At 43.2% G+C, this 71,912-nt stretch overlaps 3 protein-coding genes across 3 annotated transcripts in view; 2 read left to right on the top strand and 1 right to left on the bottom strand.

Annotated features, from left to right (window-relative positions):
• Positions 1-8,801, bottom strand: part of DIDO1 (death inducer-obliterator 1) — an 87,990-nt gene extending 79,189 nt beyond the window's left edge. The window contains exon 1 of the mRNA XM_026652705.1: positions 8,667-8,801. The gene's annotated coding sequence lies outside the window, so the exon portion shown is untranslated. The remainder of the gene's footprint in view (positions 1-8,666) is intronic.
• An 8,250-nt stretch (positions 8,802-17,051) lies between these two features.
• Positions 17,052-25,643, top strand: GID8 (GID complex subunit 8 homolog). Its single transcript, XM_024194714.3, has 5 exons — positions 17,052-17,120; positions 17,894-18,023; positions 20,136-20,332; positions 21,051-21,248; positions 22,660-25,643. The coding sequence occupies exons 2-5, from the start codon at positions 17,906-17,908 to the stop codon at positions 22,831-22,833; spliced, it is 687 nt and encodes a 228-aa protein (XP_024050482.1). The 5' UTR covers positions 17,052-17,120; positions 17,894-17,905; the 3' UTR covers positions 22,834-25,643.
• Positions 25,644-30,790: 5,147 nt separating this feature from the next.
• SLC17A9 (solute carrier family 17 member 9) lies at positions 30,791-63,063 on the top strand. The gene is made up of 13 exons (XM_024194710.3): positions 30,791-31,022; positions 43,487-43,684; positions 46,121-46,260; positions 47,783-47,882; positions 49,427-49,557; positions 51,088-51,184; positions 52,984-53,080; positions 55,924-56,011; positions 56,565-56,599; positions 58,500-58,615; positions 60,839-60,894; positions 62,464-62,493; positions 62,615-63,063. Exons 1-13 carry the CDS (start codon positions 30,865-30,867, stop codon positions 62,776-62,778), a joined length of 1,410 nt encoding a protein of 469 aa, XP_024050478.2. The 5' UTR covers positions 30,791-30,864; the 3' UTR covers positions 62,779-63,063.
• Positions 63,064-71,912: the final 8,849 nt, after the last annotated feature.

Here is a 71,912-nt window from a genome sequence, read left to right as displayed (position 1 = left end):
TACTGAATCAGCACCTAAATCTTGTTTGACAGTCTAAATGGTAATCCTGGTAAATCTGCAATAGCTCTGCTTCATATTCACCTTGCATAAAATCCCAGGTCCATTTCAGAAAATTCTATTCAAGATACTGCCATGGGTTCCATTATTCAAGCAAAAATAAATAAATAAATAAAAACCTAATTAGCGCAACTAAAAAAATTTGTTTATACTTCACAGCTACCCAGTCATAGTAATCACCACAAATTAAAAAAAAAACAAAAAAAACAAACAAAAAAAACTTTGCTAAAATGAAGTTAAGTTTACAGGCACAGATCAGTGGTTTGAAAGCATGATTATTTCTGAGAACAGTATTTTAAAAAATGTTAAAAGTCAAACATTAGAAAGCACAGAAATACAATTTTATGATAGCATGCCTGCCTCTCTCTCCCCTTCCCCAATCTGTTTTATGCTTTTATCCCCTCCAGAACTCTAGGAGCTTGGGGAAAGTTATGAAGGGGAGACAGGCTTTTGGTGGCAGGCCCTGGAAGGAATGGAAAGAACAGTTACAGCTAGGTGAAGGAGATTATGAGCAGATCAAATCTATAGCGAAAGACAGGGAAATAGAGCACAAACTGCTTCCCTGGCTTCTGCAGTGGGGGGGAAAAAAACAAAAACAAAAATTTAAAAGCAAATTTACCTGAAAACAAATTACTTTCTGCCTTTAAGACTACCTAAAATCTTCTGAAGCAAAACCTACAGAAGAAATTCTGACTATACACTGCTCTGATCCTGCATGCTGAAAGTCGGAAACACAAATGGAGAAGAAAAAGAGGATACACTATCAGCTAGAATGAGAGGAGCACTAACTATTACAAATTTATTTTATTCTGACTCCACATATTGGTAGACTTCTATTGATTTTCTTTAAACCAAAGTAATTTCTCCAGGCTGAGATTGAAGCCAGTTAAACAGTAATTTATCATGCAAATTCTGATACAACCTTAACCTTCATGCTGTTGTAACAGCAAACCAAACACCATAGCAGAGCATAAAAAAATTACTCAATACCAACTAGCTCAAAATCTAAGGTCTTGTCTACACTAGAAAAAGTATTTGCCAGAAAACCCTCTTAGTGGCGAGGCACCTTATACCAGGCAAAAGACTTATTTGTCTATAACTTACACCAGTATAACTTATACCAGTTCCCCGAACAAAATAAGCTATACCAGCAAGAACTTTTTTGCCAATATAACTGCATTTATGCTGGGTTTTTGTCAACACAGCTATGTCCGTTAAGGGTGTGATTCCTAATCAACCCTATGCCAGCAACACTTTTAAGAGTGTAGACTGAGCATAAGCATACCAGTGCTTCCACACTCAGTCCACTCCCACCCACACAGATCATATCTCAGCAATTTAAAAGAATAAAAGTTATATACTATTTAGTGTGTACTGAATTTAAAGAATTAACTATTCAATATGCTTTTAAAAACTAACTTACAACTAAGATCAGTTCGACTATGGGAGAAAAAAACTTGTAGAATATGTTATTCAATGAATTTCATCAGTATTAGTTTAAGTATTCAGTGACTAGTAACTGACCAGCTACAGAGTTAGTTGAACACCTCCCATTCCAAAGGCCCCTTGCTACTGTGAGGGTGGATGAAGAATTTTTGCTATTTTACCACTAGACCAACATTCTGGCTGTGGTAAACTGGATTATCATCATTCTAGTACCCCTTTTACCAGGAAGCTGCTCCACTGTCTGCCTCTGCTGAAGCTCATAGATTTCCCAAACAGCAGAAGTGTGAAACTGACCTGATTTATCTGAAGAAGTGAGGTTTTTACCCACGAAAGCTTATGCCCAAATAAATCTGTTAGTCTTTAAGGTGCCACCAGACTCCTTGTTGTTTTTGACCTGATTTATGTTCTTGGTGCTGCACCCAGGGTTGTGAACAGCAGAAGTAAAACTAATAAAGACTCTAGAGAATTTCAACTGGTCTGCCATTTGGGAAAGCCCTGAGCAGCATCAGACACTCCTGAATCATCTGTCTGCAGACTTTGGAAAAGAGTACTGCATCACTTTACACAGAAGAAAAAAAGTGAAATTTTTCTCCCCATTAGGTAAAACCTTTGATTCTGCAAAAGTTAATGATAGTTGTCCAGGAAAACTTCCTACTTGCCCCAGGCAAGTAGATTTTTCATGTCCTGGCCTTAAGAATAGTAAAACAAAACTATAATTTAGTAGCTTCATATCAAACTGTCACTAGATAGTAATATTACATAGTCAACATACAGTACAGTTTGCAGTACTGTTGTAGTCGTGCTGGTCCCAGAATATTAGACACACAAGATGGGTAAGGTAATATCTTTTGTTTTATAGAATATTAAGGTTGGAAGGGACCTCAGGAGATCATCTAGTCCAACCCCCGGCTCAAAGCAGGACCAATCCCCAATTAAATCATCCAACAGATTTTTGCCCCATATCCCTAAATGGCCCCCTCAAGGACTGAACTCGCAACCCTGGGTTTAGCAGGCCAATGCTCAAACCACTGAGCTATCCCTCCCCTCCCACTTACAGGCATCAAGAAGAACTCTGTGTAAACTCGAAATCCTGTCTCTTTCACGAACAGAAGTTAGTCCAATAAAAGATATTACCTCACCCACTTTGTCTTTTTAATATACTGTAGTATTTAGCATACTTTCTCCAGTATGCTGCAAAAGAGAGCTTGTATACTGCTTATGCAATACAGCTTGTTCACTATTTTTCAAATCTGAACTACTTACCTGCACTATAGTTGTGTTCTGCTATTGAACTTCCTCATTACCAGTGTTCAAAATATATTTCCAGCAATTCCCCAGTCAACAAAGAGCTTCAGCAATACTGATTCACAGAACTTGGCACTCTTCCCTTTGAAGTAGTATTAACCAATTCTCCATTATGCCCTTTGGGGACACTACACTACTGAATGCACAGCAGTTGTTTTAGAATTGGAGCAAATCAGTAGTCCTGACACTAAAGACTCTATGGGTGTTTTTGTTGTTTTTTTCACAAGGGCAGGGGTATTATTCCCAGAATTTAGATCAAATTTCAATTTGGATAATTGAATTCTGCCTACCTACAATTCATGTATTAAGCAACAGTGTACAGAAACAGTACACAAGCAGTATAGTTCATTAATGAATGAAACGATTCCTAAAATGGTAAGCCAGCATAGTTAGCGTAAAACTTAATAGCTCAAAGATCGACATGTGCCATAACCATCCAACTGATAAGTCAGGGTACTGTCATATGCAAAACTGTAGTAGGTCCAGAAAACTAACTGGCCTCAGGGCAGGTGTATCAAACCTTGCTTTTAATTTCTGGGTCCATGAGCACAGCTGTCATAAGAACCAGAAAAAGGTGTATTTAAGTATTTAAAACTAGAAACAGGCAGGATGCTTAGTGTGAAACATTTTGATAAGACACTAATTTTTAAACCTCCAGAGCACAACTCTATATGATGTCAACAGCCTGGCCTGGTAAACAGAGTTCTGATTATATTAATGTACGTTTCTTGAAACAAAATCTGTAATTATTGTTTTTTCTCTGAAATATACATGGCAAGGATTTGCAAACCTGTTAAAACTTCCCAAATATATAAAATAGTTACAAAGACAAACAAAAAAACACCTCCACAGCACAGTATCACTATAGTGTGAGATGCTATTCTGATCTTATAATGAAATATACAGACAGACAAGGGAAAATCTTGGCCCCATTACAGTCAATGGAAGTTTGGCCATTGGCTTCAATGGGGCCAGGATTTCACCCATTACTACAATTGTTTCTAAAGTGGAACATCTTACTTAGTTTGCTCCTGTCTTAATAAAATTATACTTGGCTCTACAGGAATCTCTTAGACTAATATGAATTATACCGTTGCCATCAAAGTTTTGCATGTAAATAATGCCGATTTTAAAACCTTTATGTTACCATTTAAATACAAAAAGCTGCATTAATGTAGTATTCGTAACAAACTATCTAAAATAGGGAAGTTTGAAATGAAAGTTATCAACTTCATTCTTAACTCATCACACTGTGCTTAGCTATTTAAAAATAATATAATAGTGAAAACAGTGAAATATTTGAACACAACAAAAAACTAACCTCTCTGCTAGGAGTCACAATTGAGTGAAATAACTTGTACACAAACAAAATCTGTCTCTCTCAGAATACTGGCTATATTTCTGGATTCAATTCCTGCCTTTGTCACAGTGTTACTGGGTGGCATTGGACAGTTCACTATTTGTAAAATGAGGATACTACTTCCCTATTTCATAATGGTATTATGAGGATACAGTCATTAATGTTTGTGAAGCATTCAGGTACTACAGAAACTGGGTTCACATAAGTTCCTGGATAGGTAAAATATGTACCCCTCATGCCATACTTGGTACTAGACTACAGCCCATACTTGTGAGAGTAGAGGCTCTCCAAAGCACACTCAAGTAGTTACCCAGATATTCTTAAATAAGGGAGAGTAACAGGCCTTGTCTACACTAAATTCCTTTCTTTAAATTTCCCACCATTGCTACTACCAGCAGTCCTAGCAACAGTGCGAGTATTAGGCCCTGTCTATATGTACATGCACTCCACAGCTGCAGCGTGTGTGGCGAAGACACTTTATGTCAACGGGAGAGAGCTCTCCTATCAGCATTAAAAAACCACCTCCACCAGTGGCATAAGCTGTGTTGCCATTCCACCTCCATAAGTGGCATAAGCTGTGTCAGCAGGAGAAGCTCTTCCGCCGACATAGAGCTGTGCACACGAATGCTTATGTCAGTGTAATTTATGTCATGCAGGGAGGTGAAATATTCACACTCCCTAAGCAACAAAAGTTTTGCTGACATAGGCTGTAGTGTAGATCTAGCCACAGGCCATATCTACACTACTACTTATGTCAGCAAAATTTATGTTGCTCAGGGGAGTGAAAAAACACCCCCCTGAGCGAAATAAGTTTTGCTGGCATAAGTGGTAGTGTGCACAACGCTACGTCGGTGGGAGCGCTTCTTCCGCCAACATAGCTACTGCCACTCGTTGGGGGCATAGAGCGGCTACGCGAGAGATCTTACAGCAATGTTGCTGCAACGGTACAGCTGTGCTGCTGTAAGGTCTCTAGTGCAGACATACCCTTAGTTAAGAAAGGCCACCAGTGATCTATCTGGTTGCACCAACTGGAAACTTGAAGGGGGGGGGGGGGGAAGTCTAGTAGTGACAACCAAAAGGAAGGCAAGTCCAAAAATAAGAGAAATGCAGAAGCTGGGCTAATAGCTTATAATGCTCAACTGGAAAAAACTGAGGAGAAGGGGATGAGAATGCACCAAAGTAAGAATGGGAAGTCATCTACCTAGCCTAGCTGAAGTTCATGGCTGAATTGGAGAGTTAGTACAAGTTCAGAATCCAGTTTTACAACCATAAAAAAACAGAGACTGCTTTTTGACTGAAGAGCCAAATATAATTTACTTTCTGAAAACGACTAACTTTTTTTCTGGCTAAGTCTCTCTCATTATCTCCTGGTAATTTAATTAAAGTTGGGTCTTAGGAATTCAGAGTTTTATGTAATATTCTGAAATCAGTTAGTCCTACTTGCTTTACTTTTTTTAACAAAAAAATACAACACTGCTAATACAACACACAATTACAGCTAAACTGTCTGTAAAATACTTTGAAGATTAAAAACACTGTGTGAAGTAATTATTAATTGTATTATTCTAGTCAATGCACCTTACATATTAACTGAACACCTTAAAAACCTATAGCTCATTGTATACATTCTGAAATATTTAAACTGCACAGTCCAAAACAAGTTTGTTTAACTAGACACAATACTTAAGGGTTTAGTGTCTCACTGTATCTCAAAACCTTAAACATTATTTTAAATGATTCAAAACACTAATCCTGCTCTAAAAGAAATCAACAGCAAATATCCCATTCACTTCAAGGTGCAGGATTGTGTCACAAATGACTGAAGTCACACAGCTTCAAAGAAGGCTGAAGGCTAACATAATCCATTGGTCTTCCTCTAGATTGGATCTAAGCACCTTTCAGTGCAGTCTGTTTCTGAAACCCCTAACAGCTAACTCTGAAAAGGTAATTTGTGCACGGAAGATACTACTACAATTGTTCTTATGGAAAGATCCAAAGGCCAACTATCCATTTCCAGTCTTTCATATGCTAAAAAAAGTTATTATCAAAGTAAGAAAAATGCTGCTTGAGAACCTATTAGAGTTTGATTTAAAGATATTTACTTTGCATATTTTGACTTGTGATGTTGACAATTTGTGTTTTAATGTTATAAAGCTTAAACTTTTTGAATATCAATATCTACTGTCATTAAATGACGGTCTGACCCCCACCCCCATCATTTCCTGCAACTGTGAAATTTTAAATTAATAAAGTAAGACTTCACATTTTCAGCTGAATTTCATTTATTTTTCCTCAACTAACAATTGAATTGGTTGTATGGTTAATTAAATTGCTAGAAACTAAAAACATACTGAGATACTAAATTAATTTACATTACCACCTGTCACTGAAATAAGCAACAAGAACATACTTTAAAAAAAAAATAAAAAGGTCATCTGATGACCAACTGCTAAATGAATAGGGTCCTACCAAATTCAGGTCCATTTTGGTTAATTTCATGGTCAGAAGATTTTAAAAATCGTAAATTTCAGGATTTCAGCTATTTAAATCTGAAATTTCATGGTGGTGTAACTGTAGGGGTCCTGACCCAAAAAGGAGTTGGGGGGGGGGGTCCCACAATGTTATTGTAGGGGAGGTTGTGTGCTGCTGCTGGTGGCGGCGCTGCCTTCAGAGCTGGGCAGCTGGAGAGTGGCAGCTGCTGGCCGGGAGCCCATCTCTGAAGGCAGCACCAGCAGCAGCGCAGAAGTAAGGATGGCATGGTATGGTATTTCCACCCCTTCTTCTGCGTTGCTGCCTCAGAGCTGGGCCCTCAGTCAGCAGCTGCCACTCTCCGGCCACCCAGCTCTGTATAGTATAGGGTAAAAACAGACAAAAGACCAGATTTCACGGGGGAATCCCAGATTTCACGGTGCGTGATGCATTTTTCATGACCATGAATTTGGTAGGGCCCTATAAATGAACAATAAATTAAATAGGATTGTGTAAGTTTAAATATTTAAAAAATAACTGTTTCTGAGAAAAAACAAAAGATAGGTTTATCCATCAAGAAAAATACAACCCTGAAGAATTATGGATTACATAAAACCCTTATGTGATACATAAAATAGGTCAATGTCTTGCATCTGAAGAAGTGAGGTTCTTACCCACAAAAGCTTATGCTCCCAATACTTCTGTTAGTCTTAAAGGTGCCACAGGACCCTCTGTTGCTTTTTACAGATTCAGACTAACACGGCTACCCCTCTGATAATTTTTTTCCTGAAATTCCTAGATGGAAATCCCAGACCCACACAGCAAAGTAAACAAGGTGTCATACTATGTTTTAAAAGTGATCATGTAAACTACAGGAAAAAAAATTAATTAAAATATTGTTTCATAATTTATATGGCAATTTTCATCTCAAAAAGGATCACAAAGCATTTCACAAGTTCAAACTGACAAACTACAGAAAAAGAATTACTTCACCCATCACTGAAATGCAGCAAACTCTGGGGTGAAGCATGAAATCTATTCTAGCTATTTTTTAATTGGATTGAATCTACAGGGGCAATTTAGGAAGGAAATTCTTGCAAAAAGTAGCACAGGATCCTTAACGGTGCCAGGTAATCACATCCAAAAGATGGCACCTGGCACCATTAGAACTGGAGGAAGGAAAAATGTAGAGGCTGGGAAGTTACTGAATACTTTATAGGAAGCCAAAAGAGTTTCAATTCCTTGGCTCCTACCTTAAGACTAAATCACCAAAACAAGGTGAAATTCACCTCTTCTATATAACTCACCAATACAGATTGAATTTACTTCTAACTCCCCCAGGAAAAAAAAAACAAAGCACCCCAGCTTGTTTGAATTTCATTCCCACCCACCAAATGACCCCCACATCAGGATGACTGTCTACCCACATTTCATTACTCCCATCAAATGACCTCCCACCTCCGGGTGTCCCCCCACAACCATCACACCACCCGAGCCCCTCTCATCCGCTATGCGGGGACGGGGGGGAAACAGCAGGGCAGAAAGGGGAGACGGATCGTGACATCACAGAGAAGTGGTTTGACATCAGCTCGATTATGATGTCGATTATCTTGTATCTCAACGGTCACCTCGTCTCCACAGTGGAGAAACCCGCCTCCGACACCCTGCTCCGCCCGGCGAGGGCGACGTCCCTCCGCTGCGGCCCGACAGCCCTCACCGCTTACAGGGAGGCTCCTTTCGCTTCCCTCAGGGGCCCTGCATCGAGCGGCCGCCCTCCCCTGGTACCGCGCCAGGCCGCCGACTTGCCCGCAGAACCGGGTCGGGGCGACCCTACCCCCGAAAACGGGGCTCGTTGACCCTCCGGGGGCCCTGAAGCCGCCTGCCCGGGCCTGCCCTCCTCCATTTTCTAGTCAGGCCCAGCGCCCCTAGGCCGTAGGCGGCGACCACCCCTTCTCCGCACCCCCCCGCCTCAGTGCGGGCGGTGTACCCTGGTGTCCCGGATTCACCTCAGGCCGCCTCTCTCACTCACCGTCGGGAGGAGGGGACAGATCTCGCCGGCACCGGGGGTCTCAGCCGAGCCGAGCCGCCATTTCCTCCTCGCAGCAGCTCCTCAGCGCTGGGCGCGGGGCACCACTCCTCCCCAGCTACCATAGAGACTGACATGGCGGCGAGGCGTGGCCCAGAGAGTCAACCGGTCGGCGCTCCCCTCTCTGTTCCACACACTGCTCCCGTGAGGACTTCTGGGGCGCTGCGGGCAGCTACCGTTCGGAAAACATAGAGCGCGAGGAGGAGGGACGCCTGCGCAGCCTCGGGGGGGAGTGCCGCGCGCGCTCTCGGGGGCAGGGGAGAGCGCTGCCATGCCATCACGTGGGTAGCTCCATGCAGGGGCGGGCGCCGGGCAAAGGGGGAGCAGCAGAGCTCCAAGGCGGCAGGGCAGGGGCTCTGCTGCCAAGCGGCCGAGACAGCCAAGGCAATAACCTCTGAAGTGAGAGGTATCCACAGGGGGCTGCTAGGGGAACCCCTCTCTTCCTACGGAAGTGCAGACAGCAGCTGGCACCGCCCCTTTGGCACATGCACTGTTTTGATGCAGTGGAGGGAGAACTCCTGGGTTCTCTTCTTAGCTCTTCCACCGCCTTCTTTGGTGACTTTGCACAAATTAACCTCTCTGTGCCTCAGTTTTCCCAGCAGTAAAAAAGGGGATAATTCTTACCTCACAGGAGTTAAAGAAGTTTAGTTCATTATTGGCAAGGTGCTTTGAGATCCTAGGCTGAAAGGCACTGTAGCAGTACTAAATATCTTTACAGTGACTTATCCGGGGGAGTTAACATAGCTTTGTCATGGTGATTTTACACTTAATAGGGCAGAGAAGCTGCATCTGCCTGGAAACAACAGACCCAAGACCGGCCCCATTCTCTCCTCCCTCAAAAGCAAATCCTCAATTTATTGTATTTGGTTGGATGATTAAAATTGCAAAGAAATCAGGAAGCAGCATTCTCTGGGAGACCCAGCTGCCCACACAAACAACATTTTTCATATCTGTTTATTCAATGACAATGTTAATCTTTCTTACAGTTATCTCCTTTCCATTCTGTTGTACCTGTAATTGCATTTGAAGTATCACTTAATCACTACTGTAACTGAAGATGCCTAATAAACTCCATTTTGTTTTTAAATAATTTACTATTGAGGTTTTTTTTTAAATACCTTACATACTGATAAACTCTATCCATTATCATAGAGTTTGCAAAACCAAACTAGTTGGGATTTGTCGGGGGGGGGGGGGGGAACAAAGACCTGCTGTCAATGACTCAAAAGTTTGATAGACATTCAAGGACCATTGTTCTACAAAAAAGTACTTTGTCACATGTAAATATATCATGTATTACAGAACCAAACAGGTGCTATTTTTTGCAGTTGTTTTCTATAAAACCGTGATCCTCTAAGCTGCTTTTGGGAGTGGACCTTTGCACTTGCACAGAGCCCCATTCATTTAATTGATTTCACTGGAGCTTCTTGCAATATAAGGACTAAGAACATAATCAGAAAATATAGTAAAATTAAAAATGTGCTTAGTACTAATGCTGTAAAACTATTCATTTCTGATAAATTTATATTTTGAAGCTGAATATATAAAAATGATTGCGTATAGTGGTAAAAGACCTGAATTGGATGTGATGTTAGATAATCTGGGTTCTAATTCCCAGTGCTATTAACTTCCTTTTGTGACATTAGCTAAATCAGCCTCTTTGCCTCTTTTTCTTCAACCATAAAAGGAGGGTAGTAATACTTACCTCACTCGTAAAGACGTAGTGAGGCTTAATTCATTATTGGTTGTAAAGCAGAGATCCCTTGATGAAAGGTGCTACAAAAATACAAAACATGATTATTATTAAAAGTAGACACCACCACCTTAATTTTGTTCTGCAACTAGAGCTCCAATAAACTGAATACCTTGACCTGTTTGAAAAAAATATTTCAAAGTTTTAACAGACCAAATTCAGCTCTGATATAATCTCTAGACTAATAGGGAATGTAGTGAAAACGCTAGTATCGTGGCATTTGTCGGATAGATAAAACAAGTAATTTACACATCAAGGAAGTAAAATGTGAGTGTGTTCCAGGAAAGTAACTACCAAACAAGTGTAAAAAAGCATGCACCACACTACCTTCCACGCAGGTTCTTGCAGTTGTATTTTCTATTATATGCACCCTCCATTGTTCCCTCCAGGTATTAAGTTATTAATTTTGCATCCCCTGAATGCTAAACTGATGCAAGTTAGATTTACATATTGGGCATAAATATACCTCATGCTTTATATCTCCTTTTGCCTTACAGGATTCCATGCTTGCACTACCACTACATTTGGCCCAGCTAGTTTCTCTTATCAGTTGCCTCCACCATATTTAGTGGAGATGCATCTCCAATACTGTATTATCAAGATATGTTGTCCAAACAAGAGGTTTCTTCTACCCTATTAGAAATCATCTATCATCTCATCGGTATTTCAGAACTGCTCAATTTGCATCTCAGAAATTCCCTTTTCCACTGCTGTACCATCCCTCAGCAAACAAACTAATTTCCTTTTCAGTAGTCAAGTTCTAAAGGATCTTTCTTCATGAGAGAAATTGTTTTTAATTTTTGGCATTTAACTATGTGTAAGCTAGAGTTGCACAGAACATTCATTATGAAACTACACAAAAACGCTTGCTTTTCTATTTTGTCACAAACTCTAAACTAGTCTAGGTTTGTAGAGGCTCACAAACCTTTTGAGCGAGCCCAAGCTGATTATGCAGGGGACTGGACTAGATGACCTCTCAAGGTCCCTTCCAGTCCTATGATTCTATGAATGAACTTAGGCTGACTTAGCCAGTTGAGTATTTTGGATGGAAGCAGGACTTCAACTTAATTTCTTCTTACCTAGAAGTTATAGAATGCAAGTCCATGACCAAAGAAAAGGGTTCCCCCAAACTCCTACCAAATCAAACTGCCGAGTTTCACACAGCACTAGTATCAGCTTGCCCGCACAACTGAAAATCATAGTAGGCTGGCTAGCTCAGGAGACTGGATAACAGACCATGGAGCCTCTGACCTCTTCTAGGTTGCAGTGATTCCAGACCAGATTGGTAGTGATCAAAAGTAACCATTTGACAGTTGTTTGTTTGGTGGTCTGCATGAAATGAGTTTGGTCTCTGTTCAGTCCCAGATTCATGTGATAAAAAATACCACCACAATTTGTCTTAATTAATTAATTAATTAATTAATTGTTTGGAAGTCCTAGCAAAGAGACTTAAAGACTGACTGGCAATTTAAAAAACATTCCCACAGACACCTTCATGCTTTCTCCTATCCTGCCCCTTATGCATTGGAGGAGCTTCCTATAAATATCCACAAAACCACCACATTGTCTTCCTTCATATCCCTCCTTAAAACTCTTCTCTGCTGTGATGCCTACAAAAAACAACAATTGTTAGGCAGTTGGTGTATTGTGACCATTGCTTATGATGATCAGTATTGTCTCATTTCTTCCTTGTGCTCCTTTGTTTGTTGTATCCACCTGTTAGCTTGTAAACTCTTGGGAGCAGGATCCATCTCTTCATTATTTTTGTGCAAGATTTAGCACAATGGGATGTTGGCATCTAGGTGCGCTGCTATACTACTAATACTACTACTAACAACAGGCATGGAAATTTCACTGTCTTCTCATCCCCCTAGAGATGGTACCTTCAAATCTGGGTTCAGGTGCATTTGTAGGGAAATGGTAAAGGGATCAGATGACTCATTTTTTTCCAAGAGACAGGACTGAAGAAGAGCTCTTGAAAGCTTGCCTCTCTCACCAACAGAAGTTGGTCCAATAAAAGATATTATCTTACCCACCTTGTCTCTTTAATATCCTGGGATTGACACGGCTACAACAACATACAAGTTTTTTCAAGACAGTCTCATTTTAAAATGGCCCTTAAAAATTGGAGCCTTAGAGTTGGACAATTGTTTTACACTCTGTACCTCAGCACACTCCTCCTCTCCGCTAGGGGCACTATAGCAGACTCTGCAAAGCCATTTTCAGCAACCAGAAAGAGTCTGAAGACGGCATTACCCCAAGAGGCAAAGGCAGGGAGTATAAATCGTGAATGAGCTTCCCCTGGAGTGGGGAGTGACAGATGGTGCCTTTCTTCATTTTGATAATCCAGACACCTTAAATATGGGAAACTTGCATTGCTGCTGCTTGTGCTCATGCTATACCTGTTCTACAGATAAAGGCCTTCTCTGTTTCCAGAAGCAATCAATCCAGCACCTCTCACAAACACTAGATGATGGGCTGTCACGCGGGCATGTCTCTGCAGCACTAGATTCTCCAAGGCTGTTGATTCACCACCTTTCTTGAGCTCTAGATTCACACAGATACAAAATACTTAACACTCATTTTAATACTTTTCATGTAAGCAAAGCAAAATGTTTTGTGGAGGGTTCACAACCAACAGGGAATTTTGGAAAATCTATGCAGAATTTTCCCTCTGTTTGGTCTTTCACTGGGATTTTAGCCAAATTCTGGCGGATTTCTGAAGAGATTTCTCAATTTGTTTTTGGCTCTACTGGATTCTGTAGAATCCTTTTTAATACCAGACACCATTGTAATACCCAAGGAGATTTTTCAAAAATTATTAATAAAGTTAAAAATTAACTGCAGCTGCTGCACCAAATTTACAAAAAAAGTGTAAAATTCTCCCAAGCCATCCTGTATGAGCCTAACATTTTGTAACTAGTGTAGAAGTCCCTTTTATCCTACTTTTTAAAGTCCTTACAAAGTTGTAGTTAATAAAAGATTTCCCAGAAATGTATTTTGGGATATATCCCATCATGTTGGAAACTCTCCCACTCACAAAAAGCTTGGTTCTCTAGAGCAGTGCTTAGTTGTAGCCAAAACAAGTCATGCTGCTGAGATGGAAAAGTGCCTCCAGAGACTTGGCACAGCGAGTTAGCTGACCCGGCTGCTAAAGACCTGGTAACATTTCTGAGAAGAGGCACCTCAAACATTTTGAAAAGATTTGGCCTGACTTTTTATAAATCTTTGATTAATTCCTAGTGAACAAAAACGGATACATCGTTCCTCCATTCCTCTCTCTGCCCCTCTTTCTTTCTTTCTCCTCTGTTTCCATTCATTTACTTTTCTTTTTTTGTTTGTTTTGTTCTTCCCTAATTTTGGGGGGGCGGGGGAATTCAAATATAAATTAAAAAATAATAAAGATTAATGACAGGCCTTGCTGTTCTCTAGTTTCTGCAGGACACTGGCACATGGAAGATGTCACTACTATTATTTGGTCCAGTCTCTTGCTTTCCAGGGTGGGAGCATATTGTCACTCTGAAACAATAACCATTAAAGACTGCTTGTTTCTAAGCAATCTCATCCAGCCCTCAAGCCACAGAAGGGCATTTTAAGAGGCTGCCACTTCTCCTACACAGTTCAGCAAAGTTTTGGCAAGTAGGGTGGGGGAAACATGAGGGGTTCATCACTGGGGTACTTGTCCTAAGGAGTGGAAGGGGCTTAGCATCTCGGGAGGGGAGAAAGAAATTCAGTGGGGAAATTTTCCCATTTGCTTTCCAGACACTCTTCCCTCACAGCTTAATTACTTCCAGACTCCTTTCTTCCTCTACTGAGAGCACCTACCTTAATGAAGGACTTAAGGGCCTGTTTCCCACATCACATTTGAAGCCTGTGTACAATATGACTTGGTGCTTCTAAATCCTAGCGCTCCAGATCATACAATACTAGGAGTCTGAGTGCCCCACTGTGCACACAGTTAATTGGACAGACCAGCAGGCATTACATAGTGGATGATCCAACACTTACTCCACCTGGTATAAGGTAGAGAGAGGAGAATGAGTTAGTTGGTTGGCCAGCCAATAATGTATTTATAATACATTGAAACTAGGATAAAGTTTGAGTCACTATAATCAGACACTGATCCTCCAGAATATCCAGGATTTTCTTCATGAACTATGATGTTAGCAGGGAAGAAGGGCTGACAATGCAGACAAAACAAATCTAGACTAATAGAGACATAAATTATTTGCATCTTTAAAACTTACTTTAAAACTTATATACAATAGTTAGATATTTCTACCAAGAAAGTGAGAGTTAATATAGGCCATTAAAACAAATAGGAAAATTAACACCTCTCAGAAGTATTCTTTGTTTGCAAACTCATTGAAAATATACTTGTTCAGGTAACATTCAATACATTTCCTTTGCAACAAAAATGACTAGAAACTCCTCCCCGCCATGAAAGCTTAAACTCTACAGGAAACTTTTAGGTAGTACCAAAATTATATTCATTCTGAACATGTGTATTACTAGTGCCCCCAAACTATTATTTATATAATCATTTTATGTCATTCTATATTTTCACACCCAAAATAGTGTGGTGGAGCAGCAGTGTGTCACTGGAAGCAATAGCTGTAGTCCAGAACCTACTTTTGTCTCAATTTCCCTTTATATTGGCGAACATAAGTCAATGAAGGGAAAATTAATAACATATTTGTTGTTTGCCTGAAACTGAAGGAACCAATACTGTAGACAGGTGCACTGAACACACCTGGTCAAACTTTTCCTTGTTTTTTTTAATCAAGAAATTTTCATTTTCCCTGCTGCTTTTGTGACTCTTATTCCTTTTACCTGTAGTTGCAGCTGTGGTATCAGTTACACTGTGCTACAACCTTCTCTCCTTTCCCTGTGTTTGAGGTGTGGTTCTCTGTATAGTAGAATCAGGAAGTGGTCATAGGGATTGGACCTCCCCATCCTCTCCACCTATATAGAAGTCTCCAGATAAACTCCACCTATTAGGGAGGAGTTGGCAAAGTCAGATAATTTGAAGGGTTGGGGGGGGGGGTGTTTGGACAAAAGATGTTCTTCAATCTTATTAGCAAAAGAGGAATAGGAAATAGAGACCTATGCTCAAAATGTACTTACTGGTTGGGAGCCAGAAACTTTCTGGGTTTCCATTTTAAGGGCTCGTTTACACATTACATTATTTCTGATTAATTCCAAAAGCCTGAAGCAAAGCCCACTAAAGTAAATAGGAATCTTTCCATTGAATTAAATTGACTTTAGATCATGCCTTCAGAGAGGACCATGGAAGATAAGAATAAGGTGATTAGGGACAAGTATAGAGGGTTAATGTGTGTTGCACTGTATCTGAAGTTACAGACTCAGGGTTTATGTTATTTTTTATTTGTATCTCACACTGGTTGTATTTATTAGTGCTCTTCAACAGTAACTTTGAAGTGCTTGTGACAATTAATAATATATATAGATAGATAGATAGATAGTAGCTCCTTGTTCAAAAATCTGTGTTGATTATAAACATTCAGTACTTTTTTTTATAGAAATAACTCAAATTTAAAATGATTAAATAGCAGTTGTACTATGCTATGACAATTTGACTGAATGTTGGGGTTATGCTTTGCAGGTGCAACTGCAAAAAAAAAAAAAGTGTGCAAAATGGGTAAATGCAACCTCAAATACCTGCTTTGCATGGGGATTGGGGAAAAGTGAAATTATCAGTTTTCCTGGAGGACCCTGCTGTACATTGTTCTGAAAATTTAGGCTTTTTTTTTTATACTGATATACCGATTTCTGCTAGGGACTGATTTTTTTAAATTATATTTTTTAACTGAAATAGTTAAATGGGTACAACCCCTCATCTGGACAGTTACACAGCATAAAAGTGCATCCGCACATTTATACCAGTATAACTGCATCCACATTATGGGACTTGTCCTACTTGAAATGTACCAGCATAGTTAAAACAATAGTGTTTGTGTGTAGTGTAGACAAGGAAGGCCAACATGCAGCATAATCCCTACGGGTCCAGATGGCCGTGGCGTGCAATGGTGACGTCAGGGCATCCCCATAATAATCCCTGCACAACCCGGCTTAATCTGCGTTCAGATTTGACCCCAAGACCTTCATGCTCAACGCTGTGCCTGGGATTCATATTCATCCCACCGACTTTCATGGGCCTAATCACAGGCCTGTGTGAGGGCCCTGATCCTACAGAGCCTGTCAGACAGACCAGTGGCTGGGGAGCCCTGAGCGCGCCCTATAGCGCCGGCCTTGTCTCTACCGCACGGGTGGGCAGGGCTCAGGGGAGGGAAGAGAGAGGGGACGCGGCCTGCCGCACGTCCATGCTAATTTTCTCCACCGCTTCCAGGCTGGTTAGCAGAGCCGAGGCCTCCCTCCCGCAGTCTCTATGGTACTTCGCCGACTAGGTCTTCCGTAATCTCTATGGTGCTTTCCTCTCTAGGTCTTTTCTGGGTTTCCTCTTCCCCCATCTCTATGGTGCGTGCCGCTCGCCAGCTCCGGCCGGTGATTGGCTGGGAGGCCAGTTCTCGCGAGACGAGAGTTGCGCGCAGAGTCCCGGCTGAGCGAGGAGGCGGAGTGGGGTTTGGGTCCGCGCACCGGGGCCGGCAGCAGTGGCTCGTTCGGTAAGATGGCGCCTGTGGGCCTTGCCTGGGGCCCTCGCTCGGGGGGCGGCGCGGAGCGGAGCCTGGGGGTGGGAGCGGCAGGCGCGGTGCGCCGGGCCCGGCAAGGGGGGCTAGAGCCCGGCCAGGGCAGAGGCTGAGGAGGGGTTTCGGGGCCCTGGGGGGTTAGGTGGCGGAAGAAGCGGCTCTAGTCCTCGCAGAGCCCAGGAGGCCGGGCCCGTCCCCACGGGAGCATCGGGGCTGGGGGAGCAGATGAGGAGCGCGCGCGCTTGGCAGGGCCGAAGAAGCCTTCAGCGTCTTGGAGGTGGTACCGTAAAGCCCTGCACCGAGCCGGGCCCCCCGAGACCCGACCGGCTCACGGCCCCTCGTGAGGGGTGGGGGATAAGGCCCGGCCAGCCTGTGTGAGAGACGGGCTGTGAGCCCCCTCAGGGAGGCTGATTCGGTGCATGGTATGTGTATGGAGCTGAGCGTGTGTATGGTGGCGTCTGTTGTATGTATATGGGGTGGGGGGCCGCGTGCTGGGCGCGGGGTGTATGTATGGGGGCAGGGCTGTGTGGTGATGTATGTGGGTCGGTTTCTGTTACAGTGGCTGATCTCCAAAAAAGAGTTCAGTTCTCCATTCAATAACTTTTTGTTTAGCCAACAATCTTTATTGAACCAGCAAAGAAGGTATTAATAACCGAGCTGGTCCCACAGTTCTTGTAGGCAAGTTAGACTTAACTTTTCTTTCACCTGCTGGTATTTGTGCCAAGTAAGATACTTTTCATTCCTTATAGTGAAAATCCAGAATGAGTTATGCAGAAAAACCTGATGAAATCACAAAAGATGAATGGATGGAAAAACTCAATAACTTGCACATCCAAAGAGCTGATATGAATCGCCTGATCATGAACTACCTTGTTACAGGTAACAGTGAGCAATGGATGCTAGTATTACATTTAGTAGGTTGGTCTCTTTTTAGATCATCTGCCATTTATTTTAATCAATAACATTCATTCTTACTAGAATGAGCTATTAAATGGTTGATACTAATAGATATCACTATTGCCTGTATTTTCTGTGATTTCTAGAAAATATTTTTTCTAGAATTCACAGAAAATATAGTTGATGATAATTATTTAATAAAAATAGTTATAAATTGGGTAAAGGAAAAACACTACAAAGGCAATACTGAATTTGTATCACCCACACTCTGTTAGCAACACATTATTTTTGCTAAGTAAAACATTAGAGAACCAAACTTTGTTGACTTTGATTATATAGCCTCTACAGGTTTTACCCAATATATATCTCCTTTCTGTCTTAATCTTAGCTTTTCTGCTAAAAATATATTTCCCTTGTGGCATTTCTGGTTTGGAACACTGTTACCCAAAATTGCACTGAGCTTAATATCACATCTTTTATTACACTATTTTCCTTAAATTGGGAATGTGTGATGGCTTCTACTAATGTAATCTGGACAGCATTGAACAAGCTGTGTGCGCTCTTTTTTTCATCACAGAGCAGGAGAAATTATCAGAAACCAACTTCAACTAATTTGGTTGAAAGATCAGACTAATTATGAGGACATAGTGTCCTCAAAACACCTCAGGAAGACCAGAATATTTAATGTGCTAGGCATCCAGAAACTGCAACTTAAGAGATACCAGAAACCCCTCAAAAATTGTCCTTTGGCGATATACATTAATTTTCATGGCCAAGTGCACCATAGTAGAGATGTTCATATTCATCAAGCATGCACCCCGTTTGTGTCCATGTGCAGCTGGAACCTGAGCAATGGGAGATGCACTAGAGTGACCATGTCATAAATTGTTTGTGTATATGTATGAAAGTAGAGTGTCTGTTCAGTTCTGTGACTCTTTTTCTGATGAAAAGAGCCTTCATGTGGTATGCAGACGGGAGTTCAGACTCGCTCATGTTTATGCTAATTATAAAATGGGTAAAACTATTTATACACCAGATGAATGTAATTTTTTGCTATGGTCTTTCCTGCAAAAGAATAACCAGGCCCAAATATACCAGACAACAGAGTTCCAATCATGGGGTCAATGCTAAACTTGAATCCTTCCTAGTAAAATTTTGTTTTGTACCTTTTTTCTCTTTGCATGCAGTTAAATATAGACTTTTATAGAAGGGATAGGAACTTGATGAATTTAGAGAGAATTAAATGTGAAGTTTTTCTAGAATTGTGCAACTTATTTAAATCAGCCTTTCGGAGAAACCTGTAAGTTCATATATTTTCAATCATGATCTTGTACACCTCTACCTCGATATAACGCGACCCGATATAACTCGAATTCGGATATAACGCGGTAAAGCAGCGCTCCAGGTGGGCGGGGCTGCGCACTCTGGTGGATCAAAGCAAGTTCGATATAACGTGGTTTCACCTATAACGCGGTAAGATTTTTTTGGGCTCCCGAGGACAGCATTATATTGGGGTAGAGGTGTATTTACAAAAATGCCTGCTTCATTGAAAAGATTCCAAATAGGATTGCGTGGACATCTTAGTATATCCTCTTAACTTGGTTTATTAAATAGAAATTCAGAAAACAACAACATGTTTAGACAGCCAGGGTCCATAGCATGGAATGTCAATAGCCACATGGTGGCTTTACTCAAGGTGTCTAAAAGCTCCGCAGGGTTATTACTGATCTGGTGCAGCCCAGCCAGTGTATAGCCATGCAGTGTCCCCTCCTGATCTCAAATCTGATTTTCAGGGCTCAATGTGCAGGGACTTTATTTTCGAGGCCAACTGTGTGACCAAAAAGTGCTGCTGGTGGTGACTGATGATGACTTCAGTCCTCTCCAGGCCAGTCCTCAATAATACATCCCTATTAATGAGAAAATAAAATCATCTTATGCCCAGTAGTTCCTGTTAGCAACATATATGAAATGCCTCCAGGCTGCTATGTTTCAGATCCATATAAGTCAATTGGAAGTATACAGGTTTGATAAATCTGTACTATTCTATATAGCTTATTAAATAGAATTCAGAGATGAAATGTGTTTATATTTCAGAGGGTTTTAAAGAGGCAGCAGAGAAGTTTCGGATGGAGTCTGGAATTGAGCCCAGTGTTGATCTAGAGACTCTGGATGAAAGGATAAAAATTCGAGAAATGATACTGAAAGGACAGATTCAAGAAGCAATTGCATTGATTAATAGTCTCCATCCAGAATTGTTAGATACAAACCGATACCTTTACTTTCATTTGCAGGTAAGATCCAGTGATTAGTTTGTTTTGTATCTAGAATTGTTTGGAGACTGAAGAAAAGATGTAATTGCAAGCATTCACTAATGTGGTGCGTGATGTGATTTTAACTGTCTATTTCTTACTTTATGGCATGGAATGCAGTAGCATTTTAAAGAGTATTTTTAGTTTGTATTTATTATTCATCTTACCTATGATTTATAAACTCCCAAATTGCTGATGGTTAGTCATGTCTTCTAGCAGCAGTTATAAAGTTTCTTTAAAACAGGGGTTCTCAAACTGGGGGTCAGGACCCCTCAGTGGGTCACGAAGTTATTACACGGGGGGTCGTGAGCTGACAGCCTCCACCCCAAACCCCGCTTTGCCTCCAGCATTTATAATGGTGTTAAACATATTAAAAGGTGTTTTTAATTTATAAGGGGGATTGCACTCAAAGGCTTGGTATGTGAAAGGGGTCACCAGTACAAAAGTTTGAGAACCACTACTTAAAAACCTATCTTCCAGGTTTTAAATGGCTCCAAAATCAATTGGAAAAATAGGATTAACTGTACTTCTATTAGTCTAACAAGTATGTATTTTTGAATTTTAGTACTGACAAAATACTGATTTAGTACGGCTTTGCTACTTAATATATAGGAGAAGAAATGGAATACCTAGAGGTGTAAGTGATGTTTAATGTGTTAGACTCTATTGACTAATCTTGCTTTGTTCCTCACGTATATAGCAGCAGCATTTGATTGAACTGATTCGGCAGCGTGAGACAGAGGCAGCCCTGGAATTTGCTCAGACTCAATTGGCAGAACAAGGAGAGGAGAGCAGAGAATGCTTGACAGAAATGGAGCGCACGCTGGCATTGCTTGCCTTTGATAATCCTGAAGAATCGCCCTTTGGAGACTTGCTCAACATGATGCAGAGACAGAAGGTAATGTATGCTCAAATGAAAGCTCTTTTCACTTTTGTTTATCCTTGTGGATAGCTAATATTACAATATTTTTTACATAATTACTAAATATTTATAAACTGGTATGGAGAACAGAAGTATTTCTAAAGCTGAGACTTCTGTTATAATTTAACAGCAATATTTTTAGAACACACAAGAACTTTTGTAATGTAAAACATCCCCTATTTGTGAAACTATGGGCTTGCTTTATCCATCTTTTGATACAGTATAAACTACTGCAGTTTCCTCTTTTATGCTCTTCCTAATCTCCATGCTGTGTAAACTTCAAGGTGTTCAGAATGATGCTGTCTTGCTCTAGGAAACAGGAGCATATTTCCTTTTTACTGGCTTCCTATCCACTTCTAAGTGCAAATCAAAATTGCTCTCTTAGTTTTTTTTAATATTACTTGGATATACTCATTTTATCTTTTTTTCCAACTGTGTCCCTCAACTGCTGCCACTATCCCTTCTGTTTTTTTGTTTTTTTTTTAAATCTGGAACTCCTTTTTATAGTTAGATTTAGGTAATACAGCATAACTTTAATTGCTGCTTGATTTTGCTTAGGCTAAAAACTGTAACACATTGGGGTAGATCCTAGACGCATCAGAACAGTGCTTCCTACATGCAGGGGTTTTGAGAAGCTAAAATGGCTTAATTTCATCTTGCTGTTTCTCCTCCCACGCCCTTCCTGATCCTGAAGGCTGCTAATAGAATAGGAAAGGTAAACTTGTGCTTTCTGGTGTTGTGCATTAGAATTGCTCTATGTAGGGAAAGGAAGGCAATTGTAGACTTCCTTATGGGATGGATATCAAGAGAACTATGTTCTCCCCTACACTATTTTTATAGAATTGTTTAATCTTATATTCTGGGAAAAAATGGCTGTTATTGCACAAACTGGTAGTGGAACTTCAGAGCAGAATTTTTATCTTGAACTTTTGGAGAGGCAAAAAAATACCGCAAGGTAATCTTCTATGTGGTTAATTTGCTCTAACTTGTACTGGTGGATTATGGTCCCCAGTGGTTGCTCCATCCCCAGGATCCCTGGAGCACATTGCATTCTGGCCTTATCTCCTCATCCTCACTCTTCAACTTTCTTTGCGCTGGGTGGGCCAGGAGGGGCTGGCATGGTAGCCTTATGCCAGTTGAACAATCCTCAGCTGCTGCCTTAAGGCAGATTTAACACCTTGTGGCACTGCTGTAATGGTGTGGGAGAGGGTTTAAAAGGCCAAATCCTCAACTCCTCTTACTTGTTTTCAGTGTAATGTGAGACCAGTGAGGTATTTAAGCTCTGCTTTTTCTGACTTGTACTCGGAGGAATTCATAAACTCTGCAGGACATTCTCCTTCAGTTAATATATATAATCACTACTCTAAGTTCAATATTTCTTTTCCAGGTATGGAGCGAAGTTAACCAAGCTGTTCTAGACTATGAAAATCGCGAGTCAACACCCAAGTTGGCTAAATTACTGAAACTACTTCTGTGGGCTCAGAATGAACTGGACCAGAAGAAAGTAAAATATCCCAAAATGACAGACCTCAGCAAGGGGACAATTGAGGAACCCAAGTAAATTGTGTGCAGATGGACACCAAGAAATCTTAGTACTGCACAGTATACATTTATATCAGTCTGTGACTGAAATATTTTTACTACAGTACAGAACTCAACAATTCAGATTTTTTTCAACGAACATCTTATTTAAAGGGAGAAAAGTCCCTTTTAAATGCTGAGAAAACTGCATTGAAAGGCGCTGTATCTCTTTGAAAGTCTGATTTAGGCTATGCACTATCATACATTTTTAAAAAATTCAATTAGACAGGAAAGAAAAAAATGGCATTTTAAAGTACAGTGCTCAAGGTTTCTAATTGGCTACTGATGCTTAGTTTAGTGGCCAGTGAGTTAAATGGGGTTAACTATTCAGTTAAGTTTAACTCTCTCTCATTTGAAATGTATATAGATCAGTGAATATTTTCTACCTTATGTTAAGTTATAGCAAGATATGCATTTCCCTTTAAAACTAACAACTGGTCAAGTTTTCATCTAAAACTTTCTTACTGTACGGCCAACCTTTTGCATAGGAAATAGTGTATAAACTTGTAAATCATAATTTAAGGACTTTTTTTCCTTGTTTCTGACTCTGGTGCTTTATTTATATGGTGAGAGCTATGTTCACAGTGGATCAATGACCCATCTTTTCACAAGTAGTATTGCTGGAAATAAAAGTTTCTTTTTCATTTCAAGAATGACCAAAATGGCCTCCTGAAATAAGACATTAAATCATATATTTAAATAGGGTTTTGTTTTTGATTATTCAGGGATTTTTTTCCCTTATGTTAAACTTCCACCTCTAGTCACTGCAGTGATGCCAGCTGGTTACTACACCCTTAATGGCCACTTGTGTGCGGCTTGGTTAGCTGAAGTCTCCTCGGTGATACGAGGGAAGGCGGGAATCATAGACTTTTTTGCAAGTGTCCACCCTCACGCAGGGTCTGCCTTTGTGGAATAGCTTGCAGGATTTGGAGGTGGGTGGGTGGCATAGTTTGTAGTGTGCTAGTGGTAACCATTCTTTTGGCATATTACGCCTTGGATGAATGGAGCAGTGACGTTACAAAACCCTTTTCCCTAATCCCAGTGACTTCATATCTTTCTGAAGAGATGCAGTTCATCTTCACAGCTGTGCTATTGTTTGTTGGCTGTTCCACTCCTGTTAGAAACATTATAATGCTTACACATGAGGCCCTGATTTTCTTGGTCACCAGATTGTAATCTTCTGGGTGTAGGCGGTTTTGCTGGATGTATGACTTAATCTTACATTACTTCATACTGGTATATCTGGTAGTACCATGTACTGACCTTGCCAAATTGAGATCTAGATCTTTAAAACCCATACGCTGAGTTATTACAAAACTGCTGAACAAAGACCAGTTTGGTGGAGGAAATAGCATAGTATCACAGTGCACTGGCAATTTACACCCTACCCATCAGATACTTTGGATATCCTAGTCTGGTAACTATTACCCTGCAGATTGAAACTACTTAGTTTCCACTTAATTTTCTGGAATACTTATGCATTAAACGTAAAAGCTTTGCAGAGACATGACTTAGAGAATAACAAAATCTGTTCCTGATTGCGTTACTGTGAACAGTTTACTTGTGTGTAGCTATTTTCTGGGGGAGACAGTTGTCTCCTAAGCAGCTATAGAGATACCTCGGTGCCAAGGTTAGTCTAGGTGATGGATATAAAACAAGAGACTGATCTGTCCCATTTTACTACTGATGGTTTTATTTGACATCCTGAGACTTTCACCATACGCAACTCTTGTAATTCATACAAAACTGTAATGAACTGTCATTGGCCACCACCTGCAATAATGAGCTGGCTTTATTTCACCCTCGTTGGTTATTCTAACAATTTACCTGAACTGAGAAGATAAATATTGTTTTCAGTCAGTTGCTGGTTTTTAAAGTATATTATTTTAATTTGCAATCTATATGGTTAGTGTAATTTTGTTTAATAACAAACTGCAGAAATTAAACTGTTTTGCTCTGATTCCTTCATGAACAACTGATCAACTTTTCCTCCAGTCTGACACTTTTTGTGCTGATCCTCATCTGAAGCTTTTCCAGGAGGAAGTGGAAAGTGGTGAATTTTTGTGGCATGACTAGCATTTTTCTCTATGAGAAATGCGATATTACAGACCTGGTTGAAGAGTTCACCATACTTTTAGAATGCTGCATTAATTCCATATAGTCTTTGGGCGAAGTGCATAGATTGCTTTTTTTTTTTTTTCCCCATTAAAAATAAGATGTTTTCTAAGAGGTTGAAATATAACATTTTAGTAAAGGATTATTTGAGTTTGTTTTTATTAATATACCACATTGATAAACAGCTTTAATCTGTAAAGTCTTTAATTGCAAGAAAATATTCAAAAGCTATGCATTTTACAGAAAGCATAAAGATATTCATAATGGTACTCTTAGGGATCTTTATATTCGTGTATATAATTTGCATATACAAATATAATATATACTCTGAAATACTCTTGAATGGTAGGGGCTGTGAAACATAACTTATGGAAATACTGTGCACAGTAAACGCAGACCTGAGTACATGAATGAATTTTTGTCATGCATGAGAAATGTCTTATTTGGTGACTACTAATTAATGGATTTTGTTATATCCATCATTGTTAGATAACCACTTTAACAAGTAACATTAAATACCACTTTGATCAGTTTGCTGCTAGTGTAAATATATTGTTTTGTTCCACTTCACATAACAAAATGGTACAAAGATAGATTTCTTTGTGTATGAATGACATGGCAGCATCTAACTATGATCTGTTCTAAGCTCACTGGTGGCAAACTACTATAGTAAATGTGTGGTTTTCATATCCCTAGCACATCCTTTCCTTTGTTGAAAGAAGATTTGCTTTATTAGTGATGTGAACACAGTCAGGATGTAAAATATTCTGCTTTGTAAATATATCTTAAGTGTATTCTGATTAGGATATAAACTTCCCATATTTTCATGATGATTACCTACTTAATTGTTTCTGCCTCTTGGCTGTTCCCATTATTCCATTTTGCCAGTCAAATATGGAAAGGTAAACTTTTGCTTTCTGCTGTTATACAATAGTTTTCTATGATGGGGGAGCAAATAGTGGATTTACATATGGGTGAAGTACTGAAAAAACTCTTCTCCCCCAGAGAATACTGTTTACAGAACTGTTTTAATCTTGCATATTACTGGCTGGGAACTGGCTATTACATAGAAACTAGTAGACACTATAATTTTTATTTGGAATTTTTTGAGACACAAATGTATATAGGTAATATGTTTAAGTACAAGGAAGCTATCTGGAAAGCCGACTGAGGTGAAGTTTTTAAAAGTTATGTAGAATTGAGTGTACTCAACTTTTTTTAAACAGGATACCACTTGCTGTAAAACCACATAAGGAAACGATGCAGCAAGCAGGCAGAACTTTTTTTCCAGTACATGTAAGCTAGGCACAAATGTAAAACATGTTAATTACACTATCCCAGGGTATTTTTGTTTTTTGTTGTTGCTTAAGTTGTAAATATCCCTCTGGTTTGCGCATTTAAGAGTGCAAGTTAAGAAACGTTGAACAGGATTGCTTGAGTACTAGAGCTATGTGTTGCTCAACTTCTTTACAATACCTTAATACCCAACTTTTTAATGAAAGGTTTTAAATTTAGTAAGAGTGTGATCCAGGATATGTGTATCTAGATCATCGTTGCCTCGTGCTTTTAAGAAACAGAATGCTATTTCCAGGTCACGGTTGGGAGAAAAAGAAAAAATGCATAATACTGCAATTCATAAAAGCTTTAAAATGTTACAATTAAATTGTTCTATATGCTCTTCTGATATGGACTATATTGGATTGTAAATGTAATCTTAAAGTGTACACCTTGTCCTCAAGTATTAATATAAGCTTTCACTTGGTGTAGAGTGGATATATTTTGTCCTCTTTGCCTGCCTTGTATCTACCCCCTTTCCCTTGCAGTTTTCCTAAATATCATAAAAAGCAGCATAAAAGAGAAAATACAGTAAGCTGTGTAGTTGTCAAATAGAGCATATTTTTCTGCTCCAACAGAAGAGGTTCATTGTAGGGATAAGAGAGGGAAGAAAACCTGGCAGATAAGAAATTAGACATAGTCCTACCTACAATTATTTGCATTCTCAAAAGTGCCCAAAAGGGAAACTAAGCTGAGATCTTGATGAAAATCAGGCTTGTAAGTGATGTAATATTTCTAAGTAGTGCTAGATTGAGAGTACTGGGATGTGAAGTCGTATTTATCTAAGAAATGCTCCCACCCTCCCATTTATTTGTAAGAGCGTCAAAGCTCTGAGTTCAGCAAGATGTGCAGCAGTGTAAGGGAGGGTTTCTTCTTCCATGGGTTTGTGGCCTAGGCCATAAGTTGGCCTTTAGCTAACTTTGTATTTTCTCTTCTAGTCCTTCTACCTTAGGAACATAGGCCCTGCTTACTTTGAAAGCAAAACTGCTTCTCACGTATCAGCAAGGTTAAATCAGGTATTCACTGGAAAACACGTACAGCTGTGCGTTTAAAAAGGAGGACAGGATGGAATATGTACAATATGAACAAAATTTTGTTGCTAATAAGGTTGTTAGAAGACGCTGAACAAAGCAATAGCTGATGTTTTCTTGTGTATGGGGTAAACTAGATTCTCTGATCCCATAGTGCCAGGGGCCATAAAAGTGCCTAAATGAATAGGGGCTAATGTTTTTTTCTGCCATCTTATTTCTGAGGCAATGCTTCCCAAGTCCTGCAGTGGTCTGTCCACTTACATGTTTGCTGTTTGTACTTTGTTTCCTGTGTAAGTACTTATCTAGCTCTAACATTTCCCAACCCCCCTGGAACTATTATTGCTTTTGTCACTCTGCCTTACCCATAAAGTATTTCCTAAACTCCCTTATTACTTTCCTAAGTTTACTTTATGCTCTCCATTTTGCGTTTGACACTTACAGAAAATGTCTGGTGTCTACCTTCATTTTTTTCCCTCCTAGAATTTAATTCTCAACTATACAGCCTCCAGATACCCCCTTTAACATTATATATTAAATTCTGTGTTCCTAATATCTTATTGATCTAACTCCTGACATCTTTTTACCAAGTTATGGCTCCCTCTTCTGGAAATGAAAACACAATAAGGAGGACCAGGTTTCAAAGTGAAGTGCGCACGGGCAGCTGCATCCTGGCTTATTTGCACAGTTGTCAGCTTTTATTTTGTGGTCAAATAAGCTGTGAAATAAGGTCAATAGTGTTGAGGGCTGGACTCAATAGTCAACACTGCATTCCTTCTCTCCCTTAATTGCCATCTGCTGTTCCCAAGTCAATATTTTTGATTAGTTTTCTCCATCAGTGCCATACCCTAATACGTGGTACTATGTCAGAATCCTTCCTGAAGCTCAAAAGAGTCCATCCCTTGTCTCAGTATTTTCACCTCCAAGAATTAAATTTTAAGTATGGCTTTGGTAAGTTCATGGGAGACCCACCTTTCATGTGTTCCTATCCAAGTGTTGTGCCTGAACCCTGACTGTAGAATCTTCCCAGATCTCAAAGTCGGACTCAGCTCTACAATATTGTTAGCTATCTTTTTCCTCTGCACGCTGTAGAGATGGACATCTTGTTCCAGAAAGTTCCAGATGACAAACCTACTGGAGGTTCATTAGTGTAAGCAAGTGATGTGGGGAACAGTGCAGTTGCATAGGGGCAAACACACTGAGGAGTTAGTGTTGCTGAGATTTATAGGTGTTCTGAAGTGGGACATGAAAGAGGAAACTGGGCTAATTACTACCCCTCCACCACAAAAACTGGACAGAAGATGGGAGAGCAGAGGCATGAAACCAGGGGTGAGAGAACCTCCCCTCTTCCCACAGCTCTCTGCACCATGTTATCTGCTCTGTTCCTTTTTTAAAAAACTGTCCTTTGTGCTGAGGTGTTTATATGTATGTTTATTTGCTGAAAATTAGTAAGATTATGTAGGAGGCAGTAAGGGAGAGAACAGGGCTCTCTCATTGCTCAGTGTTCCCTTCTTGCCTTGATATATATACTATGAGAGTAGAAGTTCTGAAAACCAACTAGAGCTGAGTGCCTGGCCTGAAAAAGTATGGAGCGGGAGGCATTAAAATGGGTGTCTCTGGGTTTATACACATGCTTTATTCAAATCAAAAAGCCTCACTTTAACCTGTTTTTACCAAATGCAAAGAATTGCAAGTGTGTAGATCTACAGTAATTTGTGGGGACAGGGGAGTACACACCTTTAAAATGCATGAAGTGGGGAAAAAGTCTCAATACTTATCTTCATTATCCCTTTATCCTAATATTTGCTTTTTAGAGTTGAGTGTGCTTGACTCAAGCAGGAGTTAATGGGCCTGTAAGGACACAGGATTAAATATAGTATGGGTAGAAGGGGTAGGAGAGATTATTTATGTATGTTCCAACATGCTTTTTGTTTTACAGACAATTCCCTGCCCTCCCCCCCCCCCCCCCCCAAAAAAAAGATTACAATTGGAAGGCCAGATTTTGATACCCTTAAACATATGAAGTAATACTTTAATGTCTCAAAGCATTGTGCACGAAGGAGGTGAAATGATTTGCTTAAGGTCACCCAGCACACCCATGGCAGAGTAAAACCCATGTTTCTGGGCAGTGCCCTCTCCATTAGACTATGCTACCTCTCCTGAACTGACCAAACCAGCACCCATTTAGCAAACCAGCTTTATCTAAATTGACTTTTCCCACTTTGATGCAGAAAAAAGGATGTCCACACACAGACTTGCACTAAAGTTACTGTTAAAGCACAGAGTGGGAACGTGAAAAGCAGGCTTGGCCCAGAGCTGGGTGTACAGCGGCAGGATTTTCCCATTTTCCCATTGCTTCCATTTTGTGAGTTACAGGGAAACCGGTTTCAGACCAAGCATTCTGCGTAGGGGACCGCCAGGAAACTGAAAGTAAGGAAAAACTAACAAGTGGCTCTCTGCCCCTGCTTTTATATTGATCACAAATGCAGGTGCATTTGTGATCAATACACACACCCACACACTTGTTAAGTTTTCCATTCTGGTTGGGCCACTTCCACTGCCATCTCTGCAACGGCCCAGCCCACTTGTATCATATTCCAAATAATAAAAATAGTTTGTTTGTCCCTGGGAGTGCGGTTCTCCCCTTTCGCCCCTTCTCCACACCGCATGGGGAAAGGTTTATAGATGCTAAGAGAAAAAGGTCTAGGTCTAGGACTCTATCCTGCCTCTCCCTCCAGCCGGCAACGCCCCTGAGCAATGTAGCTGCACCGTGGTCTGGTATTAACAAGGCGCCTTGGTTCTCGTTGGTACAAATACAGAGACCCGGTCCACACGGGAGGAATAAAACAGTCGGACTCCAGTATTAATAGCAACACTACTTGCAACTGATTCAAGTGAGATGCAAAAGGAATTCTTCTGTTCTTCTACTACCCTGTACCACGTCATCTCTGGCTGGAAGAGTTGAAGGGGGTGAATTGGTTGCAGCGCTGCTTATCATCATCCCTTAGTGGACCCATTCAAACTCGGCCGTGGTTCTGGTACCCTGGGGCTAAATCTTTTTACAGTGCGTTCCGGCCCGCTGCACAACGTTGGAAGCTCAATCCAGCTTGTAAATTTCCCCCCGGGCGGATCGCAGTCTGCACTAGCCGCTGCCAGACTTGCTTCCTGGAAAAGCTCCAACAGGAAGAGAAGTTGAAAACTGACACGTGGACTTTGTATTGCAAAGAGACAAACTCCCCCTCTGAATCCCAAACCAGATCCGCTCGGCTTTCGCAAAGTAAGAGGCAGGGCTGCGGTGACAGGCAGGCATTGCATTCACTCCCTGTGACTGAGCCTGGCTTTGCATCTTTCCTTTAAGCAAGCACCTTCTAGGAGAGTGGGAAATGTAACCCTGTTCTGGGGATTTTTCCTGTCATTGCTGTCTGCCCTTTTTGCAATCACTCCCGCATCCTTGCAATAAGTGCCACAACCGCACGGTCTATCCGTGTCATTTTACTTAGTGAGTCGTCACCCTTTTGTAAAAAAAATACTGAATGGCTTCAAGTATCGGTAGGAATGGTGTTCAGGTATATAGTTCTGACCTGGTCTCGCTACATCATCATAGCCACCACTACCAGCAGCAGCAGCCTGTAAAGAAGACATATAAGGAAGGCACGAAAAAAGATGGGACTGTGGATGCCTATTGGTCCAGGTAAGACTATACAGTTTGTCATTATAAATATTTTTATTCTTTTCCTTGTGCACAAACCCCTGCTATGTAGTTTTAATATGCAGAGTTTTCTTTCCTGTTTAATGGCTCTTTAATCTGTAGATAAAACACTTGAGAGTGTCTGAATGACTGTTTCAGAGTAGCAGCCGTGTTAGTCTGTATCCGCAAAAAGAACAGGAGTACTTGTGTGTCGTTTTGTAAGGATGGTCCAGTGGTTGGGGATCCATCCTGGGCTGGGACACAAGGAGAGCTGAGTTCAATGCATTGCTTTGCCACAAACTTCCTGTGGACCCTCCGGCAAATTACTTAATCTCGTCGTGTCTCAGTTTTCCAGCTGTAAAATAGATAACAGCACTTCCTGACGTCACAGGGGTGTTGTGAGGATAATTACATTAAGACTATGAAGTGATACTATGGTAATGAGGACCAAAGAAGAACCCGCATATAGATAGATACTGTACAAACCGTCTTCCTTGTAAATCTGTGCTATTCCAATCAGGACTGTTTTAATAAGAACAATAGCACAAAACTGCACCGCAGAGAAAGAAAAGGTAACCACTACATAAAATACAAAACACTTTTTTTAAATGCAAGACAATTGAGCTTGTATCTGCCCTGTAGTTGGTTATTCAAACATGCCATTTGAAACATTAAGAGCTTTTTATCAAAAGGTCTCAGCAGTTATGTTTGCACTGTAGATAATAACTAATTAAGATTAAAGGTAGCTAGATTACTCAGTAATAGTTTTTCCAAGTTCAATAATTAAGACTTTAAAAAAACATTTTTTCAGCCAAAAATGTGCATCCACGCTGCCTTTATGCTGATTATCAGTATGATGCATATAGTAATAGTTGAGGTTACCAAATACAATGTGCATTGTGAAAAATCATATTCTAAAATGGTTTATCTGCCCAGTCTTAACTATTAGAGGGTGCAGCAGTGTATGTGATTTTATTTTAATCTGAATTGATCCGGGTATGATTCCTAGCTCATTTTGTATTCTCCACTGTGTGTGTAAATGTAATATTGAAAACAGGCTCAAACCTTGTGTATAAACTTAGTTGTACAAGTCTATGGCACATGCTATGTGATTGGGTGACACGTGTAAAATTGCTACACTTCCCATTTTCATTACACATGAGTACTGTGCTTAGTACGATGATGGGGTCCCAATTCCTGATTGGTGCCTCTTGGCGCTACCACAATACAAATAACAAATTGATGTTTTCTGAGGATAGCCGAATCTCCAGGTTATTAAGCCAAAATGTACTGCCTTTGAGAGTGGTGGCATGTGTAAATTCAGGGTTGTCTTGTGTTCTGTAGGAACCTAAGAATTATCAGTTTTTAATCTCTCTAAAACTGACTCTTCTCTCTGGCCTCGGGCAAATCACTTAACCTTTAGGCTTCAGTTTGCAGCCACTCTAATAATGCATAAGGGTGCTGTCAGGAATTAATTGGTTAATGTTGGTGAAATGGTTGGGAGATGGGGATAGATAAGGACTGTGACTAATTGGCAGAAGCCTTGCAAAACTGAAAGCTCATCATGGCAAGAATTCTTTAAAATGATATGTGCTTCATAACAAATAACCATTACATCGATGGCTGATGAGACTGATCTTGATCCTCTAGTCTCCCAAGTGTGGCTGTAGCCCAGAACCTCCCATCACCACCACAACACATGTTAGAGAAAGTCTTCTGATCAACTACCCATTGAAGCCAATGAATCCAGTGGATTTTGTGGGCTTTGGATAAGACCCCCAGGAGAGGTGGTAAAAAAGTAAAATCAATCTGTGAAAACTTATTTGATTTTTTTTTTTTATTGATTTGCATTGAAAACTATGCTGATGAAAAGTTAGCAGTCATTTTTAACTAATGTTCTTAGCGATCATTTATGTTGTGGCCTGACCCAGACACTCCAAGCAGAATTGGAGCTGCACAGTGCTGCACTCTGTATAAGCAGAGAGTAAAGGCTAGACATGCAGCCCCAAAGAGTTTACAGTCTAATTTAAGAGAAGTTGCAATCTGTAGAGCTGGTTGTAATTTTTTTTAAACCAAAGTACAGGTTTTGTAGTGGTCAACATTTTTCACTTGTTTCTGGGGAGAGAGAGAGGGTAGATGGGCCAATATACAAAAATCTAAATGAAAGTTTCATTTGGGAAAAACTTTGTTTCAAATTTGTGCCCCCCCCCCCACCTGTGCTTCTCTGATTTGTTTTCTTTTTCCCATTAGAAAAGGGTGGAGGGAAAGTTTAAAAAAAAAAGGCGAGAGAATGTGCCCCACTGCTGCAAAGGGAAATGTTGGCAGATTTCATTACAGATTTCTTCCAAAAAAAAAAAAGATTGATGAACCCCTAATTTTTGATGAAAATCTAGTTGCTGCCAGTCCTGTGTCCAACTGGCTCTATCAACAAGTGGTTCTACCAAACCTTATGAAGGAACAGGACGGAGGAAAATGGAAATGTCAATAAGATTATCATTTGTACTGCTGTTGCACATAGAGGCTCCAGCTAGAATCCAAGCCCTATTGTGTTATGCACCACACATGCAAACATAGAAATCAGGTCTCTTCCCCCGTGAACAAGACTGTCAAAGAGTGGGAAGGGAAATACAGGTACAGAAAAAGGAAGTGATTTGCCTATGGTCACACAGCAGGTGAGTGGCAGGTTTGTGCAGTTATATAAGCTAACTATCTGAGCAGATGGATGCTTTCTAATCAATTGTATATTTTAAAATAATAGGCATAAATAAATATCAGTATTTCCAGATGAACTTTACTTTACCCTTCATTCAAGCTAATGAGCTACTGTTACAGAAACAAGGATTCATCAATATGGAGAAATGACAGAATCCATTTTCACACAGAAACAAAAGACACGCCAGGCAGCCTTCCAGATCCTCCATGCCCCTTTGGTGCAGTGAGACAGATAACCACTTATTGTTGCACGTTTGTTTTTCTGTCTTTGTTCTCCCTGGTTTATTCTGCTTCCTCTATTCTCCATTTCTTCAGCTCACTTTTCACTTTCCCTTCACCCACACATCTTATCTTATCCTCTCCAGCTGCCATTCCCAAACTTTCAAGGAACTCTCCAGTGGTTCCATTATCCCATACCATCCCTTCTCTTCCAAGGAACAACACTCAAAAAATTCTGATTAGGTAGGGTGCTTGAATAACTGTACAGGAAAAGGATGTCACTTTGAGTTAGGTATCAGAGGGGTAGCCGTGTTAGTCTGGATCTGTAAAAGCAGCAAAGAGTCCTGTGGCACCTTATAGACTAACAGATGTATCGGAGCATGAGCTTTCGTGCTGTCTGGTCACCCACGAAAGCTCATGCTCCAATACGTCTGTTAGTCTATAAGGTGCCACAGTACTCTTTGCTACTTTGAGTTAGGGTGACCAGACAGCAAGTGTGAAAAATCGGGACGGGGGTAGGGGGTAATAAGAGCCTATATAAGAAAAAGACCCAAAAATCGGGCTGACCCTATAAAATCGGGACATCTGGTCACCCTACTTTGAGTAACAACAATAATAAATTAACTAATAAAACCTAGCACTTGGAGAGCACTTTTCATCCATAGATCTCAGTGCTTTACAAGCAAGGGTCCCCAGGAGGTATGTAAATATCACCATCTCCAGTTTACAGATGGGAAACTAAGGCACAGAGAAGTGAAATGCCTTGCCCAACGTCACACACAAAGTCATGGGCAGATCCAGGGTCAGAAGGTGGAATCTAGGGGGCAGATTCTGGGCTGTGCCTCTCAGGTGGTGCAGCACAAAAGACTCAGTGGGGATTGAGGCCCGTATGCCTTCTAGATTCTGAGCTACACCAGGGGCCAGTGTGCTCCATGGTATAAGCTAGAGCAGTTGCTTTCTGCAGAGGAAGTGTAAAGGGGCTGTGATGGGCTGGAATCTGTCCCCAGGTCACTTAACTGCTAGTCCTGTGCCCAATCCCACGGACTACACTATTCTGTTCACAGCTTTCTGACGATCACAATTCAAGCCCCATTAGTTTCTTTTACTGTACGAGTCACTCATCTTATTATTAAATAACATACTTGCTAAGACCCCTTTATTTGAGGAGGTGTAATCAAGAAACCAGCTGCCAGTTGTGGTTATTCAGCATTGTCAAGTGTTATTTCTCTGTTTCTGTGATCAGCATGTGTGTGTGTGATTACAGTTGCACCTTTCCACCTCCTCCAGGCTGATTTAGTAGTTTTTTTTCTGCTCATACTACTGGCTAGAATCAAATTCTATCTTTATTCTGCCAAAAGCAAAATATGAAAAGAGGGAATGAACAGAAAGTTGCTCTTGCTAAACGGTGCTTGTTGCCATCTGTGGCTCTGCTAAGGAAATCCATGCTCAGGAGAGATGCATGAAGTAAACAAACTTGTCTTCCCCGTGGGAAAAAACCCTCCCCTCTAGGTCATTCTAGTTGGTTATTAGCTGATTGGTTTGAAAAATCAAAGCTACCTTTGATGGCTACAGATCATAAGGTGTCAGCTGGTGTCTGACACGTTGCAATCAGGGGGAAAAAGGGATTCTCTCTCTCTCGACAGTTATTAATCGTGTTTGTTATGGCAGTGCCTACAGGCCAACCAAGAATGGGGCCCCATTGTGTTAGGCCCTGCACAAGCAAAGCAGTAGCCGGTCCAGGTATTGAAGAGCTTACAATCTAATTAGGCAAGGCAGGCACAGGGCAGGGAAGGGTAGAACACAAAGAAGCACTTGGATTTTCAATGGTGGGGAGCAGTCATTTTTTGAGAAAAAACAAATGCAGGGAAGACAACCCTCAAGCGGAGTTAAAAATAACTACCCCACCCCCTTGGCAGGATCTCTGATTTAACTTGCTTCCGTACAGTCTTATGTGTGTGACTGTGCTGTGTTTACTTCACATCAAAAGTTGCCACAAACATGCTGTAAATTAAAGCAATGGACAGATAAGCTGCAAAAACTCACAGGAATAGGACAATAAAGCAGGGAGGATTATCAAACATGACTGGAAACAGGGTTATGGCTCTGACACTTTCAGCAGCCAGTGAAGAAAAAATAAAGTGACCTATGATACAGGAGGGGGCTAGGATTTTGAAGTACTTCCTTAATTGCCGTTGACTGCAGCAGAACACCTGATGTTCTGAGACCCCAGAGCAGGAAAGGGAATTCTCTGGTAAGTTTCTGTGCAGTGAAAACCTGCAGCAGCCAAGTCTAATTCTGGGCTAACAACACTCTTGCTTTAGTCCCTGTGAAGACGTGCATGAGGTGTGTGACAACACTGTGCGCACAGGCAGCCACCTGCATCCCAAGACCTCACAGCACTTGACGAGGGAAGGAGCATTCTTGTCCCTTTTTTAAAGAGAAGGAGACTGAGCTACAGAGACACTGGGGTGGATTCGTCAGAAACAGGGAGAAGGCAGCTTGCACCTCTCCTATTCCAGAGCTGCCACAAGGTAGTTCTGAGCACTGCCCTAACATGCTGTCTGTCTGCAGTGGCCCCTATGGACCATTGCCCCAGTGTAGAATCACCAGAGTGCAGGTTCACTGTCGCTACCCGCCTTTGTCTGGAGCCACACAAAACAGCATTAACAGGGACCAGGATATGAACCTATAACTTCTTCCTACCATAGGAAACTCCCTTTAGAAAAACAACAACAAACGGCTGGGGCTACTGGCCATGTAGTTGGATGAGACTGTTCTTAGCCTTGCTGTCTGAACATCTCCCGTATCCCTCCTTAAAATACACGCATATTTGACCATCCTCATTCCAGCCTGCAAGCCAGCATTAAACTAAAATCTAATGATAGCTTGAGCTCCAGCGAATCCATTTGAAAAGTCAGCCGAAACGGCTGTAAACAGACAGAATCACCAATTGGGGGAAAGGGGTAAGACTGAGTCAAGAGAAATGAAGTTGAACAAATATTTGCTCTGTGGCAGCTACTGGAGAAATTCCTCCAGTGTGAAAACACATTGCAAATAAAGGAACACTCTGCTGCTGGCTTTCCCTGGGCTAGAGTGAGGCTTAGGTTATTTATTTATTTTGCCTTTGGGGGCTCTGCAGCATCCTAGGAAATTAGTTATAACCGTCCTCAACGGATACAAAATTTTAGAGAGCGATATTTGCTTTCACCTGAGCGATTCAGCTTGTACGAGCACAGTCCCCGGGGATTGTTACCCAGGGACACTTCAAAGCAGAGCTGCAGTGAACAGCCAGACAGCTGCGTCGACTTTGATGGAGACATGGAGCTCAACACTGCTGTACAAGAAAAAAAATTGACAGCGTCAGATACAGCTGTCTGAGGGTTGTCAGAATAAACAAACCACACCCAAGCCTACGTGGATTACTGTGGCTCAAACACAGGAGCTAATTATAGGTGTGTCCCAGTGTTGACTAGTGCTTGATAAAACAAAGGTTACTTTCTAGGTAATGAACTTCCCCCATCACACACATGTGCCCTAGATACTGCGGGAAAGGGATGGAACCACAGGTTTCTATTTCATCTTTATGATTTCCTGTGTAGCTTGGAGGGTTGTGAAGCTTTTGTGCAGGTAAGAGAAGGCGGAGCATTAGTTTGAGAGCTGATGTGTATTCAGTTCATAGAATCATAGAATCTCAGGGTTGGAAGGGACCTCAGGAGGTCATCTAGTCCAACCCCCTGCTCAAAGCAGGACCAATTCCCAACTAAATCATCCCAGCCAGGGCTTTGTCAAACAGACAGTTCCCTGCAGGAGCAGACATATCTTCCACTTGTTTTGCTGAGGGACAGCTGCTAGTCTCAGTTCTCAAACTTTTGTATGCGTGGCCCCTTTCACATAGCAAGCCTCTGAGTGCCACCCCCTTTATAAATTAAAAACACAATTTTTTATATTATACACTATTATAAATGCTGGAGGTGAAGCGGGTTTTGGGGGTGGAGGCTGACACCTTGCAACCTCCATGTAATAATGTTGCGACCACCTGAGAGGTCACAACCCCCAGTTTGAGAACCCCTGATTATGGAGATTGGAGAGCCCCGTATGACAGCTGAGAATCTGGCCTATTGTCTCTCCAGAGCTCCCAGCCCATAGTCAGCGGGACTAGTTCTTGATCCCAAGTCTCCAGGGAGTGGAGAACACCTAATAGGCTCCTGAAGAGAGACTGGGACTGAAAACTCAACAAAGCATTAGGACTAGACATCAGGAAATTGAGTTCGTTCCCAGCTTGGCCACTGCTATATGGAATTTTGAGCAAGTCACTTAGACCTGTGTTTTTGTGACTCAGTTTCCATATCAGTAACAGACAGATTATGTTTTCTCCCTTCATGAGGGAGGTTATCAGGTTGAATTTATTAACATCTCATAGACTTTAAGGCCAGAAGGGACCATCTGACCTCCTGCTCACTGCAGGCCACAGAACCTCACCCAGTAAAGCATATTGAGCTCAGATTGAGTGTGTTATAGACATGCAAAATATTTTTATTTATTAATATTTAGTTCTTGAGAGAGAGGGTCATATATTTCCTCCCCCCACCCCAATATCTGTAAAGACTTGCCTAATAACCTTGTCTGTTGTTGTTTTGAGCTAGGCAGACCAGTGACTCATCTGCAGTTACAATGGTAACTATAATTAGGGAAAAATGCTTCCGCAACTGAGGCTCTTTCCTCTGATGTAAGCGCGCCAGTATCCTTGCACAGGATTAATTCTTTCAATGGTTTGGTGTGGATGTGGGCACCTAGTGCTTATATGTGACATTTAGCATTGTTTTAGTAGATTTTCTGGCTGGAAATGCCGCCTAAGAAGCTTGTACTGTTGTGGAGTCTCTTCATGTTTCTCCACTTGGTTTATGCTTATAGCTATAGCTAGACTTTTAAAAAAATCAAAACAATAGAAATAAATAGAACAGAATAGTAATCAAAGAGAATATTCAGGCCATGTGAAATAATCTGCCACCCTTTAAAAAAAAGAATTAAAAACTAAAGCTCATCGGAAAATTTCCATAGAAATTTTGTCAAAAACCAGGTGGGGAGAAAAACATTTTCTGTTTTCCGATCACCCCGGTTGTTGTGGTTTCTGTATATTATTTATTATTTTTATTATAATAGAGCCTAAAGACTGCAAGCAAGATTAGGGTAGCATTATGCAAAGCACCGTGCAGCCACACAGTAAGTGATAGTCCCTGCCCCAAAATGCTCACCATCTAAAAAGACAAGACAGACAAAGGAAGGCTTATTATCTCCATAGGAAACTGAGAGATTAAGTGGCTTGCCAAAGGGGGCATAAAGGGTCTGTGACAGAGCTGGGAATTGAAGCAATGGTCTTGAATCCCAGGCTAGTGCTTTAACCACACCACTGTCTTCCCTCTCTTCTTCTACCCATACTTAAAATGCTGTAGGCCTTGATCCTACACAGTGTGGGTGCAGCGTGTTACATGTATATGCACAAGGTAAGGGGAACCTGATTCAGTGTTAATGAGAGCACCGCCTGTGCAGCAACCCAGTTACTTCTGTAGGAGTCACACCGAATGGGAGTGTCAGTTAAGCAACTCCTCTGCCTGTTGACGATCAAACACACTCCTGTCTCTCTAGACCCAGCCACTCCCTGTCAACATCCTGGGCCTGACTCTCCCACTGCCTTGTGAAATCATGGACATCAGTGAAATGAAGGTGTAAAAATGATACTACACCTCTACCCCGATATAACGTGACCTGATATAACACGAATTTGGATATAACCCGGTAAAGCAGTGCTCCGGGAGGGCGGGGCTGCGCACTCCGGTGGATCAAAGCAAGTTCGATACAACGCAGTTTCACCTATAACACGGTAAGATTTTTTGGCTCCTGAGGACAGCGTTATATCGAGGTAGAGGTGTATATTGATTTGATACAAGGCGTAAGCCCCTTCTCTGTTGGAGGCCTGATGTAAAGCATTGGAGCCAAGGGAGCATATCCATTGACTGCTTTGAGTTTGAGGGGCACTAGCACCTAGCCTTACTTGACTCGTATGTGCCTGCCTTCTATTCACACTTGTATTAGGGCGTAAGGACTTTGGCCCAGACACTCACTACGCTCTCAAATGAACTCACACAGAAAAATGATAAAAGGCAAAAATACCCTCTCACCCGTGGTCAAACACTTTTCCCAAAGCGACCTCTCAGTCCTCATCCTCAAAAGAAACCTGCACAACACTTTCAAAACACAGGCCTGGGAACTGAAATGCATAACTCCGCAGGACACTAAAAACCATGGACTGGTTTTATGGCTCATTATAACAATTTGTAACACCTCTGCCTGCTAACCCTTAATTGCCCACTTCATTTAAGTGGTCTCTTACAGCACGCGTGAACCCTTGATGCTTAACAATCTGTCCCAACTTGTATTTAGCTCAGACACTCTGGTTAGCTTCCCCAGACCTGAAGAAGAGCTCTGTGATGAAGCTCCAAAGCTGGTCCCTTCCACCAACAGAAGTTGGTCCAGTAAAAGGTATTACCTCCCCCGCCCTTTGTCTTGCTCACATCCTGGGATCAACACGGCTAAAACAACACTGCAAACAGATCCTCAAAGGTATGTAGGCTCCTAAATTTCATTGAAGTCAAGGGCCAGGAGGTGGTATCTTCCTCCAGCAAAAAATATTTACCCTCAGTCGGAGTTTCCTTTTCATTTCCTTTGAGGATCTGGGCCTCTGTACTTGCCACTGCAAAGACCCACAGGATCAAGCAGTGCCAGGCAATATTATAAAGAACAATTGAACTTAGTGGGCTTGAGTCTCTCTTGGCTTGCACCTCCACGCACACATTCACACCCGTGTGCTGCCTCAGCATGGTAGCATCTTACATCCCCTTTGCTCAGTCCTCTTTCCCACCAGGAGGGAATCAGGCCTCTTTTCTGATCATAAGTAAGGCTGTGAGTTTGTCATGGAGGTCAAAGAAGTCAAGGATTCCATGACTTTCCAGGACATTCAGGACTTCTGCAGCGGCTGCTGCTAGGGCAGTCTCGGGCCACTGACCCCAGCAACAGGAGTTGGGATATGGGAGGGGGCTCAGGGCTAGGGAGCTCAGTGTTGGGGGGGACGGGTGTGTGCGGGGGTGAGGACTCCCGGCGGCGCTTACCTCGGGGAACTCCCCGGAAGCAGCGACATGTCCCTCCCTCAGCTCCTAGCTCCACGCACTGCCTCTACCTGTAGGCACCACCCCCGCAGCTCCCATTGGCCACAGTTCCCGGCCAATGGGAGCTGCAGAGCCGGCGCTTGGGGTGGGGGCAGCATGTGGAGCTATGAGCTGAGGGAGGGAGGGACATTTTGCCACTTCCGGGGAGTGCCGCAAGGGGCCGAGTAGGGAGGCTGCCAGTCCCGCCAACCCACCCCCCCAGCACCAGCAGGGGTCCCAGGCTGCTCCCTCGGACCGTGTCCCCCAGAGCACCCGCAGCACCACCTGGGCCGCAAGATCTAGTCAGGAGTATATAGTACAAGGTCACGGGCTGTGAATTTTTGTTTACTGCCCGTGACCTGTCCATGACTTTTACTAAAAATACCCAAGACTAAAATGTAGCCTTAATCATAAGGAAGAACAGAAAAAAATGTCAAGAACTTTTCATAACATTTTACATCACAAATTAAAATAATGTGAGTTAAAAGCATCATGTTTGATAGACCCGGCCTGACTCCTCTGCCTTTCTTAGGTCAGCCCAAAGGTTCAGAATTTGCACACCTGCATTTTTAGTTTTACTGGGACCAGCTGAGCACATTAAACAAAACTAGGTCAGGGCCGTTTCCGGCCGAGAGTTCCCAAGTAACACCGGACCACTGAGGATGGTGGGGGAGGGCGTTTCCATTTGCAGGTGAAAAAAAAAAAAAAGGATATTTTTGCCTTCGGGGTGAATTAAACTTCCACTGCTGTAATGTCTCCTTTTAACATAACCTCTGAAGGGCGTTTTAAGAGCATCTGTTACAGTCGCTGTTTGTTAAATTAGCCAGGCAAGGTGAAATGTGGTTAATTATTCTTCAGGCCAGGATATGCAATTTTTTGAGTTAGTTATTGTGTGTGTGAAGGGAGAGGGAGGGAAGCTTCAAAGCACAGAATGAAAAGTCTCAATACCTCCTGCTAAAACTTGGCATTGAATCCCGTGCCCTTCCATTCAGGAGATAGCAATAAATTAATTTCTAATGGGCACAACAGCCTGGCATGTTTTTACCACTCATTGTGTTTTATTCCAGCCTGTGATAGGGGCCATTGATATGTTTGTAAATGGGCTTGTGTTATATTGGGATAACTGGACTCTAACATCTATCATAATTAACTCTAACGAAGAAAAACAAATATTCATTTTCTGTACAAAAGATGTCCAAAGGAGGATGGAAGGTGCAGGGGGTTAGTTCCATGATTCCATGATCAGGACTGCCTCTTTGTTGTATATTTGTACAGCACCTAGCACATGGGGCCCTGTCATCTACTGTAAAAATAAATAATAGTTAATTCCCCAGTCACCACGGCCCTTATTCTGAAATGTACAGTGCACAGGGGGACGACTGCATCCACACCGACGTCAGCAGGGCTCTACACAGGAACTGGGATGCACCCACATGTGGTACATTGCAGAATCAGGACCTAAATTTACAGCAGAACATTTGTCTTTGCTGCAGAATGGTTCTCCAGAATCGAAGTAGAAGCAGGTGCCATCCCCTACCTGCTCTCAAACACAGTGTGCATTCTGTACACAGGCTACTTCACCTCCTCCCTGGGATTTGGCTTTCTTAATACAAAACCTAGCAATAATATATTAATAAAGTTTAGCTCAAACCTTTCTGGCCTTGCCTTTTCTTAGGGATCCTCCCTCTGGACAGATGAGTCCACACCTTAGATCCTCCCTCTGTAGAGAGCTTCTCCTACTTCCCTGATATTTGAGTGGTAACAAATCACCTGCCTCTGAGTCAGCAGAACCCACTTAGCCCTTTCTCAGCCTAATCAACACTTGCTATCAAGACGAGGTGCCTCAGGCCAACGCTGCCAACCCGTTACACTAACCTTACATTTGTTATTTATATTTTTAAAAAGATTAGTTTCTAATTTTTTTTGGTTATAAAAACAACAGCAAACAACTCTTCCAAACATGGACCAAGAGTAAGCAATGCAGTGACCTATGCCCTAATCTGCAGACAGCATAAATCTGAAACCTAAAGACTGCAATTGGAATATCAACATTGCTAACTGTTTCATGGCTGGGATCAAAGCAGTGTTTAGGATTAAAGAACCAGCACAGGGCATAAAGGCAGGTGGATGAAGCACTCTTTGAATGTGAGTGACAGGGTGCAAAGCTGGCATTGCTGTGACATTTAGCTGTTTAAGGATACACTTGTCCGGCTTGTGAAAGCACTCAGGGAAACCTGCCTGACCTGTGTGGCAGCATTGTGTGATCTGAATCACAAGTTGGCACCCAGGTTTGTATCAGTGCTTGTTTGTTCCCCATCTCTTTCTTCATCCTTGCAGGCCTGAATCTCGAATCTGGACTGTGATGTTACTGCTTGGGACTTGTTTACTCTACTGTGCCAGGGTGACCATGCCTATCTGTGCTGTGGCCATGAGCAGTCACTTCGACTGGGACAAGAAACAGTCCGGCATTGTTCTGAGCAGCTTCTTCTGGGGCTACTGCTTAACTCAGATCATCGGAGGGCACCTCAGCGATCGGTACCAGAACTTTCTTATATTATCCCTTGCTCAGTTTTTGCAATAATTTTTTTTGGCAAAGTTACCAGGTATCTAACCTCCACCCCAAGGAGATGAGGACTGATAAACTATCTGTGAAGTACATCGATATCTCTGGAGGAAAAGCACCGTATGCCTGATCCAAAGTCCATTGAAGTCAATGGGAGTCTTTCCATTGACTTCAGTAAGTTTTGGATCAGGCCCTATGGCTCTGATCCAGCAAAGCACTTAAGCACGTGCCTAAACTTAAGTATGTGAGTAGTCCCCATTGGTTTCCAAGGGTATGTCTACACTACCTGCCAGTTCGGCGGGCAGCGATTGATCCAGCGGGGATCGATTTATCGCGTCTAGTATAGACGCGATAAATCGACCCCCGAGCCCTCTCCCGTCAACTCCTGTACTCCAGCGCTGCAAGAGGTGTGGGTGGAGTCGACAGGGGAGCGGCAGCAGTCGACTCACCGCAGTGAAGACACTGCGGTAAGTCGATCTAAGTACGTCGACTTCAGCTACGTTATTCACGTTCCATTCACGTAGCTGAAGCTGCGTAACTTAGATTGACCCCCCCCCCAGTGTAGACCAGGGCTAAGTTGGTACTGATCTTAAAGTTACACAAGTACTGAGGTGCTTTGCTGGAGTGTGGCCTATGTGCAGTTTAGGAATTACCTACATGCAAAAGTTGTAGTGTTTTAAACTATACCGGTATAGTTCAAGCTGTACAATCCCCACTAGTGTGGGTGCAGTTACATCAATAGGCGTTTGTATGAGTACCGTTTACCCCTGTATAGGAAGAGAAATAAGCTTGGCAAGTATAAGGCACCTTTATAATTGCATCCACGCTAGGGGTTGTACTGGTATAACTATTGCCATAAAGAATGACACCCCTAACCAAAATAGTTATATCAGTACAAAACTTGTGTGTAGACCAGGCCTTATTATTATGATCATTGCAATGCTCTTCCCATAGCCAGCATTAGCCAACTGCTCACATCAAGCACCATCTATTTATTAACAAAAGCTAAACACCGTCCTTGTGTGGATGGCAACTTTCAGACTGGTTATTCAAGCAATGAACAACCAGCCAGGGGCAACGTTCCCTGGTCTGCAGGGAAATCAACTCTTCGTTTCTTCGTCTCATCCGCGGAATTTGTTTTCTCTCTCTTCGTTCCATGCCCACGTTTCTAGGCAGTTCCTCCCGAGTTTATTCCCCTTTGCAGCCTCTAGTCGTGCTTGGGAAAAGCATGTGCTGCACAGTTTGATTGTATTAATTAAAAAAAAACAACCAAAAAATCCAGTCAGCTGTTTTGTGGAAACCCCAGTAATTACCTGCTTGCGTTCATCCCCCAGATTGCAGTGTCCTAAGGGGGCACGGCTTTCCTGTAAAATCTTGTGTAAGAAACACAGTCTCGGAGTCACACATTGTCTGTGCAGCGGGCTGTGCCATCGTATTGTGGTCTTTAATAGACTCTGCAAGCAAAGTGCACACAGGACACGAAAGGTTACAAGCAAGCAGAGCTAATGCTAAAGAGCGGATGGAACAGAAAATGCCATCATGCTTCGAGAAAAAGAGCACAGTGCTAACTGCTTGTTGTTAAAACTTCCCCTGCATCAGGGATTTTCTCAACTCCGAGCTCGTAACCAGCCTGCCCTTCCGCATTGCTGATTGGGAAGGGGATCCTGGCTATTTGGGATGAAGGTAGGCTCCCAGTATAGAAAAGGGGATCCCAGTACTGAACAGGCTGAGAACTACTGTACCCTCTCTGTTGTTTGTAAAACTTTCTCTGTTGCTTTAAAATCAGGTTTCTCTCCCGATGTCTCTGCCGATGTCACCCTCTTTTACCTGTGTTCACCTTGTGTTTCTAAGGTGGGCTTGTAATTAACACGCTCCTGCTTTTGTTTACTTCCCCAGGGGTGCCCGCGCGTCACTGAAGATGTAACTGTATGGACAGGTGGAATGGATAATCACTTTCCATCCCAAACAGTATGAATGTGGCTAGGATTCATCTCTCATCCCCACTGTCTGCTGCTGCTGGGGAGCAAGTGGGGATTTCCCTTGGGCACCCCTTCACTCTCAGTGCATTCTAGGGCCTCTCAGACATGCAGTTAAATGGTAGGACTGATGCCGTGTTCTGCTGCTACATGACGGTACAGGACACATGCAATTCTGGAGATGACTCCAGTTGAGATGGGGAAGGGTCTGCTTTGCTGCTCACCTCCCTGAAGGAAGCAGATGAAGGGTGCAGGTCAGCTGGCCATCCCTGAAGACATTTGTGGGTTGAGAAGGTCAGGTGGAGAGGCCTGGCTGACTTTCGTTATTAAACAGCTTGGAAGAGACGCCTGAAGTCCTGATTCCGAGTCCGTGCGCCAACCCCATACCCTACCCACAGTTCCCCTTTTACATAATTCATGCGTATCTTTCAGGATCGGAGGAGAAAAAGTCCTCCTCCTCTCTGCATCTGCCTGGGGTTTCATCACCGCCATCACTCCGCTGCTCACCTATATCAGCTCTGCCCACCTGATTTTCATGACAATAGCTCGATTCCTCATGGGACTACTGCAAGGTGAGACAAAAAATTGTGTGTGTGTTCGTTCCACCCAGGCTTATACTGCAACTCCATATATGATGGAGTCAAATGAAAGTCATAACTGCAAGGTGTAAATTGCAATGCTGGTTAGAGCAAGCTGTTTCTGAGCTGCCCCCACATCTGGAACTCCTGTTATAAAAACTGCTGTGGCTGGGTGCAGAGTTGAGACATTTGTCTCTGAGAAAGGTGCTGTCACTATAAAAAGCTTTAATCTCTGTGTCTGCCTCTGAAATGGCAAACGTGCTTCAAAGCACCTGCAATTTGACGGGTTCTTTCGCCTGAGCTATGATAATTTGGGATGATTTTCTCTTCCACTTGCTGAACTGCAAAAGCCTGGCAAGTGCTACCCAAAAGTTGGTTGAGGTGACTTTTTCTTGTTAACCGATAAGAAACTCTGGGTTATTTTCACTGTTTTGTTTCTGGGCTTCTGCCTCCATTGACTGGGTGCCTGATACATCATTATAAATAATTACATTTTTGTAAGCTACTAGGGCAACATAGCTTCTCAGTGAGGGCCTTTTCTCCTGCTTCCTCCTTTCCCCCCCGTCTTTCTTTGTGCTCCTCCTTTTCGATGTAAGAGTTTATTATTTCGGGGCCACATGTCTACCAAGGACTAGATTAACACTAGGTAGCATCCATTCCAGTTTTAACCAGGTACAAATTAGCCCGTATTTTAATCACTGCAACAGCTGACCCATTCTAGAATTCAGCTCTTCCCTGCCCCCCACCCTGGGAGTTTTACATCCTCTCCACATCTGTCTCCATAGTGTCATGAATGCCAACCCCCCACTGAAACCATCTGGTGCCATTACTATGTAAAATCTTGGGATGCTATCCCATGTGACCCTGCCACTCAGCAGAGCACATGATGTTGTCATCACCAGAACCAGGATGAATCACTCACTTCGCCATAAGAAAAAGCTGGCAACTATTTAATAAGGATTAAAAGTTACTAAAGCTTTTTCAACCCTGGGGGAGAAAAAGGACCAGTTTTGGTGTGGCTCAGCTATTGTATAGCGGTGGAGTGCTGGCCTGGTGGTTAAGGTTCCCCGACCTGGGAGTCAGGAGAGCTGGGGTCAGTTCCCAGCTCTGCTCAGACTCCTTGTGTAATTTTTAGCAAGTCACTGAATTTGTCTGTGCCTCAGTTCCCCAGCTGTAAAATGGGGATAACGGCCCTGCTCTATCGCACTGGAAGTTGTGAGGATAAATGCATCCACACTTAGGAGGGGCTCAAATATTACAGTAAAGGGGGGCAATGGCAGCAGATACAGAGAAGGCACAAATGAGCTTCCAAATGGCCATGTGGTATATCAAGGGGAGCAGTGGGCTGCCATAAGTCATACTGGTGTGTGACACCGTGAGGTCATTGCTTTGTTGACTCGTTTTGGCATTTATCTATCGTTGGATTTGAGTCAAACACGCTCACACGCGAGTGCAAGTTTGACTGATGTGTACCCTGACTGGCAATGGCTGACTCTTTCATTTCCATTGTTGTTAGGAGTGTACTTCCCTGCCTTGGCCAGCCTCTTTTCTCAGAAGGTCCGTGAGAGTGAGCGAGCTTTCACGTGCAGCACAGTAGGGACTGGCTCTCAGTTTGGGTAAGTTCCCATTGGCTTTGGGTGGTGAGTGACAGAGTCTCAGAGGGATGCCATAGGTCAGGAGATAAAGTGCCATTAAACTTCTATAGGCAAAAACACCAACCCTCAAAGTACATCTGGAACACTGGATCCTGTAGGGTATCCGTTCCAGTTGAAGAAGGCTCAGACAGTTGCTATAGAATATACACACTCATTACTGAAGTCTTTGAGCCTCTCAGAGTTGGTAAGACAACTCCCACCTTTTCATGCTCTCCGTATGTGTGTATATATATCTCCTCAATATATGTTCCATTCTATGCATCCAAAGAAGTGAGCTGTAGCCCACGAAAGCTTATGCTCAAATAAATTTGTTAGTCTCTAAGGTGCCACAAGTACTCCTGTTCTTTTTGCGGATACAGACTAACACGGCTGCTACTCTGAAACCTCTCTCAAGTGTGTTGAGGATTAAAGGGATTTTATCTTTTCTTTTGAGTAAGCGGCTTGAAGGAGTTGCTATTACATTTGGTTTCCAACAGGAGGTGGCATGGTCCAGCAGGAAGAGCAAGACAGGCCATCTAGGGTCCTGAATTCTATTTCTGACCCTTCCACTGACTTGCTGCGTGACCATGGGCACGTCACTTAACCTCCCTGTGCCTCAGTTTCTCTCTCCGTTAAATGGGGATTAATAATACTTTCCCACCTTTGTAAAGTTCTTGGAGAACCTCTGATAGAAACGGCTATAGAGCTGCAAAGCAGCAGTAGTATTTTATGCACCATATCTATTCCTGTGACTTTCTTTTGCGGACAGACGTATTCCGGGATATAAATGGTGATCTTGCTGGAAGGACTAAGGGTATGTCTACACAGCAATTAAACACCCACGGCTGGCCCCAGTCAGCTGACTTGGGCTTATGGAGCTCAGGCTGCAGGGCCATAAAATTGTATTGTAGACATCCAGGCTTGGGCTGGAGCTTGAGCCAAAATGTCTACACTGCAGTTTTACAGCCCCGCAAGCCCGAGTCAGCTGACACAAGCCAGTCACAGCTGCTTAATTGCTGTGTAGACATACCTAAGTGGGCTAAGGGTTCTTTCCCTGCTAAAATGTCCTTGTGTCAGTGCCTACAATCAGAGTGTACCTCAGAATGCTCTGTGGCATCCTTTCATTGGCAGGTATTTCAGACATCAGTAGGAAACAAAGGCCTAGATTTGCGACTGGTGTAAACTGACCATGGTCCAACAACTTCAGTAGAACTACGCTGACTTACACCAGCTGAGGATTTGACCCAAAGTGTCAAATTAAGAAATAGAGCAGGTTCTTCTCCAGTGCCGTAGCAATAGAATGGTCTATAGTACAGTGGAGTGGTTTTTAATAACCGGGCATCCTCTCCTCAGGTAGGAAATGACTAGCCAATGCAAATGTTTGATAAGATGAACAGCTCTTGAGGGCTGGATAAATAACATCCAATAAACCATAGTGTTGACTCCTTACCGGTGACACATGGATTGTGAGTTTGCCCAAAGAACACTCCGATCAGTCTCATAATCTCTCTGGTTTTTCTTTCCAGGACGCTGGTGATTGGTGGGGCAGGGTCCCTCCTTCTGGACTGGTATGGCTGGGAAAGTGTCTTCTATTTCTCTGGATTACTCACTTTGCTCTGGGTTTACTGCATGTGCAAATACCTCCTGAATGAAAAAGGTAACCCCCCACCCTATTCATTCCTACTAGCAATAGCTGTTCATGAGGCTGTGCAGTGGAGATGACAGGAAAGTGATGTATGGCAATTGTTAACCCTGGGGCAAACGACAGGTGGCACTACCACCTCCTCCTCTGGCTGGATTCTGAGTGGCACCCGACCTGCTAGGCCGCCTCTGAGCAAACCTACTGGATCAGCCCCACATGTGACTTAGGTGTCCAAAAGCCTGGCTCTTCCTGGTTTGTGAATCTCTTTGGGGCTTAGGCAGAAACGTAGGTGCGTAGAGAACTTTTACTGCAAAAACTTGGGTGCTGAGTGAGCTTAGGCGCCTACAGGGTTTGGCAGGAGATTCATGGATGGCAGTGGAGCCAGAACTGGGACTTAGGTCCTTAAGCCTCAGACTTGGGCACCTAAGTCTGGGCTTTAGGCACCTAAGTACCTTCATGGATTGCAGACTAGCTGTTGTTAATTTTTTTGTAGGCTTTACAGAAAATGAGACTTTTAAGGAGGATCTTGAAGGAGCATAATTAGGTGGTTTTGGGATGTTTTCGGGGAGCCAGAAGCCCCAGAAGCTCCCTAGAAGTGGGGGGAGGGCACCGGCACCTGAACCATGATCCTACCCCTGCTCCACCTCTTCCCCTGAGTCCCTGCCCTCACTCCACCTCGTCCCCTGAAGCCCCGCCCTCGCTCTGCCTCTTCCCCCAAGGCTCCACCCCCACTTGCTCCTCTCCGCCCCCTCCTCCCCGTCGCTTGCCCTTAAGGCAGGTAAAAAGTGAAGGGGCCATGGCCCCCTGACCCTGCCGTTCCAGCGCCCCTGTGCGGAGTGTAAGGGACAGCATGGGAGAAGCACAAAGGTGCTTGTTTGAAAATGTATCAACTGAGCAATGGAGGCAGGCAGGAGTCGACACTGAAGGAGAGATGATAGGTAGGGTGGGGGATAGGCCATTAAGGGACTTGAAAGTGAAGACAAGTAGCCCATGTTTGATGCAATAGAGAAGGGGAACCAGTGGAGGGAAGCAAAGAGAAGGGTGACGTGGGCAAAGTGATGGGCTAGGAAAATGATCTTTGCAACAGCCTTCTGAGTGGATGTGAGCAGGGTAAGGTTGCATTTGTCAAGGCCAGTGGCAGTAATTGAGACCGCACCAGGGTCCTTTCAGGACAGAGGTTCAGCATTAACTCTTGATTTGCTGTGTCTGGAGGCGTGCGTGTGTGTGTGTGTGTGTGCATGGGGTGAGGGTTTGGAGGAAGTTCAGTTAGAACACCACCGCTACTTAAAGTAGTTTTTATGGTTTAATGCAGGGGTCGGCAACGTTCGGCACGCGGCTTGCCAGTGTAAGCACCCTGGCGAGCCGCGTGCTGAACGTTGCCGACCCCTGGCATAGATGGTCCAGGGTTATCCTTCTGAATGCACATTTTAAGCAGTTCTTAAACCATGTGGTTAAGCCCTAGGATAAAACAGATCCAATGTGTCTGTATAGACTATTGGAAAACATAGCTTTGATTTGATATATTTATATATTTCTTTTCTGCAGAACTCATCATTCGCTTAGAACATTTAGCAAAGGGCCTCTCGTTATCCAAACAGACCAAAGTTCCCTGGAAGCAGTTATTTAAAAAGGCCCCTATCTGGTGAGTAAATGTCATGGCCATGTGTGTTGTGCATGTCAGCACCTCTCTCATGCAGAATCTGGTTTTCTTGTTGCTTCACCATCCTTCCATTCTGAAGCCTTTGTGTCTTGCTCCTGGAGTTAACTACCACCATGCATTTCCAAACTAGGTCAGCCGGGGGCAGAATGGTGGGTCTTTCCAAGGTTGCTATTTTTATTTAATATCTATTTATTTATTTATGAATTTTTAACAGGTTTACAAATCATTGCCACGTAAATATCCGAATCAAAACAATAATCATTACACCAATGAGCTTATCACTAGGCAGTAAATTAATCATCATCATTTAGCAGGGTATTACCTTATTACAGGTGAGTCTCTTTACACCATCCCATCCTCTGTGAATTATATTTGTCTGTGGCTCTGTTTTACAAGCAGTGCTTCAAACAGTCCGGGACATAATGCCACATTCTGTATTTAGAGAGACAAGGTGGGGGCAGGAATATATTTTATTGGACCAACTTCTGTTGGTGAGAGAGACAAGCTTTCGAACTACACAGAGCTCTTCTTCAGGTTTTTCCAAGACCTGTGACTCGAAAGCTTATCACTGTCACCAACAGAACTTGGTCCAATAAAAGATATTACTTCCCCAACCTGCATTTGTTGCTCAGAGGACACTGGGTGCTGTAATCTTTGCTCTCGTTGCAGAGAGAGACAACCAAAAAATGCCCTTTTAATTGTCACTTTGACTTAATAAACTATCTCAGGAGACATTACATCCTCCTAGTTTAGGGTTCTGGTTTTAACACTGTTCAGCCCAGAGCAAGGGAATGTTTTTGTATTGCTCAACACATCTGCCTTGTGGCCATTTAAGGAAAGACAGTGACAAGGTCTGAGGGAAAATGGCCATGGCTTTAAAGACAATAAGGTGATAGGTGGGGAAATGGGCAGTATTCTGGAAAGGGTGCTGAGGATGCACTGGTAAGAATGAAGCTATATTAATTATAATGTGGGCGTAACATGAAGCTAGTAATTCTCCCTGGTACGCTTGCATTGCAGTGTCCTGTCAGATATGGTTCTGTTCAAAACCGCCTGTGTTACTGTTTCAATGTCCACACCACCCCAGCTAGTATACTAGATTAAATCAGTTGCTTATAATAGATGGAGATATTCTATCTCCTAGAACTGGAAGGGACCCTGAAAGGTCATCAAGTCCAGCCCTCTGCCTTCACTAGCAGGACCAAGTACTGATTTTGCCCCAGATCCCTAAGTGGCCCCCTCAAGGATTGAACTCACAACCCTGGGTTTAGCAGGCCAATGCTCAAACCACTGAGCTATCCCTCCCCCACCACTGAGCTATCCCTCCCCCAGCATATTATCGCTAATATCTGGGCTTGAATGGACATGTTTGCCCGACAGACATTTAGCAGGACCTAAACAAAATCCCAAGGAAGGGTACAAGTCCTGCTGTAAGTAAGGAGCTGATGGGATTTTTCATACTGAGATGCACTCCACGAGTATGACGGTTATCAGCACGGATTGTATCATAAGTTATCAAGATATCAAGGCCCCATGCAGAGCTGCCTATGGTGAAAGCATCATGGGAATGTGCTGGTGCATTGCTCTCTCCTCTTGCTCTGGCAGTCAGGTGGGGTTAGGTATCTCCAATAAATCGCAGGAAGTGGCTTCAGTGCTATAGAGGGTTTATTTATATGCCTGACACCACTGCCTTGAAGTAGTGGGTAGCTAGAATCCCCTCTTTTGTTATCCAATGTGATCTGTCATCTTGATTGATTCTTTTTCCCATTGTATATTTACAGGGCTGTCATAGTAGCTCAGCTTTCTACGGGCAGCACATTTTTCACCCTCCTCTCCTGGTTGCCAACTTTCTTTAAGGACACGTTTCCCGAGTCTAAGGTAGGCCGATACCACAGCAAAGCGGAGACTCTGAAAGCTCAGTACCAACAAACAGCTGTAGTATTTTCCGTGTGTTTACATAGCTCCCGTTAACATTGGGAAGCTTTGCAGTGACTTCAGCGGGCTCTGGATCGGGCCTGAAGAGAACGGTTCTTTCGGCATCTGAGCCAATAACACTAGGAGGTTGATTTTAGTTCCCTTCGCCCCCACATTTGATTTTGATTGGTCTAGTCCTTCCGCATTGTTCTGACAGGGTCACTCACATTTTGTCGCTTGCCCCGTCTTGCCGCAAGGTCCCCGCTGAGAATATGTCAGGGAGCAACACTCTCGTCGCTCCATAATGTCAAGCTCTTGAGAAGAAGCCGCTCCTGCACTGTCCAAGGCCTCCTTTGTAGCCCATGAGATCTAATGCAACTCCCCCAAAACACACAGCTGGTAACTGGGCCACAGATTTTGGATGAGTCAGGAAGACGGTGTCAGTATAGGAGAAAAGCTTTTTCTTGGGATCAAGCATAGCTGAGAGGGAGAGAAGGGGGAAGGAGGAGGAATGATTTCTGCCCCATATGGATGTGCTGTATACATGGTGGTGGCCTGTTGCCTTTACCCCTGATTCTTACGTGAAGGTGTTGGCAAGCAGGGAGTATATGCTTGATATATGCAGGAGTCCAGCTATTTAATAATAGGGGAATAGAAACTTGTACCTCCCACACGTCCCTTCTAAAACAAAGCTACAAATATAGGCCCTGATCCATGCCATCAAATCCCCGCCCCCCCCCCTTGCACCTGCACATTGACATCACAGGATCTGATTGCAGGATCTGGCCATATTGTTCAACTATCCAAATGCACCAGCAGTGCCAAGGAATAGCATTGCCTGCTCTGATCCTTTCCAGTAGTGTCAACATGCTGCTCTTCCCCCCCATCAGCAGCTCCCCGTCATGAATCCCTTTCTCACAGAATTCTGTGTGGTCTCTAGGCTGCTCCGTTGTGTGGGTGAGGATGGCACAGAGCTCATCGCTGCAAGCAATTTCAGACAACCACCATGGGGCTTTGTTACTGTACTGGCATAACTGAGCTTAGAGGCGTGATATGGTTAGTTGTTACAATGCTACAAATTTTAATTACTAATTAATATACATTTTTTATTTGCAAAGCTCTGAAGAAAGGCCTCTCTCCGCAAATAAATCGCCCGTTTTTCTGAAACTTGGTTAAAATTCTTCCGGGCTGAGATCTTGTATTTTTACAATTCATTCTGCCCACAGAAATCCCGAGATTGCCTTTTCTATGGTGGCTCTGTCGTGTGTTCCTGGAATTTCCCAGAGCCCCTTACATTTATTACATGAACGAGGGGCTTTACTTGACATACTTGATATTTATATTAAAATCATGTATTAAACCAGCAAACATATTGTTATAACAAGATTTGCAGCACCTCTTGTAATACGCTTGGGTAGCGGTGATTTGGTAATTTAGCCATCTGTTACATATTTAATTCCTGTGCCCTTATGTAAGATGCTCTATATAATATTCCTGCATCTGGCCACTGCTTCATAAATATTAATATTGGATTCATTCGATGTAAATTGAAAGGGTTGACAATCCTTAATGTGGTAAAACTATGTCACCTACTGGCCAAACATACATGCTGCAGGTGAGTTGTTTTTCTCCCTCTGCTAATGTCCAATTCAATGAAGAGAATCCTGCACCTTTGGCCCAGGCCGTGAAGTGTGCTATGATTTGAAAAGGGACCCTATAAAATAACTATGTGGCATTGTTATATGCCCTTATGTTTTTCTTGTATATTTTGGGCAACAAGCGTAGAAGTGCTGAGCGAGAACAGCTCCAGCTGGCATCATTGGGAGCTGCAAGTGTTCCGCTCTTCTGAAAATCAAGCTCTCGTTTTGCAAACTGCCAATGCAATTTAGGAGCCTAAGTTCCTTTTTCAAACGTGACTAAGGGCTAGATTTTCAAAGGTATTTAGGTTCCTAACAATGCAGATATGTGCTTAGTGAGGTTGACAACAGCATCTGAACAGGTTAGGTTCCTAACACCCATTGAAGTCAGTTAGGGGCTTAACCTCTTTTGGTGCTTTTGAAAATCCCACTGGACACCTAAATACCTCTGAAAATCTGACTCTGTCTCACTGAAATCCAGTGGGATATAGACTCCTACGTTACTTCGGTGCTTTTGAAAATGTTTCCGTTAGTCGTCTTCAGTTACATCCATAACACATTTTCTCAGTTGAAAAGACAAAGCAAGATTTTCCTCTTTACCAGTCTTGAAAGCTCAACCCTGGCATCAGAAAACCCAGCTGTGTTCCCTCAGCTGCATAGAAATGCTAGCTAATAATATAGCAGCTGAAGTCTGAATTTAGTCTGCAGTTTTGCTGGTGACCCATGAGGCTGGATAGAATACACAGTTTGCATATTGGCTCTGTGCTGCAGAATCTTGTTTGCCAGTAAACTCTGCCACTTTTAATCCTTCCTTATTGCTGTAGAGAGAAATTTCTGCCACTCTGTCATGGGTGTAAAGCCAGTCAGACTTTATGGTCTTTAACAATTCACTTATTTATATAGCACCTTGTGTGCATGTACATTACAGACCTCAGGCCCCATCCTGGAATGCACCAGAACGCTGTAGCGCATTGGGTAGAGTGTTGTGAGAAAGTGGCTTAAAGCTCCTATGTTAGGTGAGCAAAAGCACCAGGAAAGGGTAAACCCTAATGTCCCGTGGGATGCCCCCGCAGTATAAAATCCATTAGCTGCAAACAAACCCTGCTCTATTAGCAGGATGTGAACGTTGCTTCTCTTCACTTTTCCTGTGAGGATTTTTCTCCCTTTCAGGGCTGGGTGTTTAACGTAGTGCCATGGCTGGTTGCAATCCCAACAAGTTTGTTTAGTGGATTCCTGTCTGATCACCTGATCAATCAGGGTAAGAGATCCTTGGGTTGTTCATCCGCTCTGTCTTTTCAGAATGCAAAGAAAAGACTGGATGGGAGGAGACGGGTTTGGTGGGAGAAAGGGGAAGCTGAGCTTCTGGCCTGGAACTTGGATAAATACTGGCCTCTACATATTTGTAACGCCCTTTGGGGTTGTCTACACTGGAACTTCATCGGCAACACTTTTGTCATTTTGTCAACAAAAGTTTTACCGACAAAAAGCGCCGGTGTGAACAGCGCTTTGTCGACAAAGCCACTGCCGCTCGTGGGGGGTGGAAGCTTTTTGTCGGCAGGAGAGCTCTCTCCTGCCAACAAACAGCAGCTAAAAGCCTCATAGCGTAGCCATACCCTTTGTCTTGTATGGGAGTTGTAAGTTCTATCTGAGAACAGAATCTGACCCTGTGTGTTAAGTTTACCTTATACTCACTCTCCTGACATGAGCCCAAACTATGGGTGTTGAACTCTTCTAGACTGAAACATTAGTCCCAGCTTCATTGAGAGGGGTCTAGTTTAAATACCTCCAATTGTCTTCCTTTTCCCTTTCAGGCTATAAAACGATCACCGTTCGTAAGTTCATGCAGGTAAGAAAACGAAAGCCTGTGAGTGAAACATCAGTTATCTGTTAGCGCCGATTTTGCGTGTTAGTCTAACAGTGGAAATCAGATTCGAGTTCTTGGGAAGCTTCACTCATGATCTTGGTTACAAAAAAAGAGCTTTTATAGATAGGCAGATAGCTGGTAACCAGCATCCATGGGAAGGATACAGAGAAAGGCCATGACCTTTTCACTGGGCTTTGACAAACCATTACATTTTAACAGTTTGTCTGGGAGTGGCGATTTTGTGAGCGATATGGAGGGATTTTGTCAGCCCCGCAGAGCAAGCGTGTTCTTTCACGCCGAATCACTCTTCAGATTTTAGATGAAGGGAAACAGCAAAAGAATGAACAAGAATAAAATCCCCGTGCGAGAGCAGCGCATCCCTTCTGTAGAACAGCGGCTCCCCAACATTTTACTAAGGTGGCTCCCCAACTGCGTTTGGTCTCTTATGGGGAGCCCCTGTTATATAGAGATGTACAGAAACGACTATTTCTAAAATCCTGTGAGTGTACAACAACAATTCTGGGTTTGTTCTCAGCCTTCTGCTCCCCAGCCCCCTTCTCAGCCCCTGCTCTCCCCTCACTAGCGTGGCCAAAACCCCTGCTCAGCTCCCCCCAGCCCCTTGCTCTCACGCTCCCAGCTCTGCCCCCTGCTGCATCTAGTCAGCCCTTCTCTCCCTACAACCAGGCCGCAGTCGCTATCAGCCAGCTCACTGGCTCCAGCTGCTTCCTCCGCACTGCTGCTGCCTGGATCCCGCTCCCCATGCTGCTGCCTGCTTCCCCGGCCAGGCAGAAAAGAGCACTGGGGGAGGGGGGGAGTGGCATGAGGGGGCAGTGACTGGCAACCCATCTAGACCCTTCCCACGACCCACTAGTGCACGGGTAGTCAATAGGCGGACCGTGGGCCAAATCCGGACCACTTTTGAACGGACCCCGATATCTTTTCATTTACTTATTATCATTATTGTTGGGTTATTTATTATTTTCTCTGGAGGCTGGACCTTGACTATATCATTGACCAAGAAATTTGGACCGTGACAAAAAGTAATTGACTACCCCTGCACTAGTGGGTCAGGACCTACGTTCCCTCTAAGCTGCGCGGCTGCCTATTAAACCCCACACATGGGCTCAGGGCTGCGGTGGGGAGAGGCAGCCCTCCCCGCAGGACCCAGCACGGACCTGCCCCAGAGCTGCTGTGGCCGGGGAGAGGCGCCTCTTCCCCGGCCCCGAGCTGCTGCGGTGAGAGAGGGCTGGGGAAGCCTGCAGCCCAAACCCCTCATCCCTGGCCTCACCCCAAAGCAGCGGCGTATTATTGCCTAGGCCGACAAGGCCTAGGCCTAGGGCGGCAAATTTGCAGGGGCGGCAAATTTGAGCACCCACGGAGAAGCTCCCCTCCCCCCAGAGCCCACACACTCCCTGCACTCCAACCCTCTGCTGCAGCCCTGAGCCCCATTCCCACAGTCTGAACCCCTCGGCCCCACCCCCACCGCATTCATGTTGTTATCTACACCAATACGAAGGTGATGTATCACACATCACCTCCATATTGGTGCACATAACAAAATTCATTCCGCACATGGATGTAAGCAATGAGAGGGAACACTGGTCAGGACCCATCATTTGGGAAATGCTGCTCTATAACATGCTCCATTGCCTCCTCCTCACAAAAGGGCACTCGTCTGTGCCCATAGGCCGTCGCCTTAGGAAAGTGAAGGTGCCATGCAGAGGAAAGCAAGTCGTAAAAACCACCCAGCTCTGTGTACAGAACCATCATGAGCCCTCCGTATTTCAAAAAGGGACAGCCCGTCTGCAATAGGAGCTACTTTTGTTCACTGCAACTCGCTGTGAATCTGTTGCGGATGTCATTAATTTTCTTTTTCCTTCAGGTCATCGGATCAGGCGTATCAAGCATTTTTGCCTTGTGCATGGGTCAGACATCCAGTTTTTGCAAAGCTATAGTATTTGCATCTGTCTCAATTGGACTTCAGACCTTTAACCACAGGTAATAATCATCATCATCATCATCATAGGAGTAACGCATAGCTCTGATAGAGTACTTTTCAGGAGGCAGATGTCATTATCCCCACTGGGGAAACCGAGGCACAAAGAGATTAAGTGACTTGCCCAACGTCACCCACCTGGCCAATGGGAGAGCCAAGAATAGAACCCAGGTTTTCTGAGGCTTAGCCTAGTGCCCCGTTCAATAGGCCATGCTGCCTTCATAGAGGCAGTTTATGTCAAACACCTAGCAGACAACTTGAACCAATGTTTTATTTGTTACATGTGAAGAGTTCTAATCTAAGATCGAAGGCTTGAGGATTTATCCAGGCTTTATTGAGCAATGACTGTACATAAAGATGAAGGGTCCAGAACATGAACACTGTAAGTGTCAATAACTCAAGACAGTCAACTAAATCCTTGTAAAAACCCACTGTTGGGAAATATTAAATATATGACACGATTCAAATTCAAGGATTTCTCTCACCACCTTCCCACTATCTCAGCTTAGTCTTGAAACAGCCCAGCACAGGGCCAGACTGGGGATAATGGATGAATACGCTGCTTAGCAGATGGGGCAGCCAGGTTGCTGCAGATCATGTCTGAGATGCATTATGAGGTTTGCACGAGAAGAGCTTCCACAGCACCTTCCATGCCAGCCTCTAGCAAAGTCATTGGCAAATTCACCCCATGATTTTTAAACTGTTATTTACTTCGGTCTTATTGTCCACTTAGAACTGGGGATTTCTTCCCAATTTTAGCACAACTGTTTGTTTGGTTTTCTTTCTGCCTCTAAATTTGAGTTATCATAGAAGCAAAGAAAGGCAGAAGAACCTATGGCTAGAAGTTAAAGCCAGACAAATTCAAATGAGAAATAAGGCACTTTTTTTTTTTTTTAACAGTGAGGGTTGTTAACCATTGGAACTAACTACCAAGGGGAGTGGTGGATTCCCCATCTCTTGATGGCTTCAGTTCAAGATGGGATGCCTTTCTGGAAGGCATGCTTTAGTCAAACACAAGTTACTGGACTCCATACAGGAGTAACTGGGTGATATTCTACGGCCTGTGACATGCAGGAGGATGATGTAATGCAGGGGTTCTAAACCTTTTTCTTTCTAACCCCCCACTCCCACAACATGATATAAAAACTCCAGGGCCCAGCAGCAGGGGAAGGGAAGGGGACGCTCTGGGCTTCAACCGTTGGGCTGGGGTGCGGGGGAGGAGCTTGGGGCTTATGCCCTGCGGAGTGGCAAAGCTCCTGGCTTCAGCTGTGGGGAGGGGAGCCATGGGGCTTTAGCCTCATGGGGATGGGTGTCACCAGGGCTCAGGGCTTCAGGGCTCAGGGCTTCAGCCCCATGGGGGGCCGGGGGAGATGCTGGGGCTTGGGACTTCTGCCCAGAAGGAGGATAGACTAGATGATCTAATGGTTCCTTCTTGCCTTAAAAGCTATTAATCGAAGCATCAGATTTTGGTCACTGCAGGATGTTGGGCTTCATAGACCAGTGGGTCTGAACTGGTACAGCAACACCAAGTCCTAGTCTAGCAGGGGAAAGTGTCTTAGGTCTACACTACAGGGGGCGGCGGGGGTGTCGACCTAAGATACGCAACTTCAGCTATGTGAATAGCGTAGCTGAAGTTGCGTATTTTAGGTCGATTTACCTGACTGTGAGGACGGTGGCGAGTCGACCGCTGCCGCTCCGCCGTCGACTCCGCTTCCGCCTCTTGCCACGGTAGATTTCCGGAGTCGACGGCAGAGCGATCAGGGATCGATTTTATCGCGTCTTCACTAGACACGATAAGTCGATCCCCAATAGATCGATTGCTACCCGCCGATCCGATCCTTAGTCTCGCCACAGTGAAACTGGCACGTTCTAGCAGGCTAATGATGGACGCACCAAAGAGAATTCAAATTTCATTCTGGCCCCACCTAACACTTTATAAATGCAACTGCAGCCGTCTAAGCACCACTGTATCTATTGTACTTTTCCGCTAATACTGAAGCTCTTTGCTTCTTATTTTGAAGTCTTCCCATTCAGTTATTTTCCCATCTTGGTTCAATTTCAACCATATTTTGGTTCCCAGTTCCCTCCTTCTTCTCCCCATGGGGTTGGTTCAGATTGGTTCCCTTCATTGAACAACAGCATGCTTTATCTCGTGTAAATTCTGAAAAACAGTCAAAACCTGTTTAAAATAAAAAGCCTTTAATTTTTCTTCTCTTTGTGAATAGTGGCATTTCAGTCAACGTACAGGATCTGGCTCCATCGTGTGCTGGCTTGTTGTTTGGTAAGGGGGCATTTTTAACAATTTTTATTTGCACAGAAAATATACCTATGTCTGGGGAATAATTCCCAGGGAACTACATGTAAACACAAGTAGCTGAGGGCAGAATGTGGCTCAGTCCAGGCAGCCTTTTGACTTTACTAGGGTTGCAGAGATGTAACAGAAGGTAGAGATTGCTAATATCCATGACATCTGCATGTCAGAGAGAAATTTAAAAAGGGCTAGATTGTGCCCAAATGCGCTGTGGGTGCTTATGAAAATAGGGCCCTACCAAATTCATGGTCCAGTTTGGTCTATTTCATGGTCATAGGATTTAAAAAATTGTAAATTTCATGATTTCAGCTATTTAAATCTGAAATTTCACGGTGGTGTAACTGTAGGGGGTCCTGACCCAAAAAGGAGTTGTGTGTGGGGGGGTCACAATGTTATTGTCGGGGGGATTGTGGTACAGCTACTCTTACTTCTGCGCTGCTGCTGGGCGGTGCTGCCTTCAGAGCTGGGCAACTGAAGAGCGGCAGCTGCTGGCCAGGAGCCCAGCTCTGAAGGCAGAGCCGCTGCCAGCAGTAGTGCAGAAGTAAGGATGGCCTGGCGTGGTATTTCCACCCCTTCTTCTGCGCTGCTGCTGGCAGGGCACGGCCTTCAGAGCTGGGCTCCCGGCCAGCAGCTGCCGCTCTCCGGCTGCCCAACTCTGAAGGCAGCACCACCGCCAGCAGCAGCGCAGAAATAAGAGTAGCACTACCACAACCTCCCCTACAATAACATTGTGACCCCCCCCTGCAACTCCCTTTTGGGTCAGGACCCCCAATTTGAGAAACGCTGGTCTCCCCCATGAAATCTGTATAATATAGGGTACAAGCACACAAAAGACCAGTTTTCTCAGTCTGTGACGCGTTTTTCATGGCCATGAATTTGGTAGGGCCCTACTTATGAAACGGAGTGGCTTTATGGGTGCATAGGGAGTGTGCAAGGAGTCCTCTCTCCTACACAGCAGCCAGACTCGCGTGCAGTCTCTGCATCCCCCTGGGAGAGCAAGACATCCTGAAGGGGGATGGGGAGGAGGTGGACCCTGCCCTGCACACACTGGACAGCTGAGCTACTTAGGTGCACCTTAGGGAAAGTATATGCCGGACTGCCTGAAAGGGTAGCAGTGGATAAGCTCTTTCTGTGAGCTCTGGGAGGAAGTCTACTTCCCAGAACTCTCCCTCGTTCTACCCCGTGGGTAGCTGCAGCTCTACCCTGACACCCACACAGTGGGGCTGTGTCTAACCAGCATGAGCGAACCCAAAGCGAGTGAAAAGTCTTGGGAGTAACACTGGACACATTCAGAGCTAGATTGTCAACCCTCAGCCTCTCCCTGTGCTTATTCATGTGCTTTCACCTGCCCTCGGCAGGTGCAAATAATTGCACGCGCATGCCCTTTAACGAGTCTAAGGCTTGTGCACACACAGGAGTCAGGCTATCGAAAGGGCGCATGTGAGTGTTGAAATTTCCAGATTCCTACCAAGTATCTTATGGTTAGAAGCATTGTGTGCAAATTGGTGTGATGCAGTGGTTTCCTTCTTCTCTTTACAGGCATTGGAAATACAGGTGGAGCCCTATTAGGTAAGGGATTTTCCTGGAATTGTCCCTCATTTGGGGGATCCTCCGGCTGAGCTGACATTACAGGGCGAGGCCCTGGCCAAGTTCTATTTGATTCATTTCTGCTCTCTCTCTCTGTACACAGGTGTCGTTTGTGTGTATTTAGCCGGTCATCTGATTGAAACCACTGGTTCTTGGGTTTCTGTTTTCAACCTTGTGGCTACAGTTAATGCCCTGGGGCTCTGTACATTCCTGATCTTTGGAGAGGCCCAAAGGATGGACACAGACTCTGCATACATAGATCTATAGTCGCTGTAAAGATGAGTTCAGCAAATGAAATCTGTTGAAGGGTTTAGGACTGTAATTTCTATTGATAGCTGTTGTGCAAATGGTTGTTTGCAGAAGAGAATATTATTATTTTGTAGAATTTAAATAGAAAAAAATCTATTGAGAGAATATTACGGGCCTGAACTAAACCCAGAGGAGGGAGGAAATCCAGAGTTAAAACTTTGCTCAGGGGATGGCTGATGAGTTATAGAGCCTTTCAGCTCTAGGTCACCAGTTTGAATTTGTAGCAGAGGGGTAGCCGTGTTAGTCTAGATCTGTAAAAGCGGCAAAGAGTCCTGTGGCACCTTATAGACTAACAGATGTATTGGAGCATAAGCTTTCGTGGGTGAATACCCACTTCGTCGGATGAAGTGGGTATTCACCCATGAAAGCTTATGCTCCAATACGTCTGTTAGTCTATAAGGTGCCACAGGACTCTTTGCCGCAGTTTGAATTTGAATTCACTAGTGCCTGAACGAAGCAGCTCATGGCCTATGTGAAATCAGTTGGTACCTCCAGTCAAGTTCCTAGTGCAGGAAATGCCATCCCAGATGACACTAAATGGTACCTTAGCTGAGAGTCTCGGCAGAGATGCCAAGGACTGAACGGCTCATAGAGAGTGAACTCCTCTTTCATCCTGAGAGATGCTCCCTCCGGGACAGAGATGAGACATCTGAGCATGCATTGCAGGTGTCCATGTTCTACCTGTTCTGTGGCTGAGAAGATCACTCCCCTCTCCAGGGCTGTCAATCAGTTCTTTTCATCAACACTAAATGAACTTAATAATACCAAGGACTGTCCTTAACTTGCCCTTTTGTGCCTCAGTATTGCCATATATATAACAGGTACAATCAGGGTGTACAAAGGAATGGGTTCAGAGTTGTTTTGCCATATACTGTGAATGTATATGAAGGGTGGCTCACATTCTGCACTATGGATCCATAATATCAAGTGTTTTCTGCTTCACCCAGTATGCATTGAAAGGAATGCAGGAGACATTCGAAAGAGCCTGAAAAATGCGTGTTATGTATTTACATTAATTATAGGGCTTGTTTCTGCGTTATGGATCCATACTGCTGAATGCTCACCAAAGGAGTTACCATGCCGCTGCAACACATGCTTTGGAGCCTGATTGTGTTAAGTTATTTATAATTTTTGACTTTAAATACCAAAAAGGCTTAGTCCACTTTATGCTCTAAAGAGGTGATTCTGCAAGCTGTCTCGTGTGGACCTCTCGCTGCAATCCATGAGCGTTCCGTGAAAGGAAGGATTTAACAGCCTGCAATTTTATTTTGTTAGGGCTTATTTTAAATATGGAGGTTCATGTAAAATCATAAAACGTCTTCTCCCTGCCCCCATTCTTATAGCTTATGCAAAATCTGTTTGGTTGTGTTCAGTATTTGTGTTTTAAAAAATTGTACTTGTGGAGCGAATGAGCAGGGGACAAATTTTCAAAGGGGCCTCAACCTGGCATCTTGGTTTTAAGCTTCAGTTCTGTGCTCCAGTCCATGGCAAGGACTGTTGCTCGAGAATTAGCCACTCACGATGCTGCCTCATGACACCTAGCAACTGATCTGCTTTGGCACTTATGCCGTCGTCCGTTGAGGCAGACGGTTGCCACGACATATGAATCAGTTTGCAGCATGGCTTAGGGCATTTCAGGGCCAGGCCCTAAACTGATGTAAATTATTGTTGGTGCATAGTGGAGACATAGCAATTTACACCTGCTACCAAACCCACACTCACCAAAAAGTTGTGGGTGTGAAATTTGCAGGCTCAGATTTAATGCCCAGATTCTTTGAAAATTTGTCCCCCCCCTCCTTTTTTTTTTTTTTTGTTCCAAATTTTAGCTCAAAACATATTTACAATGAAGTCATAAACTTCTGAGTGCACAGGTTCCTAATAAAAATATTGACGGACCTTTTAACTGCAGAGGTGCTAATGAGCTCTACTAATATGCGCTGAACTTTGATGCATACCGAGATATTAATAGATCGTGGTGATCCTGTCCAATGGCGTGACAAGAGTTTACAGCATGCGTATGGCCTGGGACCAGAGAGACGAGCAGAACTCTCCTCCTTGTGTGCTTTTTCTGTTAGTAGCCGGCGGTGGACTTGCGGTTACAGCTCATTGCCCCACATCCTGACGGTGACCAGATGACACTGCTGGAAGTGTTTTAAAACTGTCAGGAAAATGAAAGCGTAGATGCTATAAACAGGACTTGCAGAAGAGAACGCAAGGCTATGTCTTTGGGTTCACCTTTCCCTCCATCAGCCACACACCATATTGGTGAAAATGATGCAGGAAACCACAGAGCCTACCGATTGTTGGACCTGTCCGTGATGACAGATCTGGTCACCCTGAGTCCTGCAGCATTCAAGAGGAATCCAGATGATGGTGCTGTTCAGAGTTTAACAAGGAGAACTTCACATTTTTTGTTTTATTTGAAGTCAATCAGGAATTCCACTGGTCAGAATCCAGAGCTGAAACTGGCCCTTGATGGACCGTGAGTCTATATTTACGTAAAAAAGTGGTGTCAGGGATTATCTACTTAGAGCAGTGGTTCTCAACCTGCGGCCCGTGGGCCACTCGAGGCCCAATCAGCACACAGCTGCGCCTATGTGACATCCTCAGGGCCATACAGGTAGTATTGGATGTGGCCCACAATGGGAAATAGGTTGAGACCACTGACTAATAAGAGAGAGGGAGTGGTGGAACTGGGAAGATGTGAGAAGGTTTATAAGAAAATTGGGGGTGCTCACATACAAATTTGCACACAAATTAGTTAAACTGGTGCAAACTCCTGTGTTTTCTACACTCATTTCAGTGTAAGAGTGGCTTATTTCAGTTTAGGTTAAACCTGCTCCCAAGCTATTTACATTAATTGAAACAAGCCTGGTTTAAACTGAAACACACAGCCTTTGGCACTGGTTTAACTAAATCAGTTTAAAATCACATTCATACCAGTGCAAACCTGCATGTCGATAAACCCTTCCTAGCTGCAGGAGATTCTTAAGCCGAGACCTTAAAAAAGAAAACACAAAGGGCTTGTCTTCACTGCCGTTAGCAGGATGACCAGATAGCAAGTGTGAAAAATTGGGATGGGGTGGGGAATAACAGGCGCCTATATAAGAAAAATCCCTGACTATTGGGACTGTTGCTATAAAATCGGGACATCTGGTCACCCTAGCCGTTAGCTCAAGGTGTAACTTGAGTTGTGCGTCTAACCCAACTCCTGTCCACACACAAAAATCTCTAGCTCAAGATAAGCAGTGCTTTTAAGCTTGAGCTAGCTGGTCGGTCAAGAGTAGTGGGTTGAAGTTTGAGTGCTGCTGATGCTGGAGTTGTTAATGCAGGGGAAGGCAGCAATCTAACCAGAGGTGAAAGTAAGCCGGTCCGGTCCGGTGTACCGGTAAGAAAGCCAGTACACAGTCGACCGTACCGGCAGGGCCGCTGATGGCAGGGGGCCAGCAAAAGAGGAAGCTGCCCCAGAGTCCAGCGATTTAAAAGAGCCCGGGGCTCCCAGCAACGGCCGGAGCCCCTGGCCCTTTAAATCACCACCGGCGGTGGGGGCTGGGCAACACTGAAGGACTGGCTGGGGGAGTCTGGCCCCAGCCCTGCCCCTTCCACCTGAGGTCCCGCCCCTTCCGGGGGCCCACAGCTGCCCCCCACACCTTGTCCAGGACCCCGGCCACCCAGCATACCGGTAAGTCCATTAAGTTACCCCTGAACCCAACTCACAACAGCTCAGCTGCTAACCCACCTGCTCTATGAAGCTGGAGTGTGGTTTTGCAGTGTAGTTGCTCTCACTGGGAGTATATCCGCATTGCAATTGGAGGTGTGATTGCAGCACAGGTAGACCTACCTGAGCTTGCTTTGATCGAGCTAGAGCAAAGTTAGCTCAAGTCACAATAGCAGCAAAGCTACCTGAGATGTGTCTACACGCGCCGTAGTCACTCCGTCCGATTGCAGTGTGGACGTACTGCAGGCTAGCGCTACTGGAATAACTCAGTCCGCCTGTTCAAGTGAAGTCAAGCCCAGAAAAACCAAAGCAGCACCGCTGGCCGCGCCTACTTTTGTAATCCCACTGGCAGCTAACATTTTGGTACATAGTCTTGGTTATCTGTCTCTGTCAATCTAGCGCGGGCTGGTATCTTATATATGTGACGCACGTCTGGTGCTTTTTTCCAGGTGTTTTATGCATTTTGATAAGAGATTGAGACCATTGTACCTGGCTGTATTTTTTTTTAAGAGCAAATCTTGCCTAACCTTGCTTGTGTGACAAGGGTTGTTGCAGTCAGAAAGACCTGCCAAAAATAAAGGAAACCAATCAGCTGAACAAAGCCTTGTTTTCATTTAAATACATAGGTGCAACGTGATACGGCTAATAAGGGAGAGCCAGAGCCAAATGATACGTAATGTGATTAAGTATTAAAGTAGCAATTTATTCAGCTGACTCATCTGCCTTAATTTACATTCTCAGGACCAGATTTTCAAAGGTAAAGAGGTAGATAGAGGCTTTGAAAATCCCACTAGATGCCTAACCATAAGGACAGTTGTACCAATATAACTGTGTCTGCAACTAGGGTTTTTACCATCATAGCTCTATCGGTAAAAATCACACCTCCAACTGACACAGCTATGCTAGTAAAACTCTTAAGAGTAGAGCCAGAATTTAAAGTGGACTTGGGCAAGGACTTCTCATTGAAGGCACTCCCCCCTCCCCACCCCAAAGCAAAATGTTAATTAAGGAGATTAAGATTGGACACAAAACAAAAAGCCTATCACATACTATCATCTAGGGTGAATACTGGGGTTTTCAGCATGCTAACCAGAGTGCTAAGGTGTGGAGGTGGGGGCTGTCAGCTTAAGAAATTGAAACCGTCACTAGAGAGAGGAATGAGAAGACCTTGCAGGGAGTTTTAGGAATCTGTCCTTTGAATTCCAAAGCATTTGCTAGATTAGAATGATGCAGTGATGCCAATTCTCACGATTTTGTCTGGTGATATTTGGTGATTTTCTTAAAGCTCTTGCTCCCGGAGGCGTGTGAGGAGGGGAGAATCTCAACTTGCATTAATTTTTTTTTTTTTTAAAAGAGTGAGTTTCTATCCCTCACTATTGAGGAGAAAAGCTTGAAAATGTGACTCGAGTGCCACCTACGTGCTCAAACCAAACGGCAAATAAAACAAACCCAACATTTTTCGTGCTTAGCCAATCTCCTAATTTTTTGTGGCCTAACGGGTTGGGCTTGGCGATGCTGATGATGTCTCTGCATAATATCCTCTCCTTAAAGAAATGCATATTTCAGCCAGGTGCTGCATGAATTGCAGCGTCGAGTAGAGCGGAGATGCTGGAGCTTGGCTCTATACATATGCTTTTTAAAAAGCGACATTATATACAGATGGATAGAAGTATAATTGGCTCATAAAAATTAAGAGGTGCTGATGTGTCCTGAACCCTGGAACAATTTAACTGAGGCAGCAGGGGAAGTAGTGGAGTGAAAAGACTAAAATTGGGGTGTTGAATCTCTGTGATGTCATAAATTAACACTTCTGAACTGGAACTCTCAAGACAGTTTAGTCGACAATTCTTCCCATAGACCCTTGGGACATGTGATATTGTTCATTTATTAGAATAATTATAAACAAAAGCAGACTCAAAATACTATAGAAAATATACACCTGTATTACAAATGTGTTTATCAGCAATAGGTGTCCTTTTAAACGGGAATATAACTCTCATCTCTGTTTCTAAGTATTAACTTTCATTAAAAAAAAGCCCAATCACAACAGCTATGTAATAATACAATAAAGTGTGTGGTCATTTTAGGGATGGGGAATTGAAATTGTCAAATTTAAATAATCTGAATTGCTCCATTAGCCACACAGCGACAGTAATTCTCAATATCCAGCTTTGGACTGGATGTGCAGACTTAAAATGAAACAATCCTGCATCTTTCAGTTTAACTTAAAATGGACATCAATCTCTTCAGGGGGAAAAAAAACATCAGTTCAAAATATTTAAAGGCTGCAGGGATTTATCTTTCTTTAAAGACGTTAGAGACTATCACTGTTAAGACATTTGACTGCATGTGCAAATCAGGGACTTGCGTGCACAAATGGCCAGTTGTGCAGGCAATCGTGGTAACTGCATATACAAAGTAGGCACACACACATTTCTGTGCAAGCAGTTATACATCTGAGCTTTTTGCAAATCAGGCTCTAATAGCTGAGGGGGAGAAACAGGGGCTCCTCAACAAAGCAAAAACTTAACACTGAAACAGACTCAAGCTATTTACAAGATAATTGAATTCTTAACAAAGTAACATTCTGTCCCCTGTATGTTCATCATTGTCCACTAGGACTTCGGCATAGAATTTGTCTTCCTTGAAGAAAGTTCTCATTGTTAGCCTACATAGATTGATAGTGTCCCTTTAATTTGGCATTCAATTATCCAAATAATTTATTATTACTGATAATTTATAATCTGAACTTCCCTTAGTTACAATTGTCCAGCTTTTACTGCATATCTAAGACTCTTGGGACAGTATATTCCTTGTATATTAATCCTTCATTATTCATATTTTGAGTTATAGCAGTAAGTGGGTACTAATTACATTTATTTGTAAGTGTAAAGTTACTGTGTTAACCACTGACCGAGTAGGAGACTAGGGTTGTTCTGGTGTATTTTACCCACCATAGACAGATCACCATCAGCTGGGAGCGTGCTGTAAAGGATGCTCTCTCGTCCTACCTAATAGCTTCATACAGATTCCAACAGAGGGAGCTGTTAGATTTGGGATGTGTCAATCCACGTCAAGCTTGTTGACTTGGTTCTGAATGGCTGGCACCAATGGTACAATTGGGAGTTAAGTTGTTTCCTCAGTTCAGACTGTCCAAGACACTGACAGGAATGCTTCTTGCTGAAGTTTCTGACCTCTTTATTCATATAAACAGAGGCACATTCGCTTGGCCTCATGTATGATCATTTGCTTTCTCTTTTCATGTGCACGTTCAGCAATTATACAATGATATGATACAAGAAAGAAGCACAGACATAAATTTTAATGGAGGTGGAAATAGCCTTCAACTGATTCTGGGGGAACTGATGGATCACAGAATCCACCGGCTGCTCTTTTTGTCTTTTTATTCTCTCTACCTGTAGCTGGAGTGCAGCGTGAAACTTGGTGTCTTTAGGCAATGTGCTGAAGAAGTGGTTTTGCAAAACCTGAATTCCTTTGCAACATCACCAGGCTTGGGACCCCAAGCTAGGGTCTTTTGTTACCATGCCTACAATGATGTGAAATCCCATCAATTACGCTATTTTGAGCTATAAAAGCTCAGAATGTCCTGGGACCAACCTAAGAGACTGCCTCTCTCCTGGTGACCTACTGCCACCACGTTAAGCCTCATCCATATCAGAGAGAGGGCTGTCCTCTGTCCGAGCCCCTGGCCTTTGCAACTACCTTCCTCCGCTGGGCTGTAAGAGTCTGAGTTTGTCAGTATTCCAGTCCAGCTTTTTGCTCTTGCCGTGGGGATAAGGGCTGGGTAGTGGGGTTGGGACTCTGGAGGTTGTATGCCTGGGTGCATTAATTGCAGTTATATTTATGTTGTTGGAGTTGAACTGATTCTGGGGGAACTGATGGGTCTGTTTATATGTAAATTGTCCAGGGCATGTTAAATGCCTGGCACAGGCCCACAGAGCATTGGACGGATGCTCTTTTCTTACAGTTTATATAAATCTAAATAACTAAATACATTTAAACATTTAGAAAGCAAAACATAAGGGAAAATGCCTGCCCTGGCAGGAGATGGGGCCTGACTATCAAAGAGCACTTTTCTACCCCCTAGTTTCTGTGATATCGAACATGTATTTCCTTCAAAAAAAGTGGAAGTGCTCCATAGCCCACTGGAATCAATGGACCCACTGACTTCAAGGGTCTTTGGGGCAGGCTCTGCAAAGGGCAGCTAACACCCAGCGCTATACCAAGCAAACTATCACCATTCATTGCAGCTCCTGTGCGTCAAGCAATTTTCCATTTCAAACCTGACTGCAATAATGAAGATGTCTATAAAGGTCTTTCAATTTGCCTGCTTTGTCATTAACACCTGGGGTGGAAGCAGCCAAGGGCCTCAAAATTCTTTCTGGCAGCTTGAATTTCATCTTCTTATTTCTCTGTGTTTGTTTGTTGGCTTAAATTCATCTCGCCCCTTTTGAATGTTTTGTTTTTAATCATTTGTCCTCAGTGCAGGCTGCTCTCTCTGGGTGCTGACGAAGGAAAACCAAGATTATCACTTTGATTAGAGGCCATTTGCCTGGCTGTTTATCCCAGTGAATATTTTTCCCTGTACCAAAAGGAAAATTAATCCCTATAGTGATTGACGACCATGTACAGAGATGGGCCCTGATCCTACAATGTGATCCATTCAGGCAGTGCATGGAAATCACTTTCTCTTTCTGTAGTCTGTTTCCCCTCAAACCCTTCTTCTGTCTTATCTATTTAGATGGTTAGCTCTTCAGGGCAGAGACTGTGTCTTACTATATGTGTGTACAGCTCCTAGGACAATGGGGCCTTGATCTTGGCTGTTAGCTGCAGGAGATATCATAACAATAGTATATATTAATGCAACATGCAGATAACAATGCAAATAATAATACAACATGCAAATAATAAAAATCATATTTAAGAAATAGACTTCAATGAGCTTCCACATGGGCACAGCTCTCCGACCACTCAGATCACTTTGCAGGATTGGGTACATGGTAATTTTTATTCCAAAAACGAATGGAAAATTTTACCGTCCTTAGCACGAACCTTAAAATATTGTCTCTTTGTATATGGGGTTTCCTTTCCTAAGTGCCTCTGTGACTTAGATACTAAATTCCATTAAAACCCGATGGGCTTTAAGCACCTAAATCATTACTTAAGTGCTTTAAAAAATTTTACGCAGCTCTCCATATTGTTGTAAAGGATTACAAAAAAATGTAATGATCTATGTTTGATTGTGCAAGCGAATGCTGGAAAAGCTTTAACTAATCATTGGAATCCCTTCCCAAACCTCTGTCTCCCATTTTGCATAATTGGCCACCAAGGCAATTTACTGACAAGCCCCTGT

Source organism: Terrapene carolina, unplaced genomic scaffold (assembly GCF_002925995.2).
Source record: "Terrapene carolina triunguis isolate 2854851 unplaced genomic scaffold, T_m_triunguis-2.0 Scaffold130, whole genome shotgun sequence".
NCBI classification, from domain to species: Eukaryota; Metazoa; Chordata; order Testudines; family Emydidae; genus Terrapene; species Terrapene triunguis.
Note: the sequence above shows the minus strand (reverse complement) of the source record. Positions and strands in the feature narration are given on the sequence as shown.

Coding starts and splice junctions, on each gene's coding strand:
- GID8 (XM_024194714.3), top strand. CDS start 17,906: ATGAGTTATGCAGAAAAACCTGATGAAATCACAAAAGATGAATGGATG. Junction 18,024..20,135: donor CATGAACTACCTTGTTACAG/GTAACAGTGAGC, acceptor TTTATATTTCAG/AGGGTTTTAAAGAGGCAGCA. Junction 20,333..21,050: donor ACCTTTACTTTCATTTGCAG/GTAAGATCCAGT, acceptor TCACGTATATAG/CAGCAGCATTTGATTGAACT.
- SLC17A9 (XM_024194710.3), top strand. CDS start 30,865: ATGGCTTCAAGTATCGGTAGGAATGGTGTTCAGGTATATAGTTCTGAC. Junction 43,685..46,120: donor GGAGGGCACCTCAGCGATCG/GTACCAGAACTT, acceptor CGTATCTTTCAG/GATCGGAGGAGAAAAAGTCC. Junction 58,616..60,838: donor CTTCAGACCTTTAACCACAG/GTAATAATCATC, acceptor CTTTGTGAATAG/TGGCATTTCAGTCAACGTAC.